Source organism: Ochlerotatus camptorhynchus, unplaced genomic scaffold (genome assembly GCF_037179485.1).
Source record: "Ochlerotatus camptorhynchus isolate MF236.1 unplaced genomic scaffold, CSIRO-AGI_Acam_v1.1 ptg000121l, whole genome shotgun sequence".
Classification (NCBI taxonomy): domain Eukaryota; kingdom Metazoa; phylum Arthropoda; class Insecta; order Diptera; family Culicidae; genus Ochlerotatus; species Ochlerotatus camptorhynchus.
Genome location: NW_027040611.1, coordinates 165,825 through 237,913, shown reverse-complemented (window position 1 = coordinate 237,913; position 72,089 = coordinate 165,825). Strand labels below are relative to the sequence as shown.

The following is a 72,089-nucleotide window of genomic DNA, read 5'->3' as shown; positions in this document are numbered from 1 at the left end:
TTTACCGTTTGCTTTAAATTAAAAAACTCAGCTAAACGCTTCAAATGATTCGAATTATGGTTATCACGCCAATTAATATTAAAATCACCAGCCAATATATTTAATTTACTAGAATCAAGGAATGTCTCGAGCCAGTTCTCTAAAACTTCAACAAAACGCTGGTCACTAGAACTGGGAGAATGATACAAAACACCATAATTACCCATCTTCATGCCACGTACAACTGTAATGCCCAAGAACCAGTTGCCATCAATAACTTCGTTGGTACGAAGGTTGAATTGAACTGATTCTTTGACATAAATAGCAACACCGCCAGTGTGTCTAGAATGTGATAAACAAGCAGCAACAATATATCCCGGAATACTATACTGATCAAAAGCTTCAGTTTCTACAATATGAGTTTCAGATAATAAAACTAAAAGAGGACGTTTTTCCTCAACAATCTGACGTAATGCTACGTAGTTTGTTGACAACCCCGCAATATTCAAATATAAAAAATCGAATTGATTCACATTCCTGGAACTTGGCTGCTATTTATTGAAACGCAAGCTGCTTTTCTTCTGATCAAAAAGTCTTTTATAGAGCAAACATTCCGAGCTAAATGCGGCATGGTTGACGTCCAAGTTCATTTTTCGTTCTTTATTCATTTTCAAACAATTTATACATTTCAATACAGTTGACGTACACTCCGACGTTTTGTGTTGTTGGCTGCACCTAGAGCATCTATCACAATTTTTGCAATCCATGCTCTTGTGCCCAAATTCTCCACATTTGAAGCATCTCAACACATTAATCGCGGGAACTATCGAGCACCGATCAAACCCTACATTTACTTTTTTCGCACATAACAAACATTTATAAGTATCGACATCGACTTCAATTACAACACTAAACTTGTTATAAGTGAAGCGTGGATTTTCAAACATGTTCACTACTTTTACATCATTAATAGCGATGTCTTCATTTTGGCTTTTTAAGTAGTCAATAAAGACATCGGAGGAAAACTGATCGCTCATGCCCACTATTTTCAATCTTGGCACCGAAGTGGGAACAACAGCACTATATTTTTCACCCAGATTGCTTTCAATACCATTTTTCACATCACTTACGTTTGCTCCTGTTGCACACTCAACAATAATGGAGCCATCTTTACCATTCCTAAAATTACTGATTTTGTGTGTTTTTGGATCCAACTGTGTTTTAAAAAACTTACGAGTATCTTCGCAAGGTTGTTTGGACTCTTTCGGTTTAATCACAATGACTGGACGAGTCTTACGATTTTCTGGTTTGTTACTTTTACTATTACTGTTACTATTAGTTTTACTTTGACTAATACGACTATGTCTTTTTACAACATCCGCAAAACTCGCATTTTCTTGAAAAACAACATCATCATCATGATCACTATTACTAATTACTAATTTACGTTTTTTGCGTCTGGTATTTTTGTCCGATTCCGACTGAATCGTCCTAGATGAACTGCACGGATCATTCTTTACAGCTAATTGGTTTTCCGCATCAATTTTAAAAAATGAACTTTTCATATTATCCAATTTCTCACAAATCAAATTTTCAAGACCATTTACATTTATTCTAATATCTGCCATCCCGCTTTTAACCGCGATGTCCACCTGAGCAGCAATGTGATCTCGCATGCCAGTGATCGAGTCCGAGAGTTGAAAAACCTTCTTCATCTCTTCCTCTATCCTTTTGACGCGCGAGATCAGATCATTCTGCTCGTCACAACTCTGATCTGATAGACAACTATCACACTTGAACAGAATATTTGCATTATCTGCTATAAGCCTGGCCGCAGTCTTAGTGAGTGCCGCACAAGCGAAATGGAACGTTCCATTGCACGGACCTACACACGTAACTGGGAGCCCACTCATAGCAATAGACTGCTCGCATACATTACACATATCCATTCTACCAAATTAAACGCTAACACTGTTAGCAGCAGACATATACAGGGGAGGAGAACACAAAATAAAATTTTACCGCCACAGCTCACTATACAAATCAATAGCGCGCCGGGGGGAAAATACAAAATTAAACAAAAACTAGTTGCTAGGCAACCTTTCCTCTACTTATCCTGTTAGAAAAACACCACGGGCACGCGTTGGAATAATCCTTTCGCGGCACACGCCACTATTTCACACGAAATTATTAATTTATTTTCACAGCACAACTCAACAAAAACACTACTTTGTACGCCATACTACAACATACTGAAGTATCAAAACACGCGCTTTTTTATTAACGCTGAAATGGTTGAGTAAAGGAGAAGTGTCACGGGTTACAACACTCCTTCTTATGGTAAAAGAAAATTAAAGATTAATCCACCTAAAAGTGAGATGCAAAATTTATTTTTTTAATATGATAAGATACAAAATAATTGTGCTAGGCAAAGCTGTAGGAAACATTACTGTGAACAACTTTGCTCAAGACTATAACTTTCTAGCTCTTATAACTGCTGAGATATGAAGGTTATATTGTGGAGACATCGTTAAAATCAGTTTTGTATATGTAATTTTTTCTATAATATTTCTACATGTTTGGCATATTCTACAAAGATGTTAGAAATAGCAAATTACATATCTTTTCAGAATACTGCAATTTGCTATCATTAATAATTGAAAAGTTTGTTACATTTTTTGGTTGAAAATTACCCAAATTTCAATACCAATAACTTCTAAACGGGCAAAAACGAGCAGGCCATTTTTTGAGCAATTGAAAGTATAAGAAAATGCAATGAAATGGTGAAGGAATCAGACCGCCCCCACTTGACCCTTAACCGAAATACTTGCATTGAAACTTGTCACTTTTCAGAATTTGAAATGGCGATTTTGTGAAACCACGAGTAGGTGTGAAAAGAGGCATACAAATGGATAACCAAGCAACCTGGGTTATTTCTAGTGACTAACAAAACGACTCGGGATCAAAACAAGACCACCCCCAAACAACCCTTGACCGAACCGGTTATGTACTTTAAATATTGTTCGATTTTGTCAATAAACAATACCATCATCATTCATGTTTAATGTGATGATGACAACGGCGAGAATAGTGATATCGACGAAGATTCGAACAATTTGAATCGGAACGTAGATGCAATCAACCGGAGGCCTGTGGGATGTTCTTGACGAAACGGTAAAGAAAGTTATTAATCTACATCTACATTCACTTCATTTTTGAGCATGGTAGAAACACCGTAGTGTATATCCCCATGCTCGAGACTATTTATCAAGAATGACAACAATGGTCAGAGAAGCTATTCCTTCAAACTGGTGGAACCACACAGAATCGATATCGGCGCAATGCAAAACGCATGGCTCAATTAGCTTTCTTGGGATCCCTCTCGGATGAGTTTTGGGATATCTGAATTAAGTACTTACACTCTAAGTTTAAGGACACCCCCACATGACAGAGATATGAACATAACAAATTTGTCATGTTTTAAAAATTTGGTATGTTCATATCTCTGTCATGTTTTCGTTCTCTTTCTATCATTTGAAAGATATTGAATGGAATTTTCCTCGTAGGCAAATTGTTCTAGGGTGAAGTTACAATATTTTTCAAAATTTACTCTGAAGAATCGTGTATGATTTTCTCAGAATTGGGTTGGCCAAATTTTGAAATAAAAGTAGCAGTAGAACACTTATGCTATACCATTCATACAATTCATACCATTCAAATAACCTTTGGAGATCGAAAATTGAACGTAAAATGAGACATCATTAAACAAAACATATTTGCATGGCTTTTTGAGGGTGTCCTTAAACTTATGATCGGTAGTGTATCTGCTTTTACACTCCGAGCATCTAATCGTTTTGTTTCATATGTTAATCTTTCTGACATCAACCCCATCGAAAATTTATGGAAAAAGCTTAAAAGAAAGTTATCTGGTCAAGCATTTTCAAATAAGGATCAATTATGGACCACAATTCAAAAAAAGTGGTATGCTATACCAAAGGAAAATTGTCAGTGCTTGGTTGAGTCAATGACAAGAAGATTGAACTAGGTTCTACTTAACAATGGAGGGCACAGCGGTTACTAAGCGTCATTAGTCTAATAAAACTTTTACGATTATTTTCAAGCTTTCTATACTATAGTTTTATGCAATACACCTATTTCACTGACCAGGCATATTTTATATTTAATTCAAATGAGTGAGTCATTTAATGTTTTAACTTTGAGTATTCACGTGCAGCTACTTAATTTTTATTACACTTTCAAATGCTAAACTGTAAAGTCGAATCAAATGAAGTTGAATGAGTAAAAATTTCATATTTATTTTACCTGAACCTATTTTAATGACCAGCAGTGCTGTATGTTACAATCACAACATTTACTGCGTACGTAGTACACAATTTATTTCTAAAGGATATCAATCATCACACTAAATGACTATTATAGGTGAAATGTCATAACAAGATAGCTTATGTAAACTCTAGGCTGAACTTGGCTTAATTTGCACCAACTTTCCTATGATTCGTATTATTTGAAACATTTTTGTGCCATTTTGAAAAATGAATGGATTCAAAAATCAATTCAAAAAAATCGACTCAAAATGATTGATTAAATCGGTGAATCGATTATTTTCAAAAAAAACAATAATAAATCGATTCACAAAGATCGATTCTTGCCCCAAGATCGCCCAATGCTAAGTGGAACACGGCGGAGAACTGTAGATGGGCATAGACTAATACCAATTCTTTCGACCTGGGTTAACAGAAAACACGGAGAAATCAACTTCCACCTATCGCATTTTTTGTCAGGCCACGGCTGCTTCAGGAAATACCTGCATCAGTTCTGACACGCAGCGTCACTTCTCTGTCCGGAGTGTGGCAACGTGGACAAAACGCCGGAGCATATGGTCTTCGACTGTCCAAGGTTCGTGGCAGTGCGAAGGTAGATGCCCGTCATTAACGTGGAGAATGTCAAATATATCATATTAACAATATGATCCATTCATGCCTTTTCCAAATGTTGCAATGGCGACCCACAAAATATTGCTTCATGCACCATCTAGCGTTGAAAAAGGTCAGCAACAATCAATCAATTACAATCGAAGGGTGCGAATATAGCACTTATTACAAAAGTAAGAGTCAAATTATTTTCATTAATTACATTGTGTATTAGACTGATGCAAATTTTGACATTTTCGCTCCACAGTGCTCAAACGGTTCCAAATCGGGTCCTGATTAGTCTCCCACAATTTGAACTCATTTGATAAGAAACTGACTTGGCACAAACCTTTTGAAGTTTATATGGAAATTACTATAGGAAATCCAAACTTTTTGTTCATTGTCTTCTTACCTTTTTCCATATTGCACTGTTCAAAAATTCAAAAACTATAATTATGGAAAATTTTCTCAGCTTCAACTTAGCAGAATATAGTTGTTGAGCCAAACGTCAAATAAAATAGTTATTAATTGTTTAAGAGATTGATAATCTTATGGCATGATCAAGCAGCTGTTTTGTGAGCAACACTGTATCTTGCAGTGTGACATAGTAGCCATAATTTTTGTGCTCTAGAAACCAGAAACCAGAAACCAGAAACCAGAAACACCAATGTTGCTTGCTGAACAGTTGATTGAGCATAATCATAAGACATTAGTGGCTTGAATTATTGATAACTTTTGATGCTTACATTATATTGAAAAGTGGTTCTGGACAAAGTTGTAGCTGAGAAAATTTGCTACGAGCTCAGTTATCATTTTTTTTTAAGTAGAACGATTTTGTGACATAAGCCTAGTTTTGTTTGTGCCAAGTCAGTTTCTTATTGAATGAGTTCAAATTTTGGGAAACTAATCAGGACCCGATTTGGAACCGTTTGAGCATTGTGGAGCGAAAATGTCATCAGTCTATTGTGTATATTGCTTTAAAATTTATCTGGCATGTCACTGTTGTCATCAAATAAAATAAAATGCTGAAGTACATTCATTTGAAATATTGAACAAATTTTCATTTGGTTTACCCCTCGTGACGATAAACAAATACATTGGTAGCCTTTTTTGGCCACAGAGGTGCTTTTATCGCTAAAAATTCGGTTCGCCAGCTAAGCGAAAGAGTGGAGCATATTGTTAATATAATATATTTGAGAATGTCGTCGATGAAATGTGTCGAGAGGAGGGCACTTGGAAGGCCGTCAGCAGGGCAGACGCTCAAATACTGTTGGAGTTCGAGATGTTTTTATGACAGGTGGGCAAGAACTCACGGTTTTCCAGTGTTGGTGAGTTCTTTGCCGTTAATGTTCACGAAAAGTTCACTATTTTGCCATACAGAAATTCAAAACCGAAATTTTTATAGACGGATTTGGACAGTTTTTGACCTGTTTCATACTACCGGAAGGTGTATGCTGGTCACAAATGCCTTGCCAAACTGATTCCCTACTCAATTAATCAACCTTTGATGTGAATTTCCCTAATAAACACGAGGAGCATTTCTTATAGCAAAACTTGCCATAACAAAATGGGGATATTTCATTTTAGTAAACAAACTAACACTTCTTCTTACCGTGTCACCTATGTATTAGGCGCCTAGGTCGGAGTTGAAGATACCAGACCGTGCCAATTTCACTACAGGCCAAGTTTTTTGAAGCTTTCGTAAACCTTACACAGCAAAAAAGTAATGTTGATATCACATCAATGTGGATGCACTTCAATCGTGTCAAAAATATGGTGTTATATTACTTGCCAAAAAAGTATAAAATTATCACTAATACAAAGCATGAACTGACATAACGTTGCTAAAAGCATTTGTTTTTTTTTTTTAAACATAAAAATAACATGAGATTTTCGACATAATTGAAGTGTATCCTCTTGGATGTTATATTAAAGTTTATTTTTTGCTGTGCAATAAGAAAACAAACCCACACACATACACACACGCACGCACACAAACACAGACATTTTCCTTCTGTTTTCAAGTGATATGTAAAGCCTTTCGGTACACCTCGGTGCAATGATACACATAACATCGCGGGACGAGCTTTTTATTTTCAACCAAGTTTACTGTGTCTAGCACGTTGCATTCATTGAAGTTGTTTCTGCAGAACTTCAATTCTAGCCTTGTAACCATTCACAGTGGCATTGCGATTAGCCAATTCTTCCGTCAATCGATCCTTTTGATAGTTTAAATCTTCCATCTCGGTATCCAGGGTATTGATTTCGTTCAACTTGTCTTGATTGTCACGTTCCTCATTGGTGATCTGTAGCTTTAATTTTTCGTTTTCACTTTCATAATAACTGAAAAGTTGCTGCAGTTTCCCAACTTCTTCTTTCGGTTTTCCCTTCAGCGATTGTTCCTTCTCCGGTAAGGCCTCTGAATACTGACGCGCTATATATGTAACTAGATCCGAATGCACTGCACTTAGCTGATGACTTTCCGCTTTGAAGCTGGTAACATTCTGGTCGAGTTTGGCTACGATTTTATTCTCCTGGTTTAACAGTTGTTGTAGCTCTTTAAGACTACTTTCCGCTAGACTTTTCGCATCTTCCACGGCCGATCCAGCCACCTTGTATACAAGGTTGTCGTCACCATCACAAGGATTCGGTTCATATTTACTGCACGAGTAATTTCCTCCTTCCCGTTGAGCGGTGCCTTCCTGAAGGGCCTTGAATTCTTGTTTTCGGTACTTGATCAATCGATCGGCGTATGGAGCTTCACTTGACGTGCAGCAAATAAAATCATGTTCCTGACGACAGTTTATATCTCTTGAACGTGGCCCTTGGATTGTCTTTGGCTTCATTTTTTTCAAAACTTGCTCTAGATTTTTGCAGTCCCAATCGTTGTCAAGTAGGTTAACCTCCTTAAGTTGATTGTTAATATTGACCACATTCATCCACATAACTATTTTGTTATTCTGCAGATATAAATTTCTTACGCTAGGAAAAACGACGCGTGACTCAGAGAACGTTGTGAGAATATTATGCGATAAGTCAAGATACTCCAGCGATTGGAGGGATTTATATCCAGAAATGATGTGAATGTGGTTTCTTGCCAGTTTCAATGAACGAAGCGACGTCGATAGTTGGTCGACCTTTAACTCGCTGAGATCATTGCAAGAAAGATCCAATTCTTGCAAATTTGGCAAATTGGTGAATTTATTAAGTGAGTCAAATTGATTTTTAGGTAGTATCAATCTTTGAAGTCTACTTTGCGATCTAATTGTAATATCATAGAGATGGTTTCGTTCCGCTATGAAATCAGTTACCGACGGTGGTACAGAAACTGTTCTCAATTGATTGTAGGTTAGATCGACAACTTCAAGGTGACTGTTTGAAATGTTCCAAAACATATCTTGCGTCATCAAATTATACGACAGGTTAAGCTTTAGCCATTGTTCTGCCAGTGGATGCTGGTACTCGTCCAACAAATTTCCGTGTAAATCAATCACTAGAGCCCCCGGATGTTTCTGCGCCACTTCATTAACATCCTGGGGGTTTTGAACAATCACTCTCACATGGTTACACGTATTGCCATCCAAGCAGTTGATCACAGCACTCGCCGAAAGCAATCCCACAATGGATGCTGTCCTGCAAATACCAACAATTCTTCAAATGCTTTCCATTCGATGCAAGGCACTTGCAATAATTTACCACAGAAATCCCAGCAAGACAGCTCTCCGCATTATTCAACACCACACAGAATAATTTAAACGTAAAAAAAAACCTTCCTACCAAGCCAAAAGCACAACTGGAAATGATCGTTCATCTCAGCAGCGCTCACGTACAGAGCCGACGACTTTTTAGGGAATTCCCCTGCCGTGTGCGATAAGCGACGAGACCACGGGGTCATCACCGGCACCATCGTGTGCCGTTCTACCGAGGACAACATTGTGGGACAGAGCGAGAAAGAAAACGTAAACATAAAGCTGGGTTTAGACTAGGCAAGTCTCTTGATCAACTCAGTTGAATTCAATTGGCTTGAAAAGTTGAGCCTGGTCCAACTTTTTTCAACTCAAGTGAGTTGATCAAGTCAATTGAATGGCATGGTTTACACGTTCAATTCGCGTTCAAGTCAGTTGAATTCAACTGACTTGATCAAATGACTTGCCTAGTCTAAACCCAACTTAAGAGGGATTGAATTAACTCAATCTACGCTCGGGGAATTCCTGATCGAGCCAAGACATACCTTCCACAACAAGTGAACATACAACAGAGCCTGCTTAATCTTTTGCTCTGATGTCCGGGGATTTTCGATCCTGTCTATTATAAGGCAGAACTGCAGCTTCTATGATCACTTTTGCTAACATTGGTGTGCTTCATTTCATTCAATCATTTTAAATGGTATGATACAACGTCAACGTAGATTAGGTTAACTGTGCATGATGTAAATATTAATAGTCTTCCTTTTTCTCTTCATGTCAAAAAATATGGCATAGGTCACCGATAAAATTCAACTCGGTATTCAATCAAGAATACAAAAAGCTTTCTCTCAAATTCTAACTTATTACTCAGGACTGATCATTAGATGTTATGAGGATATTTTGCACTTGTTAGTTACAAAAAGAGGTTGTAAAGTATGTAATTGACGCATGAAACCTGTCAATTATGTGGAATTCAGTGATTTTATTATCTCCGGAAGCAAATGCCTGTTTACAATAAAATTCAATACAATTCTACGAAAAGAAAATTGCACTCAAATCAGTTCAGCCATCACCGAAGCGGCGCCGGTGTTGTAGTGGTAAGCTTGATTACCTCTCACCCCAGCAAGCCTGGGTTCAATCCTAGTCGGCGCCGCCTGGATGTTCTAAGGCATAACATCTCTGATCAACACAGCCTTCCCGGGAATAGGTATCACGGGAAGTAAAGGCTACAAAATGGTGAGTGACAATCTGGAAGGAGCAATATACCTAGCTCCGGTCCTCACAAGTTCCTACCTCACGCCTCCACGAGTCATATGATCACAAAAGACTGCCAGCTGAAACATGGACACAGCTGGTTGGCGTAGCCTGGGCAATCTTGTCAATCCGACAATAGCAGAGTGAGGAGGTGCGACGCAAACACTGGCGCGGTAACCATAGCACGGTGATAGAGGAAATGCTTCGCCAACCGGAGCGTCTGTTCACCATGGAAGTGCGGCTCAAACAGCGTCTGACTGGCATCCAGCGGCTGAATAAGAAATGCTCTTCCCCGGAAGCTACACTTAAGATGGCAGCCCCATCACAGCGGATAGGAGACCTTAGGCCAACCACCTACTGTCTCTGAAGCCATTACAATTGTTACCGAAACCAACAGAGAAAGACATCGAACTGATTTAACGGCAACGACTTTTAGCGCAAAACAACGGACACGAATTGGATCAAGGAATGTATTGACGTTAGCCCAGCAGGGTAAACTGGCACAACTCGCCAACGAGGCGTGACGCATGAAGCTAGAAATCGTGGGACTGAGTGAAGTTCGTTGGTCAAACTTTGGAGAAGACAAACTGCCGTCGGGCAGGTACTACTATACTCTGGTATTCGAGGTGAAAACGCTCCCCGCCATCGTGGAGTTGGTCTCCAACTTAGCGTCCAGGCAAGTGCTGCGCTCATCAAGTGGGAGCCTGTTAATGAGAGGATAATCGTTGCCAGATTTAGATCACGGGTTCGTAACCTTACCATAATCCAATTTATGCGCCAACCGATGCTGTCGAGCTACAGGACAAGGAGAATTTTTACAGTCAACTGAATGCCATCGTGGATAAGGTTCCAAAGGGTGACATCAAGATATACACTGGCGACTTCAATGCGAAGATCGGCTCCTACAACTCGGACTATGAGCGTGTCATGGGACGCCATGGTCTCGGCGAAATGAGTGAGAACGGTGAGCTGTTTGTAGAATTTTGTGGCAATAACGACATGGTGATCGGGGGCTCGCTCTTCCCCCATCGGCCAGTGCACAAAGTCATGTGGGTTTCTCGTGATGGACATACCGAAAATCAGATCGACCACATCTGCATCAGCCGAAAATGGAGATGGAGCCTTCTTGATGTCCAGAATAAACGCAGCGCCGACATCGCGTCTGACCATCACCTTCTAATCGGCAAAATGGCGCGGATCCAGCGACGGGAGGAGAGACTCGGGCGGCGGTTCAACACACGCCGACTTGAAGATCCAGCGGTAAAAAGGTCTTTTGTTGAAGAACTTGAGACTCGAGCTGCGGACGTTCCAGATGGTGGCAGAGTAGAAGAACAATGGACGGCTATCAAGAATGCCTTTATAGAAACAAGCGAGAACAGATGAACAGATGAAACCTGGCGGAAGACTGAGGAGCGTAGAGAAGCAAAAGCCGCGATAGAGCGGGCGAGAATCAGAGAAGCCAAGAACGAAGCCCGTCAACGGTACTCGGCTCTAGAAAAGGAAGTCAAGCGCTCTTGCAGACGGGACAAGCGAGCGTGGGTGAACTCTCTGGCCGACGAAGGGGATAAAGCCGAAAACACTGGCGATAAACGCCTCCTCTACGATATCTCACGACGCCTGAGTGGAGCAAGGATGAACCCGAGGATGCCAGTGAAGGACACGACTGGACAATTGCTTACCGACCCCACTGACCAGCTGAAACGCTGGTTTGTTCACTTCGAACAACTTCTTCAAGTTTCGACGGCCAACCAGTCATCAACATCTCGGCATGATCCGCCTAGGGTGTGGCGCATCACTCGCGTCAATTCCGAGGCCCCATCACTGCAGGAGATTGAAGCATCTATCCGATGCATGAAATCCAACAAGGCTCCAGGGGTCGATCGCATATCAGCAGAGATGCTCAAAGCTGACCCCATGCTATCCGCACAAATGTTGCATCAACTATTCTGTAATATCTGGGACACTGCGACTTTTCCGGCCGACTGGATGCAGGGCATCTTAGTGAAGGTCCCAAAGAAGGGGGATCTGATTGTGTGCGACAATTGGCGAGGCATTATGTTACTGTGTATTGTTCTCAAAGTTCTGTGCACAGTTATCCTGAATCGGATACAGGAGAAGATCGACGCGACTCTCTGGCGGTAGCAGGCAGGATTCTGATGATCTTGTGTGGACCATATTGTCACGTTCGGTATCATCCTGGAGCAGGTCAATGAATTCCAAGAGTCCCTTTATTTGGTATTCATTGACTACGAAAATGCTTCCGACCGACTCAATCACGAGAATCTGTGGGGCGCCTTGAGAAGCAAGGGAGTCCCGGATAAAATCGTCAACCTCATCGAAGCGCAGTATCAGGCTTTCACGTGCAGAGTTCTGCATAACGGAGCCTTGTCTGACCCTATCCGAGTAGTCGCTGGTGTGAGACAAGGATGTATACTATCACCGCTACTGTTCCTCATCGTACTAGCACAACGGCGCGTATTATATATAGAGTAAGCTCAATGACCTAGGCGAACGCTCCTCTGCGGTGGGTCTCACTATCAATGTCAACAAGACCAAATCGTTGGATGTCAACACGGGCAACCCTTCCAACTTTACGGTAGTGGGGCAAACAGTGGAGAAGGTCGAAAGTTTCCAATATCTTGGCAGCCAAATAGCGTCAGACGGCGGGACCAAGAGCGACATAGGTGCACGAATCAAGAAGGCTAGGGCTGCCTTTGCGAGTTTACGAAACGTATGGAGATCAAACCAGATAAGTCCGAATGTTCAACCCGAACGTGAAATCTGTATTGTTATACGCCAGCGATACGTGGTCTGTATCAGCGGAGAACACTCAGAAGCTGCAGGTCTTCATCAACCGATGCCTGCGGTATATAATTCGTGCCTGGTGGCCTCACAACTGGATCTCGAATGCCGAGCTCCATTGTCGATGTCATCAGAAGCCGATAGCAACAGTAATTCGAGAGCGAAAGTGGAGGTGGGTCGGCCACACACTTCGACGGGGCGGAAACGAAATCTGCAAGCTAGCGCAGGACATCGCAGCAGAGGCAGACCCAGGGGCTCATGGCAGCGGAGCCTCAATAAGGAAATTAAGCAAGTCGATAGGAATCTGACCTGGGCCTAGGTCAAGGCAAAAGCGAGCAGCCGCCCAGGATGGAAGTCTTTCACGTTGACCCTTTGCACCACTGGTGGTGCACAGGACCCTTAAGTAGGGAAGTAAAGGCGTTAGTCCCCGGTTCATGAGTTTATGGGTCGATAGGTAGGGTCCAGGAGCTGCCTTCCTGGTGTTGGTAGCATTGGTGCTCAGCACGGAAAACAAAATCGACGAAATACAAATTACGGAAGAAAATGGTGACGTAGGACTACGTGGTCTTATATAGTAAATCTTCTTTGTTAACAGCAGCAGGAGCTTTTGTTTTGTGTAGGAATAGGAATGTGAGCGCGGTTCTCTCTGTTTATACTTTTTAGTATGACGCGCTTGACATATATGGCCCACAGCTACTCACGAAGAGCTACTGATTCCGATCAATAGCGGTGCGGCTGCTCCCTGCTATGAGCGCTGCAAATAGACGTCAACAGCAACGCACGGTGGGGTTGACTTCGTGTTTACGCAACCGTTAATTAACGACCCAACATGATGTGTTTAGTACGAAATTGCTTCAAAACTAAATAAGATAGAAAATTGGTGTCAAAGACAGAGTTGTAGAACGCATTGAGAGGCATCTTATGGTTGGACAAAACAATGCACTTTAATACGTATTTATTTTTAAATAATAAGGGAAACCCGTAGGAAAAGACAAGTTTTAGACTCGTTTATCCCTAAAATGTTTCTAAATATAGCTTACTTAAAGTAGGAATGACACTATTAAGTAGAAAATTTACCAAGCTGTCCAATGGAGGCAAAAATTTTGTGCTAAAGGGCAAAGTTTTCGAGTTAGGGCCAATTTATGGCAAGCATAGACCAAAACAGAAAAGTTCAATAACTCAGTAATCTTTGAGATTTGAACATATGCGTACAATAGTTTTTTTATGAAAACCGATCTGTACCTTCCATAAAAGTTGTCGTAGCTCGCTATCTACTATCTATATGCAATTTTCACACTGCCGTACTCTAACGGAACTATCAACTCTAGACTTTCATCTCCTCCATCTATCGTATAAAAATTACCACTTTAGTCTGTTATTTGGAATTAGCATCTTCAACACCCTGTATAGCGAGTTTGTAGCCGCTTTGCCTCTCTAGCAGCAATCTTGGCTATTTTTTTGTGGTCCAGTTCTTCTTCGATACCCTTCCTGGTTTTGAAATTCATCCACACTTCTATGCTACCAACATAGGTATCACTGCGATTGTTTTTGCCCAGCAACTCGGTCGCTTTCTTCCAATTTCTGAATCCTCACGGAATCGGACAATTTGGATCGTCCGAAAAGACCAGCAGCAAAATGTTTGACTGAGTAGAATTGGCTCTGAAAATCCCGAATTACATTTAAAGGTAGTTTTTTGAGTCCCTATAATTTCTCGGAAGTTAAAATTACAGTCCGAATAATATTTTGATAGAAACATGTTGTAATAATGTTCTACATCATGCTCTTTTTTACAGGTTAAAAATATAAACCAAAGAAAAAATTGTTCTTCAAGGTATTGATTTCATCTTTTATTCAGTTACCTTTCTGAAACTTTGTGCCGTACGTTTTTTAAGCTTTATATGCTGTTGTAGTTACACTTCACTATTATCGTTGCGAGTACGTTGAACTAGGTCATTTTCAGCGAGAATTGTAGTTCTAATTTTAATTTTCAATTTTGAACTAAATGCCAAGGAGCATTAAAAAAGTTTAAAAAATATTTATCGATTGAAACAAAAGCGCACAAAACTATTCGGGCACAGCATTGTTAACGGAATGACGACTTGTGCGATGGATTGAGCATGTCAACCCTGTCCCAAAGTACCGCCAGTCGGGGTGACAGAAAATGATGCCGAACATTCAACATGTTTTAAAGATGATATAAAGGACAAACCTGAATTTATTGCAACGCACATAAACAGCTGTAAGCTTTAACCACGGTAACAAATGACTTGAAATTTTCAGAGAAGATTCTTAGGTGAATTATTAGTAAGACAACAATCGTCCAAGGTTCAATGGCTCTTTTGAAATTGTTCTCAGAAGTCCTCTGGAATTGTTTTTAGAACTCTTTTTGACTTTTACTCAGAAAATCTTAGAGTTTCAGAAGAATTTCCTTTGTATTCTCCAAAAAAAATCCCAGCATGAGCTTGAAATTATCTTCGGATTTCCTTTGAAATTTTCCTCAACATCCCTCTGAAATTTCACTCAAAATTTGATTCTCTCTGTATTCTTTTCAAAATCACTAGAAATAATTTGCAGAATTTTCATGGAATCATCTCCAGAAATCTTTTCTTTTGGAACTGTCCTCAGAATTCAATACCTTTGAGGTTCTTCTGGAAGTCAAGTTTAAGTTGTCCGTCCATTTACCAAAACGTTGTAGTTTTTCTACAAGAAATGCCCCTCCATTCACCAGAACTGTGCAATTTTTACATCAGAAATTTTCAATTCAGCAGATTTTTACAAATCTTACACCAGAAATTTTCAATAGAAACTTGCCTCCAGAAAATTTCAATTGACACACGATGCAAATTTTCCACCGCTAATGTTCAATAAAAATTGCTTCTCCAACCGTCTGATTGGTGAAAATTTCCTTGTTTAATTTTCCACCAGACATTTTCAATATAGCTTCCTTCTGTTTTCATCAGAATGTCGCAGGTTTTCTACCAAATAAAGCTTGCCACAATTTTCATATGTTTCGTCATAAATGTTCAGTAAAGCAGCTTCCCTCCAATCATCAGAATGGTGTAAATTTTACACCAGAAATTATTATTAAAGTTTGTTTCTCTATTCAGCAGACGGATGCAATTTTATGACCAAAAATTTTCCGAAAATCTTGCCCATCCGTTCACCAGAACGATGCAGATTTTCCACCAGAAATTTTCAATAAAGTTTGTGCCTTCATTTATCAGTCCAGTGCAAGTTTTCGACCAGAAATTTTCATTCATTTAATTAATCAGAGCGACGCAAATTTTGCACCAGAAAATTTTAAATAAAGCTGCTCCTCCATTCACCAGAACGGTGCACCAACAATTTTCAGTGAATTTTGTTTCACCATGAACCTTTGTGGCGCAATTTTCAGGCTTTGCTTCTTAATGCACCGGAATGGTTCAAATTTTCCACCATAAATTTTCAATCAAACTTGCATTCATTAGAACGATGCAAATTATGCACCAGAAAAATGAATAAGCCTTGCTTCTGAATTCAGCACAGTGTTGCAAACTTTCCACCAGAAATTTTCTGTTAAATGTGCACCTCCAATTTTTTAGCGTGATTCAATTTTTCCACCAGAGTTATTCATTTTGATTAGTCTCTCCATGCACACCCTTGATGATGTTTTTACACCATAAATATTCAATAAAAAGATTTTCTTTCAATTTACCACCACGAAGGTGAATTTTTTCAACCTTAAATTGACCATCTTCTTTTAACCCTCCATGAACCACCTTGAAAAAAAAAAATAACACCAGAAATTTTTTGTATGCGCCACTGTGGTGCAATTTTTTACCAAAAAAGTTCATTGAAATTTCTCCGTTCATGCACCTGTGTGGTGCAATTTTCAGGCAACATCTCAAAGGAATTTACGCAATAAAAAGTTTTCAGTGCCCTTATTTTATGAAATGAAGTTATTTTACCTTCAAATCAAGTTATCAAGAAATCTCCCTTGTTCTGAACAGGGAAACTATTCAGCAGAAGGTTCTGCTGAACGTGGAAAAGTCGCTCGTTTAGTGCGTTGCCATCTCTGGACACACAGTAACCGGCTGTTAGAATTAGAACGTAGAGATCACTGAGCAGCATAGTGGTGAGTTGCGTAAGATAAACGGTGCCAGATCGAAACATGCCACGGCCATCTACCGGAACTTCCAACCGTGGCTCCTTTGATGAACAGTGGTTTCTGGGTGTTCTGGCGTGATATTCCACAGCTGCTTGGATCTTCAATGGCAAACGTAAAGTTGATTACAACCGTAAATAAAATGCTAGATCTCATCTCTCCGAGCGGGTGTTGATTACTGAAAGCAAAAGTGTGATCGAGGATACCGGTTGTGTTAGCGAAACCGGTTCCATGTTTGATCTAGGATGATTTCGGTGGAATAGGATTAGTAAGGTCTAGTAAATCATCGTTGATTGATTGCTGAACTACCCTCGTGATTTTAAAATTGTGGTCAGAAAGTTCAGAAGCCAAGAAGGCTTCATTAAATGATTATGAATTAATGCCAGACACGATACCTTACAAATTCGCTGTAAAACCGGTGCGACGCAGCTTATCAGGAACACACATCGATTAACGGAATGTTAAACAAAACAAACCGTGCCAAAAATATCAATCCTTATCATATTGCAGATGGTGCATGCTTGATGATAACAGTTTGGATCGATAGTGTAAAATGAAAATCGGAACGGATTGGAAAAGATTAGCGCATCCCACGGTATTTCTTAGCCCATTCATGCCGATTCACGGAATGACGTCTGCGTGAGCTAAGCTTGCTTATGTAAAACCAAAAATGTTGTAAATCGGTGCTGAAATGAACGTTGTGATGGCCCGTCAAAGAAACCGCCGACGAAGTACGAGTTCAGTAGCTGCTATTTTTGCAACCGTCATCGTGGATTGGCCTTTCCATTTCGGTCGCACCAAATGTGATAATTGAGGAACAACAGAGATCGAACGACAACAATTATTTTTTGACGAATTGTACAGTGGTTATGGTGCTAAAATTAGTTTTTTTTTTTGGTTTGAAATGCGCTTTCGCTGATTTGGACTCGTTTATTTTGTTTGCCTATGCGAAGATGGGATGATTCCTATGCTTTCGCTGATATTCAACTGTTTCAATGACAAAGAAAATACTTCTGGTCAAATTAATGCAAAAGGATCGACTAGGACTTCAGTTGACGCGTTAAAAATCTACTACGTACCATTAAAGAAAATTAGAGAAATATTATGATTAATTGGCACGATAGTCTCCTATAACGAATCACCACCAACTGAAGATGCATTTCGGGGCTATAATACGTAGGGGAATCAGTGATGCAATTTATACTTGAATTTCCGTAGATTTACGGAATTGATCCATTTATACAGACTTACGGAGATGGAATCTGCGAAATTTTATTCATTTGTGGAATTGAAAATCAGTCGAATATAATTGTATATTGTAAAACGGGGTGACATTGGACCAAAATTGAAAAAATATTTATTGATGCCGATATCTTGAAAACACAGAAAATTGTTAAGAATATGTTCCTTGAGCTCATGGAGTAAATTGTAGATTTTTTTTCCTTTGGTTTGTTTTTTCCGTCGATCTTGTTTTCCGTGCTGAGCACCAATGCTACTGACGTGCCAGGAAGGCAGCTCCCACACCTGGACCCTACCTATCGACCCATCAACTTATGAACCGGGGACCAACGGCTTTACTTCCCATCCGAAGGAAGGCGTGATCAGAGATGTTATGCCTCAGAACATCCCGGCGGCGCCGACTGGTATTGAACCCAGGCCTGCTGGGGTGAGAGGTAATCACGCTTACCACTACACCACCGGCGCCGTTTGTAAATTGTAGATAATATTAATTAGTTGTTTTATTTAAATGGTACTGTAAAGTCAAATGTCACACGTTATTAAAAATGTCCACGGGTAATCAAAAATTTGAACAGACTTTTATGTGTATAGACGAGGGTTACACGCGACATCAAGTCATATATACCAAGTACGTTGTGACCATAACCAAGTGTACTCCTAAAAGCTACGTAACATTTGCATTTTTAAAGATATTTTAACCAAATTTGTGTTTTGGCCTAATGTCACCCCTCCCTAAGGTTTTTTAATTGATCTATTTTTTTAGTCAATTTTAGTAAAATGAGATATCAATTTCAATCAACCATTTCCATGTTAGTCGTTATCATATCATTTATGAATATATTAACATGCTTAAAATTTGTTTTTCTTGCTAAAATATGTATGTTATAAGGTAAGGAACGACACATTTTGATTTTTTGGCTTATTTTCACCCCCACTTACGATACCTACAAACTTTTACCACAGTTCAGCTTTCATTTCTAAGCATTGCTTCATAATTATTCATCCTTGAATTGATTTTCATGTTCACAACGAATTCTTGAATCTAGTGACTCATTTTTCCATCCATAACGCAAGATATACCGGAAGCAAAATACTAACGCCTTCCTTAGCTCAGTCGGTAAAGGCGCAGCTACAAAACAAGACCATGCTGGCTGATTTCAATTCCCAGTCCGGTCTAGGAATTTTTCGGGTTGGAAAATTTCTCTACTTCCCTGGGTAATAAATAGAGTATGATTGATCTTGCCACACAATAATACTGATGCAAAAATGATGCAGGCATCGAAAGCTCTCAATTAATAACTGTGGAAGTGCATCTAGATAGAACACAAAGTTGAGAGCACGCAAAAAGCTAATATGCGATAAGCAATAAGCTTGAAATGTGTAGAAGAAGAAAATACTAACGTGGAATATCAGGTTCACGAATCATTCGGTCCTAAACGTTCATCCAACTGCATCTCAATTATTTCACAACCAATTTTCAAAATTATTTAACCAATGTCTTACCCATAGCATTTGAGCTGTGAGCGTGACAAGTCCCAAATGAAACTATATATTATACTAGCTGAGTGTGCCCGGTCTTGCTCGGGATTCAATATTAGCTTGAATTTATGCGCCGATTTAAAAAAAAAATCATGCTATATTGTACGTAGCCCCCCCCCTATTATCTAAGGGGCTACCCCCTATGATTATCTCCTTATACCCCCACACTTGCCACCACATGCCTAATTTGGTTCCATTTGCTTGATTAGTTCTCGAGTTATGCAGAAATTTCTGTTTCATTTGTATGGTAGCCCCCCCCCCCTTACAGAAAGGGGAGGGGTCTCGAACCATCATAAGAACCTTCCACGGCCCCAAAAACCCCTGTATACAAATTTTCACGCCAATCGGTTCAGTAGTTTCCGAGTCTATAAGAGTCAGACAGACAGACAGACAGACAGACAGACAGACAGACAGACAGACAGACAGACAGACAGACAGACAGACAGACAGACAGACAGACAGACAGACAGACAGACAGACAGACAGACAGACAGACAGACAGACAGACAGACAGACAGACAGACAGACAGACAGACAGACAGACAGACAGACAGACAGACAGACAGACAGACAGACAGACAGACAGACAGACAGACAGACAGACAGACAGACAGACAGACAGACAGACAGACAGACAGACAGACAGACAGACAGACAGACAGACAGACAGACAGACAGACAGACAGACAGACAGACAGACAGACAGACAGACAGACAGACAGACAGACAGACAGACAGACAGACAGACAGACAGACAGACAGACAGACAGACAGACAGACAGACAGACAGACAGACAGACAGACAGGTTGGCTGGTCATTGTGCTCGCTGAAAGCCACTCCTCGGGTTACCAAGCAATTGGAGCGATGCTTCAAGTGCATGGGATTCGGTCACCAGGCGAGGAACTGCAATGGCCCTGACAGATCTGATCTGTGCAGGAAATGCGGAGAGAAAGGCCATATTGCAAGAGGCTGCACGAAGCATCCGAGGTGTATGCTCTGCAAAAAAGAGGACGATCATACGACGGGAGGCTTCAAATGCCTAGCATACAAAAAGGCGATGGCAGGCCAACAGTAATGGAGGTAACCCAAATAAACCTCAATCATTGCGACATTGCTCAGCAACTGTTGTGGCAGTCGACAACAGAAACAAAGTGCGACGTTGCAATCATTGCGGAACCGTATCGAGTCCCTCCCGATAACGGTAACTGGGTTGCGGATAGAGCTGGGATGGCAGCTATACAAGTTATGGGCAGATACCCCATTCAAGAAGTGGTTGCGAGCTCATACGAAGGCTTCGTCATCGCCAAAATCAACGGAATCTTCATGTGTAGTTGTTACGCACCCCCCAGATGGACGATTGAGAAGTTCTACGAGATGCTTGATGGACTTACCGAAGAGCTGGTCGGACGACGACCGGTAGTCATCGGAGGAGACTTCAATGCTTGGGCAGTGGAGTGGGGAAGCAGGTGTTCCAATGCAAGAGGGCACAGTCTGCTGGAAGCTCTGGCAAAACTGGAAGTTATGCTGGCCAATAAAGGCACCAGCAGCACTTTTCGCAGAGATGGCCGAGAATCCATTATCGACGTTACTTTCTGCAGCCCGTCGCTGATGGCAAACATGGATTGGAGAGTGTGCGAAGGATATACCCATAGCGACCATCAGGCGATACGATATGGCATCGGTCAACGGAATACTGTGGCAGTACGGAGGACGAGAACTTGTGACCGAAAGTGGAAGACGAAAGCTTTCGACAAGGATTTGTTCGTTGAGGCACTTCGTGTGGACGGGAGTCCCGTAGATCTAAATGCGGACGAGCTGACAGAAACGTTAGTGAGAGCATGTGACACGACCATGCCGAGGAAACTGGAGCCAAATAACAGACGGCGTCCAGTCTACTGGTGGAACGAGGCACTTAGCACTCTCCGCGCTAGTTGTCTCAGAGCCAGAAGACGTGTTCAGAGAGCAAGAACGGAAGCAGACAGAGAGGAACGAAGAGAAGTGTTTCGAGCGGCCAGGGCCGCTTTTAAACGAGTTATTAAGCAGAGCAAGTCGAACTGTTTTAAGGAGCTGTGTCGAGACGCTGATGCCAACCCCTGGGGCGACGCATACCGAGTCGTGATGGCGAAGATCAGAGGTCCAACGATGCCCGCTGAAATGTGCCCAGAGAAGCTGAAAGTCATCGTGGAAGGACTTTTCCCGAAGCACGACCCAACAACCTGGCCACCTACACCGTACGGAGAAAGAGAGGGAGATAACGTCGAAATCACCAACGAGGAGCTCGTAGTAGTGGCGAAAGGATTGAAGGTGAAGAAAGCTCCCGGTCCGGATGGAATCCCCAACGTAGCGTTGAAAGCGGCGATCCAGTCATCCCCGGACATGTTCAGGATGGTGCTGCAGAAATGCCTGAACGAGGGTCACTTCCCTGACAGGTGGAAGATACAGAAGCTAGTGTTGCTGCCGAAACCAGGAAAACCGCCGGGGGATCCAGCATCATACAGGCCTATATGCCTGCTGGATACACTCGGAAAACTCTTGGAGAGGATCATCCTAAACAGGCTGACGAAATACACGGAGAGTGAGCACGGATTGTCGGAGAGGCAGTTCGGATTCCGGAAAGGGAGATCGACGGTGGATGCAATTCGGACAGTGGTCGAGAGAGCTGAAAAGGCGTCCAAACAGAAGCGGAGAGGAGATCGATATTGCGCCGTCATAACGATCGACGTCAAGAATGCGTTCAACAGCGCCAGCTGGGAGGCCATCGCCGAAGCACTGCATAGAATGAGGGTCCCTGACTACCTGTGCAGGATCCTGAGGAGTTATTTCCAGAACCGGGTTCTGGTCTACGAGTCTACGAGACAGACATGGGACAGAGATCGATTAGGATCACAGCGGGAGTTCCACAAGGCTCCATCCTTGGTCCAACGCTCTGGAACGGGATGTACAACGGCGTGCTAACGCTGAAACTGCCCAAAGGAGTTGAGATCGTTGGCTTTGCGGACGACGTCGTCTTGACGGTAACAGGCGAGACGCTGGAAGAGGTGGAAGTGTTGTCAACCGAGGCAATCGACATGATTGGTAACTGGATGAAAGGAGCGAAGCTGCAAATAGCCCACCACAAAACGGAAGTGTTATTGGTCAGTAACTGTAAAGCGGTACAGCGGGCGGAAATCACCGTCGGGGAGCACACCATAGCCTCGAAGCGGGTGTTAAAATACCTGGGAGTGATGATCGATGACCGGCTAAACTTCAACAGCCACGTCGAATATGCCTGTGAGAAGGCTTCGAAGGCCATCAACGCGATAGCTAGAATCATGCCGAACAACGCTGGTCCCAGCAGTAGCAAGAGGCGTCTTCTGGCCAGCGTGTCATCATCGATACTGAGATATGGAGGTCCAGCCTGGGTTCCAGCGCTGGAAACGAAGCAGAACCAAAGGAAACTGAGCAGTACGTTCCGGCTCATGGCCATGCGAGTCGTGAGTGCGTACAGAACCATCTCGTCGGAAGCAGTATGCGTTATCGCCGGTATGATCCCTATCGGCATCACCCTGGCGGAGGACAGTGAGTGCTACAGGCAGAGAGAAGCCGGAAGAGTACGGAAAGTTGTGAGAGTGGAGTCATTGGCTAAGTGGCAACAGGAGTGGAACACGACGGAGAACGGTAGATGGACACATAGACTAATACCGATTCTTTCGACCTGGGTGAACAGAAAACACGGAGAAGTCAATTTCCACCTAACGCAGTTCCTGTCTGGCCACGGCTGCTTCAGGAAATACCTGCATCGGTTCGGACACGCAGCGTCACCCCTCTGTCCGGAGTGTGGCAACGTCGATGAAACGCCGGAGCATGTGGTCTTTGACTGTCCAAGGTTCGAGGCAGTGCGAACGGAGATGCCCGTCCTTAACGTGGAGAATGTCGTCGATGAAATGTGTCGAGAGGAGGACTCTTGGAATGCCGTCAGCAGGGCAGTCACACAGATTATGTCAGAGCTGCAGCGTAAATGGAGAGAAGAGCAGCGATCTAGCAACGCCAGCTAGCGCTGAGAATACGACAAGTGCATGAGCACAGCCACCCCCCGAAGTAGTCGCTTCACAGTGGTCCCGGGGGGATCCAGGCAGAGGAGAGAGTAAGGAATGGGTTTTAGTGGAGCTGCACTAGGCAACTAGTGGATACCACACCGTGCCACCTTCACTACAGGCCAGGCTTCTTGAAGCTTTCCTAAACCTTACTATAAAAAAAAAAAAAAAAAAAAAAAAAAAAAAAAAAAAAAAAAAAAAAAAAAACAGACGGACAGACAGACAGACAGACAGACAGACAGACAGACAGACAGACAGACAGACAGACAGACAGACAGACAGACAGACAGACAGACAGACAGACAGACAGACAGACAGACAGACAGACAGACAGACAGACAGACAGACAGACAGACAGACAGACAGACAGACAGACAGACAGACAGACAGACAGACAGACAGACAGACAGACAGACAGACAGACAGACAGACAGACAGACAGACAGACAGACAGACAGACAGACAGACAGACAGACAGACAGACAGACAGACAGACAGACAGACAGACAGACAGACAGACAGACAGACAGACAGACAGACAGACAGACAGACAGACAGACAGACAGACAGACAGACAGACAGACAGACAGACAGACAGACAGACAGACAGACAGACAGACAGACAGACAGACAGACAGACAGACAGACAGACAGACAGACAGACAGACAGACAGACAGACAGACAGACAGACAGACAGACAGACAGACAGACAGACAGACAGACAGACAGACAGACAGACAGACAGACAGACAGACAGACAGACAGACAGACAGACAGACAGACAGACAGACAGACAGACAGACAGACAGACAGACAGACAGACAGACAGACAGACAGACAGACAGACAGACAGACAGACAGACAGACAGACAGACAGACAGACAGACAGACAGACAGACAGACAGACAGACAGACAGACAGACAGACAGACAGACAGACAGACAGACAGACAGACAGACAGACAGACAGACAGACAGACAGACAGACAGACAGACAGACAGACAGACAGACAGACAGACAGACAGACAGACAGACAGACAGACAGACAGACAGACAGACAGACAGACAGACAGACAGACAGACAGACAGACAGACAGACAGACAGACAGACAGACAGACAGACAGACAGACAGACAGACAGACAGACAGACAGACAGACAGACAGACAGACAGACAGACAGACAGACAGACAGACAGACAGACAGACAGACAGACAGACAGACAGACAGACAGACAGACAGACAGACAGATAGAAATTCATTTATATATATATATATATATAGATAATGAGTATGCCTAATTTTACTGAAATCGTCAAGTTGTCGACAGGTGGACAGGACAGGTAGGTGGATCACGGTCTCCGAGTGTTGGTGAGTTCTTTGCCTTTAATTTTCACGAAAAGTTCAAAATAGTACCATACAAAAATTCAAAAAAAAAAATTTGGATGAATTTGGACTGTTTTTGACCTGTTTCATACGACCGAAAGGTGTATGTTGGTCACAAATGCCGTACAAACTGATTTCCTACGCAATTAATCAACCTTTGATGTGAATTTCGCTATTAAACACGAGGAGTATTTCTTATAGCAAAACTTGCCATAACAAAATGGGCATAGTTCATTTTAGTAAATAAACTAACACTCCTTGTGCATCACCTTTGATGAAGCTCCTAGGGGTAAATTGACAGTGAGCATTTGACTGCCAGCGAAAATGGTAATTTTTAATTTCGCTAACAAACCATATACAAAATGTTTATTGCCTCGAAAAATGACTCTATGCAAAATTTGAGCTCAATCGGACATGATTTAGGGGTGGTGCAAACGCGTCAAAGTTTGACTTTTTCACTTTCGAAAATCTCCTGCATAACGCGTTTGCACCACCCCTAAATCATGTCCGATTGAGCTCAAATTTTGCATAGGGTCATTTTTCGAGGTAATAAACATTTTGTACATGGTTCATTAGCGAAATTTGATGGTCAAATTTTTTCCATAAAATCATTGGCAGTCAAGTGAGCATGCATAAGAGCGTAAACGCGATGATCGATTCTCATCGTCGATTTTCTCTTTTGTCAATAACTCGCTTGTATTAACGTTTCTCGGTGTGTTTGCAGTTGCATTTGATAGCCAAAACAACCTGTTACAGTACTACATAGAACAAATTTTGATTAAATGCAAGGATCGAAAGTTATGAATGGTTCAATGCGCTGATGTCTTATGATCATGCTCAATCAACTGCTCAGCAGGCAACATTGGTGTTTGTGGGGCGTTGAATAGGACACAAAAATCATGGCTACTATGTCACACTGCAAAATACAGTGTTGCCTACAGAGCAGCTGCTTGATCATGTCATAAGTTTACCAATCTCTTAAATAATTAATAACTTTTTCCTCTCTCGTTTTACATAGAAAAGATTTTCAGCAAAATTGTAGCTGAAATTTTTTCTATAAGAATGGCTGTCGAACTGTTTCACAGCTCAATATGGAAGAAGACTAGAAGGCAATGAACAAAAAGTTGAGATTTCCCATAGTAATTTACATGTAAACTTCAAATGGCTTGTGCGAAGTCTCTTTCTAACCAAATGAGTTCTAACTTTGGAAGGCTAATCAGGACCCGATTCGAAACCATTTAAGCTCTGTGGAACGAAAAAGTCAAATTTTGCATCAGTCTAATGCTCACTGTCGATATGATTTTGGAACACCCGTTGTTGACTAATAATAGTTCCGTAATAATAAATGTTTTCTTAAGCCAACCATCACTTCGCATTCTCCATTTTAGTTTTCGTGTCGTGTCCTCATGTTGAGAGTTTGAATGTTAGGGAGAGCAGTCCACTTTCAGATCGGGGCAACGTCTAGTGACAAGTGACGAGACTGCCAATGCCGTAGAGGTCTTTAGGTATAAGCAGCGCTGCCAGTATTGCAGATTTATCTGGATTTTCCAGATTTTCAGTCGTCTTGCCACATACACAAACAAATCAGACAAATGAAGGACCGTCTAATCAAAAAAGTAGAAGCTAAACTTACTACTTTATTTATTAAAGGCCATCATCAACTTTGGAAATTATTGCAACATCGTACATGAAATTGTTACAACAGATTTGCAATGGGTTGCAGAACTATGAAAATTGAAACATTTTCTAAAGATTACACTAGTTTACAAAACAACATAAAAAGTGTGAACTTTAGTGGTTGACCAACGTTTCTAATGCAAAATCCTACGCTGAATTCAATGCCGTGGTCAAAAAAATTAAAGTAGAGCCATTTTTGAGATATACAAAAATGTTGATTTTTTGAATTTTGGACAAAAGTACGATTACTAAAATGTCAATATCTTTGGAACTAATGCACCAATTTTAAATCTTTTTTTCTATGAAAGTGAAGCTAAATAAATTTGTTATCGTTCATTTGAATATTTTGTCTTAATTGAATATTTAATTTTGAAGTCATTTAAAAATTTACAGCATTTTTTTTTTATTTTTCCTGCGAATTTTCCATAAAAATCTTGTTTTAATCAACATTTTTAATGGGATAAAAAGATTCAAAAAATCATTCCATAATTTATTCTTAAAGTCCAATAAAAATTGGAGAAAATGAGCTTTTAATGGATGAAATCGGTTGGAAATTGTCGAAGTTATGAAATTTTTTGTAAAATCATGGAAATTGAATGTTCCAAGATTGGCCGTTGTTCCGCTCCTAGGTTCATGCACCACTTCCAGTAAGCCTTTCTGCGGACGTGTACGCATACGGTGCATTTCACTAACACTACCAGCTGTCACACAAAATTAAATGGGATATTTTCAACAATATAATTTACGCTAGTGTTTGTGAGACCGCTCGGCGAGAACCTAACGCAACCAACTCAATTTGACAGCTTTCTTTCTTTAACATTGCTTAACGATGTAAACGACAAAACGTGAATTCAAGTGTAAAAATGATCCTCAAAAGTTTTGTAACGCGTGTGGCAACTATATATTTACAAAATCGGTCAATTTCACTGCAAACTGCATACAGACTTTATTTTAAAATTGATCCTGGAGACTTTGACGAACCGTGGATTCCAAAAGTATTATGTAGTTCGTGCAAAACCTGCTTGGCTAGGTGGATGTCAGGCGAAAGGTAAATTGATTTTTTGAATAACTTTCATATAAACAATTTATGTACAGCATGGTAGTGCTTTGTTCTTTCTTGATCGACATTATCTTACTTAATCTATTTTTGATAAGTGTTAATGTCTTACTTACTAACTCACTTATTTGTTATCTGTCAGTCGCTATTTGTCCTTTGACATGCCCACCATATGGCGTCGACCGTTTTGTCATGCAACGGATTGTTATTTCTGCTTGACAAAAGTTAAGCAACAAGGACGTCACAAAACAGTTGAGTATCCACAAGTGGCTTCTATGACAAAACCTGTTCCACATTCAAGTTCGGTCCCGTATCCTGTTTATCCAAAGCGGAAACGAGCGCCCTCTGTTGAATCGACCGTTACAAAAAGTGAGGAGGAATTCAAGGAGGAATGCGAGGAAGACTTCGAGGTGGAATTGGAAAGAAACCCAAAACTGTTTACACAATCCGAATTTAATGATTTGGTGCGAGATCTCGACTTATCGAAGGAGAAATCCGAATTGCTGGCATCACGCTTGAAAGAACACAACATGCTGAGCAAGGAGGTCAAAATTTCTTGTCACAGGAATCGTCACAAGAAATTTGACAAATATTATTCTACAAAGGACAAGGCATGTTTTTGCCATGACGTAAACGGCTTGTTTGAAGAGTTTGGTGAGCCATATGATCCAGCTGAATGGCGTTTATTCATCGATAGCAGCAAGTTTAGCTTGAAAGCCGTTTTACTGCATCAAGGGAATGAGAAACCTTCTATTCCATTAGCTCATGCCGTTAATATGAAGGAAACGTATGAATCAATGGCTCTATTGCTCAATTTGATAAATTACAATCAACACAATTGGAAAATTTGTTCCGATCTTAAAGTGGTTGCCATGTTGACTGGATTGCAACAGGGATACACAAAATATATGTGTTTTTTGTGTAAATGGGACAGTCGAGCTCGTAAGGAACACTACGTCCGAAAAGATTGGCCAAAACGGGATAATTTCACAATTGGTAAAGACAACGTGTTAAAAATGATCCTCTTGTGGTAAAAGAACGCATAATACTTCCACCACTACATATAAAACTTGGGCTATTCAAAAATTTCGTCGAAGCGTTGCAAAAAGAAAGGCCGGTATTCCAGTACTTGAAATCAGTATTTCCAAATTTATCTGACGCAAAGATAAAGGAAGGTGTATTTGTTGGCCCACAGATCAAAAAACTGCTCAATGATTCCGCATTCAATACAGTTTTGACACCAGATGAGGAAGAAGCGTGGAAATCGTTCCAGCGTGTTGTCACAACCTTTTTAGGAAATTTCAGAAGCCCAGATTATGAGGAAGCCGTCGATGAATTGCACAAAAATTATGAGAAAATAGGTTTAAATCAAAAATATTGTGTTTGTTACATATAATTAATTTCAAATCCTTTTATTTCACTGAACACAGGTGTGAATATGTCTTTGAAGATACATTTCCTACATTCTCACATGGATTTTTTCCCGGAAAATCTTGGTGACGAGAGTGATGAGCACGGCGAACGTTTTCACCAACAAATGAAGATGATGGAACGTCGTTACCAAGGGTTTTGGGATGAAGCAATGATGGGTGACTATTGTTGGTTTCTGATTCGAGAAACAAGTTTAAAACATCGAAGACAAAGTCATTCGATTCTCAATCATTTTTAATAAAACCTAAATAAATTTCTTTTGTATCAACTCGGTTTTAAATCCGGATATGCCTTAATCAAATTGATATGTAGAGAAAAGAATCTCCCATGAAAACTTTACATGCGATTTGGATGCTTACAACGACACCTAGAAAAGGAACTCTAAAGCTGTTGTATTTCAGCAACATTGTTAAGTGTTTTACAAGAATGCTCATAACTTCGACAATTTCCAACCGATTTCATCCATTAAAGGCTCATTTTCTCCGGTTTTGAATGGACTTTAAGAATTAATTATGGAATGATTTTTTGAATCTTTTTATTCCATTAAAAATGTTGATTAAAACAATGCTGTAAATTTTTAAATGACTTAAAAATTAAATTTTTAATTAAGACATAATATTCTAGTGAACGATTACAAATTTATTTAGCTTCATTTTCATAAAAAAAGATTTAAAATTGGTGCACTAGTTCCAAAGATATTGACATTTTAGTAATCGTACTTTTGTCCAAAATTCAAAAAATCAATTTTTTTGTATATCTCAAAAATGGCTCTACTTTAATTTTTTTTGACCACGGCATTGAATTCAGCGTAGGATTTTGCATTGCAAATGATCATCACCTTACCGAGTTCAAAAATGCTGTAAACTAGTGTTATAGGCTGAAAAAAATCTTCGTGGTCGTGCGGCGTCACCTGTCGTTCAGGCGTATTGTGATTCCCGCTCCAGCCGGTGTAACTTTTCGCAATCTGAAAATTTCCCTACTAGTGTGGCGTGTTGTCAGATGTCTAGTGTTAAGTATGCAGTCTGTGAAGCCTCTTCAACCATGTCAATTGTCTTTTAAAAGCTCATGACAATTGCATGAAGATTTTGTGAATAAAGGAAATAGTTAGAAATAGAGAAATTAAAGAAAATTCTTAAAATGAAACTTAAGGAGTATGCTGATACGAATCGTGAGAATAATGTCAATGGAATTCTATCAAAGTGTCTATGGAGGTTCATTTTCATCCAATTATATAAAAAAAATCAAATCGAATTATGCGAAAAGAACATCAGGCAATTTCTGGGAGACTTTCAAGTCCCTTTTGACAAAGTAATTGAGTACTTAGAAAAAACTGAAGTGGATTTCAAAACAGTTCTGACCTTACCTACAAAACAGTTCAAAGGTAATTATCGGATAGGTCTGAGAAGAGTGTGACGGTCATTCTGAAGAGTGTATTAAGGAAATTATTAAAAATATTCTAAGTGAATTTCATAGAGAAAGACTAGTTCATAGAGAAAAATTATTACCAGTTTGAGGGAATTGTTGAATCTGAGAGTGATTTATAAGAGATAACAAGAGATAATGCTAAGAACTCTTAGAATGTTACTAAAAAAGTTTGGGTATTATCAAGATTATTTTAAAGGAATCAAGAAAAAAAGTGTGATGAAATTCTAGGATGATTCAAATGGAACTCTGAAAAAAAAGACGAAGATATCCTGTGAAGAGTTCCTGGTAAATCCAGAAAAATTCAAACTTCAGAATTTAGAAGCACTTCAAGATATTGAGACTTCAAAATGTTTTGGAGCATTCCAGATTTTTCCAGATTTTATATGTTAACTGGTCCAGATTTTTCTGAAAATGATCTGGCAACGCTGGGTATGGGTGAGCTCTCACTGACTCTCTGAGTGATTTGTGTTTGTGATTTTAACAAGGTAATAGGGTTTTCCTGTTTGGACGTTTAGTTGAAAACCAACTTGCCTGATCCGTAAATCCTTTCTAGGATATGTAATGGATTCACCCTTAGGAGAGTCTCAACCGGGCAAATTAACATTGAACATGTGGTCTCCCTTGTGGAGTGGTGCTTAAGCCGCACGTTTTTAGAGACGGATCGCCCGGGCTGACTACAGCAGTCTAGAGAATTTTAAAGAAATTCTGAAATCTTTAAGCAAGACATCAGGAAAGTCTAGGTTATTGAAGAAGTTATGAATTAGTTTCGAAAATTTGAGGGTCGTTCCATGAGCTTCAGAACAATCTTGAGATTTTCAGTGATAATCATAGAACTATATTAATTGTTTGGTTTTTTTTTTCAAGAAATTTGCGCGAGCTTAACGAAGTTCAAGAAATTTCAGAAACACTTCGAAAACTTCACAGAAGAGATGCTCAAAAACATTTCGAGAATTTCATGACAGTCTATGGAACCTAAAGGACTACAGAAACTTTCATGAACATTAGCTATATGCGGGAGCATTCTCGTGGGCATGACCAATAGTTTGATGGAATAAGACCAGATCTTCAAGAGTAGGTTGAGAACACTTTTAAGACCGAAAAAAATGGATCAAACTCAGATAAACTTGTGGTTCTACCCAACCACCCTGAATGTTATCTGCACCTTTCTGTATGCTCTGAATTTTTCCCAAAAGCTTCCAGTTTTAAGTTCTTATCATAGCAGTTATCTAGACCATCTGGGCCTATCTCAAAGATCTATGTGGTAACATTGGCATACTTTTGCTTTAAAGTTGTGCCTTTACCGATTAAGATATTCGATATTTTGATATTCGGCTCAGTAAAGTTTTGTTAAGACAGATGAGCCCCATAAATTGAACGAATTTCAAAATTTTCAGTTCTTTAGTTATTATGGAAAGAAAAATCAGTGCTGAAATGTTAAAATATGGGTAAATCACTAGGATCAAATTTACTACAACAGAGACAGACTTGATGACTATCACACCGGACAAGATGCTGAAAGTTCATTGGCATCTCTCGACGCAGAATGTTTCAACCATAACACAAAGAAGCCAAACAACCGGGAGCAAAAAAAAAACCTCTCCCGAATGTATTTCGGTCAACGCGTGACTACTTTCAGATTCGGTCACGCGTTTTACGTTCGGAGTAACTTCGGTTATTTGCTGTGTATTAACTCGGTCCAAATTACCATTACGGGGAAGCAGCATGAGCAAAACAACAATCCGATTGTGACTGAGTGAACTGAACACCATCGTGTAGGGTGTATTCTCCGCGATGATCAAATCCGCATCTTTCCGATCGACGAAGCGATAATTGTGTTTGGCAAACAGTTTGTAGGACAAGGTATGGGGAAGACAGTCTTAAACGCAACCCTGGGCAAAACGCTCGAAGCACTTTTCCATTTGATTCCCGTTTTTAATTCATGAACGCCCTGGGGTGCATTTTGGCCTGTTGTACCCTGCGTGTTTCTTCATGCGACTACATTCAAATTAAATTGATTGAAACATTCAACGATCGGGTTAGGTTTTTACTACGGGTATTTAGTGATTCAATTCATCGCTTTTCTGCTGCGTCACATTCCACTAGTCGGGTTGGGATCATCTTGAAACATATGGCATAAATATTTATATTTGTTTATCGTACAAATGCGTGAAAAGTTCTTTCAGTATGGGATTGGGCGACTTGCTCTCACAGTTGATAACCGTTACTGGGCTGACAGACGAGACTATGCTGGAAGCGTCAGATGTAGCGATAAGCGCTGTCCGTCTATGCTGTACATATATGTATGATAAGCACATGCACGTGGTTGTTATTTATATCGTAGCAAAGCAAAAGTGAATATTTGACAACAGACTTAGTTTCTAAGGACTTGGTAAACAAAAAATAAATGTCTTAGAATTGAAAAATTCAAGTAATGGTTAAATTCTCGTGTAACATTTGAAATGGGTCTATGTGAATTGCTCATTTTATTCAAGTTTTTATATAGCTACAGATTGGTTAAATGCATCACATTATGCTAACAAGTTTGACCCAATGAAATATATTGACGAACAGTCTGTTCAAATGTAACGGGATAATTATGTTGATTGTGTTTTGTTTAGTCACTCATGTCCAGCTTAATTAAAAACAGTGGTCTATCATCCGCAAATGCTTTTTGATTATTGCAACAAGCAATCTTATGAAGTGCAGCTATTATCAGCTAATGATCACTAACTAGATTTAAAACAAGCTATTACTTATCTTGATTGACAGGGATGATTTTCCGAAAAACGTTCATACCTGAAAACAGGAATAAGAAGAAAATTAATAATAAATCTATAAAACGATTAATAATTGCATAGCTACTCAGATTTACTGTCCTACCCGTGTTTTTATTTTTATGTTGTCTTAGGAGTGGAATGACGCGCAAGCTTCTCAGAAGTGCTCTATGTCGTAATCCGGAGCAGTCTTTTAATCACGGTATTTTTTTTTCCACACGATTTTACGGATTTAAAGACTTTCACTCTAATCCAATCAGTAAGGTTTTACTGGGTTTTTGGTTTGAATTGAAAAAATCTGTGGAAAATTAAAAAATGAGACAGTTTATGCCGAACTTGTACACACTTAGTTCTGATAACTCCATTTAATGAAAGAAAATAACATTTGTGGTTTTCATTGATTATTTACGGATAACGGTCATTTGAATTTTTACCGACTTTTTCAGCAATTCAAAAACCCAGTAAAAAATACTGACTCCTGTAAAATAATCTAGGTGTGTTGGTTACATTGAACAACGGTAAAACAAGATTTGTTCAACTTTAATGATAAAGTTGGGATACAATTTACTACTCAATTAAATAAAAAAAAAAATATCACGATGATTCCCTACACACTTAGAAATAATTACAGACTACGTTAATCGTTTACCGAACTTTCAACAGCTGAACGTTCGGTAAAACTTTGATCCTCATTTCAAAACCTGTTTTACTTAATTTTATCTTCAAAACGCAGTCAATTATAATCAAATCTTGACATTGCGGTGAAGTTTTCCTTGTGCTGAATCCCTAAAACCACTGCATTTAAATGTCTGATTTTTGCCCAACAGTAATTTCTAAGTGTGTATGTTGTTCAAAAATTCAACAGCCTCCATAATCTTGATGAATTAAAAAGTGACAGTGATGTGTTACTTGTGTTTCACTCAGGGCTGGCTAATGTAATTTTCAATGAAAGATCTCACGCGATATTTAGTGTTGTTAACATCACTATTACTAGTTCATTTAATGATATTATTGAAATCTTAAAAATATATTCACTCTACAGATTACATACTGTTGCTTGCTTAAATTCATCTAAATCAGATAGATATGTTGACGTCAAAGCCATATGACAATTATTTTTATGATTGCTAGATCATTGGAAAAAGACAAAAAATCTCATGATAGGTAGTTTCGTCTCGTGATAGTGAGAGGACCTGTTTTCTCATTGTCCATGACGGCCGTGATATTTACCAGCTCTGGTTTCAATGAGCAGCATGAAATCATTGACCGATCTGCAACACTCGTTAAATCTTGATCTGTCACAGCAATTTGCAAAATTGAGAATAGTTGTTCATACAGATTAAGGCTATGCGATATATGGAGTTATTCCGATTATTTCGCTTCAAAACGAAATTCCGTGGAATTTCGTGGAATATTTTGAAACTGTTTAGTTTGTTTTTTGATTCGTTTCGTTTTGATAAGAGCAGAAAATGTTTGCTTTAATTTGTATTTGTTAACGGAACTCTACAGGTACTGTGCACAACACAAAATTCTGAATTATAAATGTGATGTAAACATTCATTCACGTAAACTTGTCTTTCATTTCACTCGAACGAGCAACTTGTAAGCAATGTTGTTTACAAATATGGGCTGTTGTATGCAATATTTGCAACACTTCATGAAATTTCTCAGAACTTTACACGATTTAGAATGTAAACTTAGATGAGATGTGAATTTTTTTAAATTTACACTACTCTTTCGAACTGTGTGGGCAAAGCCGTAGCGATCAGTCATGTTTTGTTGTAGCTCCGGGTCTGGTGCGTGATAGTTTAATTAAATTAGTTTTTTCTAGTGTTGCTGAGGTGCTTGATGTGCTCTCGCTTCTCTTTGTTACCCGGTATTACATTGACTACGCTGATTAATTGTTCGCTTTTTGTGATGATGCGATCATGCCTTTGCTTATTCAATTTAATTATCAAAAATCAACGAAAAATTTTAAGGTTTTGTAGATTCTGAGCCCATCCTACGTAAAGACCTTACCGAAATAATGAACATCGCGTTAAAGTAAAACTTGGTGATAGAATAAGTGCTTTTCGTAGCTTCATGACTCCGGATTTGAAAGATCGTCGCCGTTTCTTGTTCTAGTTTAAGGAGCACCGCCGTCGGGTTTGATCGGTTATATAATTAACTCCATCATAAGTGGTGTGTTCTGCTATGACAGCCTCGGACAGCCGTTCTTGCTTACTGAGTAGAACATCGTGGGCTCAAGCGCAGACCCCATCATATTAAAGAGTTTCATAATCACATTAGTCATACTATGAGCAACGTTTTGTGAAAATTATCGTAGTTTTCGTCGGTGCCGGGTTTGAACAACAAGATTAATGGTGTGGTGTGATCTGAGGAGCTCGTTGGCCTTTGAGCGACCGTTTTTACTTTTTGAGCAGAATATCATGAGTTTAATATCATGTTTCTCTACATGCAAGATTCGACCCAAACCTTTTATCCAACTTCCCAGTGATTTCTCGTGGAAGTGCAGAGAACTCATCGGCTTCCAAAAAAAGAGAGTATCACGTCAACACATTCCTATCCAATTCTTTCTTGACCTGCATTCGGACGCGGTCATATATGCATAATTTTAGATCACCAGTTTTTACACATTGAGGATGATTGCTAGTCCCAAGCATCAGCTGTGTAATTAAAGGGTGATACGGTCAAAATTTGGTCAATATCAACTTGACGTATTTCTTTCAATTTTGCATTTAAAAAACCTGAACACCCCTCATTTTGAAGGTGTGTGTGTGTAGAATGTTGCTCCTATTTTGATTTTGGAATTCACTCTTCAGTTGTCAAAATGCCGTCCAAGCAAAAAGAGCAGCGTATCAAAATTTTGCTCGCGCATCGCGAAAATCCGAGCTACTCGCACGCAAAGTTGGCAAAATCGCTAAAAGTTGCCAAATCAACCGTTACAAATGTAATTAAAGTGTTTGGGGAACGTTTGTCGACAGCCAGGAAGTCTGGATCGGGGGGAAATTGAAAACCGGAAGCCGCTGAGACGACAAAGAGAGTTGCCGGTAGTTTCAAGCGAAACCCTAACCTCTCTCTCCGAGATGCCGCAAATAAGCTGGGTGTATCGTCTACAACCGTGCATCGAGCCAAAAAACGAGCCGGACTATCGACTTACAAGAAGGTAGTGACTCCAAATCGCGATGATAAACAAAATACGACGGCCAAAGCGCGATCCCGGAGGCTGTACACGACGATGCTGATGAAGTTTGACTGCGTGGTAATGGACGACGAAACCTACGTCAAAGCCGACTACAAGCAGCTTCTGGGACAGGAGTTTTATACGGCAAAAGGAAGGGGAAAGGTAGCAGATGTTTTCAAGCACATGAAACTGTCAAAGTTCGCAAAGAAATATCTGGTTTGGCAAGCCATCTGTACCTGTGGCTTGAAAAGCAGCATTTTCATAGCTTCCGGGACTGTCAACCAAGAAATTTACGTGAAAGAGTGTTTGAATAAACGTCTGCTGCCTTTCCTGAAGAAACACGGTTGTTCCGTACTGTTTTGGCCGGATTTGGCATCTTTCCATTACGGTAAAAAGGCCATGGAGTGGTACGCCGCCAACAACGTGCAGGTGGTTCCCAAGGACAAGAACCCTCCCAACACGCCAGAGCTCCGCCCAATTGAGAAATACTGGGCTATTGTCAAGCGGAACCTAAAGAAGACCAAAAAAACTGCTAAGGGCGAGCAGCAGTTCAAGGCAAACTGGCTTTCTGCGGCGAAGAAGGTGGACAAGGTGGCTGTACAAAATCTGATGGCAGGGGTCAAGCGTAAGGCCCGGCCATTCGGATTTGGAAAAGCGGAAGCCTAACTGAATATTTTTCCTGAATTTTATACTAATTGAACTTGAAAAAGAAATTTAATTTGATTTTTAAAATAAACGATTTCACCGATTTACACGCGTTTTCCCTTGACCAAATGTTGACCGTATCACCCTTTAAAGCTGATTTATCAAGAACAGAGTACCATCCGTAGACGGTCAATCATGCTCATGCTTATATATGTTAACGGATTGTAGCAGAATTCCACGGATTTTCGTCAATTTACAATACCCCTATGATATGATATGATATGATATGATATGATATGATATGATATGATATGATATTATATGATATGATATGATATGATATGATATGATATGATATGATACGATATATGATATGATATGATATGATATGATATATGATATATGATATATGATATATGATATATGATATATGATATATGATATATGATATATGATATATGATATATGATATATGATATATGATATATGATATATGATATATGATATATGATATATGATATATGATATATGATATATGATATATGATATGATATGATATGATATGATATGATATGATATGATATGATATAATATAATATGATATGATATGATATGATATGATATGATATGATATGATATGATATGATATGATATGATATGATATGATATGATATGATATGATATGATATGATATGATATGATATGATATGATATGATATGATATGATATGATATGATATGATAATATCATAGATTATTAAACGTATTGAGGACTGCTATGCTCTACAACTGCTGCTGAATAGTTTTGCTGTTTTGTGCATCCACAAATGTAACATTATATCGTTTTACAGCAAGCTCAACCCGATCGCATACCATTATTCAACTAATGGTTCTGCGAATCTGTCGATCCTCTCTGCCTCCGGTCTCTGTACTGCGCTCTGGTGCGATTGGAATCCAACTATGTAGTATGGTGCCCGTACCAGTCAACATGGACTGGTAGGATCAAAACAAATCAGAAAAAAAAATTGGAGATTGATGCAGATTATTGGGACTGAAGATGCTGGAGCAGAGGCGGAATGATGCCCAAGCGGTGTTTGTTGCTAAAACTCTCCCAGGAGAAACTGACGCAGTGTAGTTACTAGGTCAACCTCAGCTTTACGTTCGCTTCGCCAACGTAACTTTTTGCTGCTTGAGCCCTGGAACTTCTTGTAAGGCCTTCATGATCCTGTCCGCTTCATGTCGGCAAGATTCAACGAACTCTACAAACCCATAACGCTAGTAGATCACCTTTTCGTGGTGCGTTACTGGTATAAGATCTACCTCCGAACCCTAGTCCTGACAACTTCATACTAGGGGAACGGGATTTTTCAGGTATCAAAGGAACAACCTTTCCCTGTTGTATTTGACGTTTTGGACGCTAGATATGAACCTCATTTATCAAACTATGTGGTAACCAAAGCGCGAAATCTGTTTGTATAGCATGGGTTATCAAAAGAGAAAGTCGATGAAGAGAACCGATCAAAGCTAATTGATCCTTTTGAAATGTTCATTGAGACTTCTTATATATAATGAGTGTTTGAATGATCCTCTATAGAATTGTCATAAATTGGAACTCTGTTCCTAATTTCAGAACGGTAATTAAAGACACGATGAATTATCCTCGTTCATCAGTCAACTCTATTCTATGCATCATCTGCCATACCCAGCTGGTTAGAAAAATATGCTTCCTGTCACCCGGCCGTTAATCATTTGCTACTTGATGACAACCGGCGCACCTTGGCGTTCAACTTCGAAGAGCCAAGAGCGTGTGTTATTCATAGGCATGCGATGGAAACCGTATGGAAAGTGTATGATAAATTGATTTTTCCAGGTGTACGGACCGTTCCTAGCACGGAAAGATGCATGTTGTGCAAAAGCATACATGTTACATGAGGAAAACTCCCAAACCACTAAACTAAGATTTACACTGACTCTATATGGTGTTAAACTTTCCTCCTCCGGCAGGGGGCTCGGTCTGTGTGTTATCACGTAAATGAGAGCTCGATAGCTGCGCCTTAAGCTAGGAATGAAGTATGTGAAAGGATGATGAATATTTGGAAGTAGGTCAACAATTTCTGATAATTTTCCTAATAGCATGCCCAGCTAAATATAGGAATAAACGATTTTGGTAGCAATCACCAGGTGGCACGCAGAAAATGGAAATCTTAGGTAATTTTTGTTTTCTACACATTACTAATCAAACGGAATACTTAATCACTATATTCATGCGGCAGACGCACGTTTTAATACCTATTGAATATTAACGATGCTTTGGATGCTTCACATAACGAACCAAATAGCGAGATAAAAGCCAAGAAAACCATCGCTAAGAAGCAGAGCGCGCCGCTTCCATGGCAGCATACATTAGCATACATTTCGCCGTCGGCATATTTTATACCGCACCGTGCCAATATAGCGTAAGTAGAACCCGGCGCGGCTCTTACGCCAATCGAATGACAATATTTCACACCTCACATCACATCTGAATGACGTCGTTACACGTGTATGAATGTGTTAATATCCATCCATCAGTAACTCTCGTGCCTACTAGGGTGAGGGCACCATTAATTGACCCAATGGATCAAACATTCACCGCCTTAAAATATCAACACAATATAAAAATAAAAAAAAGTAGTTTTCAGTGAAATGCTTCAAAAACGAGAAAATTTGGGATATGGTGACCTTATGGTGACCTCACCCTGCCATCACCAACCAAACTCAACAGGCATCAAACTTTTGCAAAAAGAATAACCCAAACGAAAGCAGGCTTTATTGAAATGAGGTAGAGTCGCGTCGCCACTGAAGCCGCACCAAATTCAAATCTTGAAATTATTATTCTTGCTTGAAAGGAGACGCACGTGAGTGTAATAAAACACCTCTCCGTCGCAATCCAACACCCGTAACCCACTTGAAAGACTTTTTGTCCTGTAGTTCGAAAGCACGAATCTCTGAGTGCTGCATAAATTGGATTGCGGCCGCAAACGATGGTTTTTGGGCGTCCTCCTTGGAGCACGCAGGTAGGAGGAACCTTCCGGTGCCTGGTTGTCGTCGTCGTTGTTGGGTGGCACGTATACATTTAGAATATTTTCATTTCATTCATTACCATCAATATCACCGGCGCCGAGGTCGTCGTCGTAGTCTTCGGTCAAAGTTTGAACGGCACAAAAGTCGATAAAACTTGACGAGGAGAAAAGGGAAAACGTTTTTTTTTTCGCTGTGTAGATCAGAGATTAACGACATCCATCAGACTGTTCTGGTTCATTGAGATTAATTGTGGGAAAATTGAAGATGACATTGATGATTAAGTCGTTGATCCATGTCAATTTGACAAATTATTCTAACCTGAAGCAGCAGCTCAGTTTGTCAGAAGCGTGCTACGTAATGATGGAATGCATTTAAATTGAGACAGCCGATACCAAAGTTGATCATTTGTTCTGCAATACGTTAAAGTTACGCCGAACGGATTACTCTTTTGCGCTGAACTCAAACATTTACCAATCACTTCCAGTCGCTATGGTCATAAAGCAACCGTCATGGCTTCGTCAATTGCAAAAAGCCAACGTGTGTGAAATTATCTTCAATTGTCGCTTTTCCGGCATTCAACCCACCGCAGTCAGCAACCAGATTTTATTAGTTTCACTATATCCGCTAGTTTTGATCGCATATACGCTTGAAGATTCCGGAAGTTCTCCAGTTGGCATCCTTTAACATCCTTGGTTCATGTACAGGGGACAGAAAAAAAATTACCGGAACAAAGACACTTTTCATATGGCATTAACTATTCTACAAATAAACCAACTTTGATGAAAGCAGCTGCATTTGACGGGAAATTTAAAGCTATTTAATAAGGATTGTACTCGAAAAAAATGCACAAATTTTATCCGTGTGTAACTTTTTATCCGTGGGTAAAAATTGATGAAAATCTGGATATAACTTGTTTGAAGTGCATGGTTTGCATGTGCAAAATTTCATAACAATCGGTTCAGTTGTTATTGAGATGTCATCGAAACAAGAAGAAAATCGCCGGAGAATTTTGAGCGCCGTCTTGGAAAATCCGACTGCGACCATGAGATGGATCGGAAGACAACTGGGAATCACCTATACAACTGTGTCTCGGGTTGTAAAATCGTTTAAGGAGTCCCAGACGACCGAGCGGCGAGCTGGAAGTGGAAGAAAATCGAAGCGTAATCCGAACATTTCGATTCGCGACGCGGCTCTGAAGACAAAGTGTTCCGCCTGGTTCGTTCAGCAAACCATGAAACGAGCTGGGCTTCATGTATTAAAAGTCCGGAAGGCACCAAACCGGCGTGATCAACAAAACACGGCGACCAAATCCCGTGCAAGGAAGCTGTATCGAGAGTGTTTAACGAAACCGATGTGTGTGGTTATGGATGACGAAACCTACATCAAGGCAGACGCAAAGCAGATACCGGGGCTGGAGTTCTACGTTGTCAAATAACGGTTTGATGTTCCGGAAGACATCAGGAAGAAGAAAGTGGACAAATTCGCCAAAAAATACTTGCTCTGGCAGGCCATATGCCAATGCGGTAAACTGAGTAAACCGTACATCACAATGGGTACCATCAACAGCGAAATTTACCGCACCGAGTGCCTCCAGAAGCGTCTGTTGCCCTTCCTGCGGTCCCACGAAGGCGAGAAATTATTTTGGCTGGACCTGGCATCATGCCATTACGCGCGATCGACGTTGGATTAGTACAGAGACAATAACGTTGTTTTTGTACCAAAAACCGCCAACCCCCCAAATTCACCAGAGATTCGTCCGGTGGAAAGATTTTGGGCCATAATGAAGGCCAAAGTTTGAAAATCGTCCAAGATGTTTAAGAACGAGCTGGAGTTGAAGAAAGAATGGATGAAAGTGACCAAAAAGGTCGCCTCCACCATTGCACAAAATGTAATGAGGAGTCTTAAGGGAAAGGTGCGGGCTTTCAGCGATGGAAAGAAAATTGAATAAAGTAATTATGCCGAAACATAATCCATGTGTATAAGTTCATTCCCTGAAAGTTTCAAGAAAATCCGCGAACACTTTTGTCAGGTGCATTTTTTTCGAGTACAGGCCTTAAATAATTTGAAAATTAGTGGGATTTGTGGGAGTTTGTCAAAATCTGCTTATTTTTCAACGCTTGTTTTTTTTTTTTGTTAGGAAATTTATTTAAATTCATATTTTTCCTGATGCTAGAAGCAATTCTACATTCAATGCTAGCCACAGATCAAAGATCTGTTGAGAAACAACCGAGATCAGACCATTTCCTTGAAATCTCCTGGTAAAGCGGCCAGTTTTGTAAATCTTTGAATCACGTCAATATGGATATCAATCCTCATGATTTTTCAGTGTCTCCAGAATCGTTTTCAGTGTCACAAGTTCTGATCTGGGTTCCCCAGGAGAAGTGGACAATTTGAGAAATGACCGGAACCATATCAATATGAATGTCAAACTTAAAGATTTTGCAAGAGAGCCGGCGCCGGTGGTGTAGTGGTAAGCGTGACTGCTTTCTTACACCCCGATGGGTCTGGGTTCAATCCCAATCTCTGGTCACGTCTTCCTTCGGAAGGGAAGTAAAGCCGTTGGTCCCGGCCCATGTGTGTTGAATGGGTGCAATATTCTACGCAGGTGTAGAAACTGCCTTCCTGCACATTCGATTGCCGTCAATGGATGGCAATCGATGTCCGTCGGTGATTGGCACTAGATTGCGGAACAGCGACCGACGTTAAATAAAGGAAAAAAAAAAGAAAAAAAAAAGATTTTGTAAGACAATGTCAATGGTAAAGTCTGTTCCAGTTAGTATTTGGTCGCTTCTTTTTTATTACTGTAGCACCTCTAGTTGTCGTAGCAAAATCGTAGATTCATATACTTGTTCAAAAGTTATCGAAGATGAAACGTGACAGATGTGAAAAAATTCTGCACACTCACGTGCAAAATCCAACGTGGTCAGGAGGAATGATTGCAAAGGCTCTCCAATTTCCAAAATCGACTGTAGATACCATGCTTAAACGTTACCAGGGAACACTAACGTTGGATCGTGCAAAACAAAACAAACGTAGAAGTAGAACATATGACCGAAAACTACGAGCGAAGGTCATAAGGGCAGTCCAAAAGAATCCTGGGATCTCCGGTCGTCGGTCGGTCGTCGGTCGCGGCACACAGTACAGTTTGGCGAATCTGTATGCGAGAAGGGTTTCCGGTCGTACCATGTCAGCAAACATCCCAACAGGACGCTGAAACAAAACCTGGTTGCCAAAAACCGTGCAAGGGAGCAGTACGAGCAAGTTCTGATCGAGTATAACGGATGCATTTTGATGGACGATGAAACTTACGTAAAAATGGACTTTGGACAAATCCCGGGCCAAACATTTTACTTTGCTAAATGTAAGGGGGATGGCTCCGGATAAATTCAAATTTGTCTTTGCAGATAAATTTGCTCGCAAGTTGATGATTTGGCAAGGCATCTGCAGTTGCGGAAAGAAAACAAAGGTTTTCATCACTGGAGCGACTATGAATGGACAACTTTACAAGGAGGAGAATCTCCAGAACATAATTTTGCCGTTCATTCAATCACACGAAGGTCCCGTAAAGTTTTGGCCTGACTTAGTCAGCTGCCATTACAGCCGGGATGTCATAAAATGGTATAAGCAGAATAACATCGATTTTATTGAGAAAAGTCCACCAAGACCATCCACCAAATTGTCCAGATTTTTGTCTCAGTGAAAAATTTTGGGCAATTATCAAGCGCAAATTGAAGAAGTGTGGCAAAACCATCAAAACACCATCTGATTTGGAGAAGTGGTGGAAAAGGATGGTTGATGAGGTTGACAGTACTACTGTGCAAGACATGATGATTGGTTTTCCGCGAAAAGTTCGTAAATTCATCCGAAAAGCTGACGAAATGTTGTAATTTTCCCTTAAAGCCAAATAAAAATCCTACAAAATGATACCTTTAGCGGTTTTGTGCTTTACTTCCCCTTGGAGAAATGACCCATTTTGTGCGGTCAAATTCTAAATGGAACAGACTTTAGCTTTTGCATGTCCACTAGAGTGATGCAAAATTTGAAATTTTCGCTCCACAATACTTAAACGATTCCAAATCGGATCCTGACTAACCTCTCAAAATTTGAACCCATTTGGTGAGAAACTGAGATGGCACAAACCATTTGAAGTTTGTATGGGAATTACTATGGTAAAACCAAGATTTTTGTTCATGTCTATCTAATAATTCACCATATCGGTCTGCTTCGAAAACTTTCAATTGTACTTGTAGGAAATTTTCCCAGCTACAACTTTGCTCAAGACCACTTTTTGATTACATGCAAGGATCAAAAGTTATCAATGGTTCAATGCGCTGATGCCTTATGATCATGCTCAATCAACGGCTCAGCAGGCAACATTGGTGTTTCTGGGGCGTTGAATAGGACACAAAAATCATGGCTACTATGTCACACTGCAAAATACAGTGTTGCCTACAGAGCAGCTGCTTGATCATGTCATAAGTTTACCAATCTCTTAAATAATTAATAAGTTTTTCCTGTCTCGTTTTACATAGAAACGGTCTTCAGCAAAGTTGTAGCTGAAAAAAATTTCTATAAGAATGGGTATTGAACTGTTTCGCAGCTCAATATAAAAAAGACTAGAAGGCAATGAACAAAAAGTTGAGATTTCCCATAGTAATTTACATGTAAACTTCAAATGGTTTGTGCGAAGTCTGTTTCCAACCAAATGAGTTGTAACTTTGGGAGGCTAATCAGGATCCGATTTGAAACCATTTAAGCACTGTGGAGCGAAAAAGTCAAATTTTGCATCAGTCTAATGTCCACAGTTAGCCATGGTTAGCCTGGAGTAGGTTCTGGTTGTTTCGGGGGAAGTGATCACTGTGGGACATGGCCGGAGTCATATCAATATGCGTGGCAAACTTGTATCCAACTACACTCAGGAATCTTTATTGCCAGATCCTTAGCTTATGGGATTTTCACTAATAAGGACTGTGGTGGATTATCTCATTTGTTTCAATATATATAGAGCTATACTGTCTTGGGCAAATTTATTGTACTGGGTTAGACCAACAAGCCTGTGTCATTGGATTCATATTGGATTGGGAACTACGTAGCTAGAGGCGCTTAATAATATATGGAAATTGGGTCCAACATAGAATATTTCGTGATCCTGGCCATACAGAAAGTTACTGTCTTCACCAAAGTTGTTCAGATGACCAAGTGCTTTCGGATGGTGGCCATATTACTTCTGAACGCTCTCACTACGCAGCGCTAGTATGTCAAAATCCTGGCCATATAGAAGGTTACTGTCTTCAGCAAAAGTATTGAGGTGATCATTTCCTTTTGGATGGTGGTCATATTAGCTCAGAACTTTCTCACTACGCGGCACTAGTATGCAAGTCAACTTCCTGTATAAACTGTATCTCGAGAACCTGGATGTATAGAAAGTTGCTGCCTTGAGCAAAGTTGTTCAAGTGATCATGTCCTTTTGGATGGTGGTCATATTATTTCAGAAATCTCTCACTACGCGGCGCTAGTGTGCACATGAACTCCCTTAACATGTTATGTCTCGAAAGCTTGTCGATACAAGATGTTGCTGAGCAATGTAAGAACAGGAACCAGAATAGGGATGACGTGTAGAGGCCGGAAATCGATTTAGGACGCCATTTTAAAATCCAAGATGGCAGCAAGCATCAAAAGATTTGGCGCTGCGTGGTTTGATTGTTTCTCCCGGACCAGAAATTTGTGGCATCGCGAGTGAAAATTTTAATTTCTGTTTATTTACGCGGTGATGAGAACGGCACTGATCTATTGTTAGGGTTTTGCGATGTGCATTGCTTGTGTGCACGGAGTGACTTGAAAAAGAAAAGTGATATTTGGTTGTTGTGTGGTTGGAGTGGAGAGAAAAATATGCGTGGAAGCATAGGGAATGCGCTCCCGGGTGAAGTGATTTGTTGAAGTTGAAGATTGTTGACAAGTGTATTTGTGGTGATGCAAATTATGGTTTAGATGACGCATGCCTTCAAACATTTTGTGTATCCAAATAAAACATATTACATACTAAATACGCACAGGGCATCGTCTGCTGACCATTGCCGCGGGCATATCGTGGGAGTCCCAGGTACCCGGTTCAAGCTTTAGTTGGCGGCGGTGGCTCTTCTTGACCTTCTACCCCCTGAGTAGTTAGTGTGAATAAGGGCGTCTATGTGATGTTTTGCTGTACCTGTTGTGGACATCTAGTGCATCCTGTTCCCTTAACTTGTTGAGGACACCTTGTCTTGCCTCAAAAGTTACCCTTTTTGAAGTACTAGTCTACACAACATAAAGGGCACCATTACGGAGCATGAGATTTGGGTGAGGGATAGAGGATGACACACACACACACACATTTTAAAATCCAAGATGGCAGTCATCGGTTCAAGAAAAATTGTTAAATACCCTACAATATGGGCATTTCAAGATAGGGTATTAGTGAAAAAACCAATGAGCTGTGGAAATCCTTATTCACGGTTCCTTATTCACGTCCACGTTACCCCGGCACAGGGTTGAAAATTCTCTCGGAAGAATCACCCGGGTGCGAGAGATATCATTCTCTGGGGTGAATCTCTGCTAGTCTCCTCTGAGATTTATCCTGGCATCACTGGAGAGATTGTTAAGCGCCCATTACACATGTCAATATATTGACAGACATCGTATTGTCAATTTTCCGTACAATATTATCAATCTATAAATATTGAAAACATTAATGACAATACGCTAGAGCGTTCGTTACACATGTCAATATATTGACAATAAATTTACATACTGACAATATTATTGAAAAGGTAATATTGATGACGATGGATTGGTGACGAGTATTGTTGAAAACTGAGTTTCATTTCACTTTGTCAATATTTTTCCCCTACTCAAGAAGAGGGAGAACGTACGTCATTTAGACCGACTGACTCACAAAGCACATTCACGCATGCAGTGTTGCCATTTTGTTTAAATCTGCGTGTGTGATATAAAATTGGTTTCAAACTAAATACAAAAAGTACCCTTTTACAGTCGCCAATCACTACCCAGGCTTCATCTATATGGATGTTCATTTTCTACAAAATCACAAGCATAATCATGTATTTTTTTACTTTAAAATAAAATAAATACTTTCTGCGTTTCACATGCCTACACGTTACGCAAATTAATTAATTCAAACATGTTTTTCCTTTAATAATGTTTTACAAAACATCAGCATAATAGTTTATATTTGCGAAACTGCATACCATGAACGTGGGTTTTTCAACACGAGTGGTAATTCCGCGCACTTGACAATCGATTTGATTCAATTCCATTAATTTATAAAAACACATGTGTCTGCATGTGTTATCATATTGTCCTGTGTATTTTCTGTGTTCTGTCAAAAAGTTATAACATTTGATATTGGCTAGCCGTCAACGCCAATATCAATTTGGCATTTGAATGCAAATTCGCGGAATTTAAGCTCAAGTGGAATAACCCACGTTCACGTTATATCCTATATTAATTAATAAACTATATGCGTGCCCATTAATAAAGTTTTTATAGCATATTACCTACATTAACTTTCTTACTCGTCTTTTGGTTATAGTTGACTTTTGAGTATTAATAATCAATAATATAAATTTGCTAAAAATTGTCAGACGATTTCATCATGGTAAAACTAGTGTATAATTATGATAAAACTAAGCATTATATGTATGGTTAACATTCGGTAAACATTATTGTTCTGAAGAAAAAGGTGAGTTAAGTAATACCAAAACTAAAATTGGATGGGAAAATGTATCACCTTGTTCTTTTGTCATTCCGTAAACAACATTCCTTTAAATTGAAATGAAAACTTAAGAATGGGTCTAGAATAGGTTATTATGCAATACTACTTATTATTTTAACCCAAAAATAATTTAAAATGTACAAGCATAAGTAAAGGTTTGGTGACAATTGGTTTTCTTTGGTACACACTAAACCAGGCCTTCGCTGTTCGGTAATTTTTGAACTACGGAACTTTTCGGTATAAGTTTATCAGTAAAAAATTTAACGATTTTGAAATTTATTACGAAATTGTACGGACCTAGTTAAAACCATTCAATGATAATGTGTCGATTTTATTGATTTCTTGCGAGTAAGGGGCTGTTCATAAACTACGTAGACATTTGGGGGAGGGGGGTTGGCAATCATCCACGACCCATACAAATTTAATTTTTTTTAATAGGCAATTGTCTACACAGGGGGAGGGGAGAGTCAAGAATCCCAAAAAACTGTCTACGTAGTTAATGAACAGCCTTAATGGTAATTTTAAATTTTACCGACTTAAACGCTGTCCAGACTGGAGAGTTATACCATGTTATAACGGTTGTCAACTAATTGCAACACAGAAACCACCATCAAGATAGCGCTATAACATGTTACAACTCTGTAGTCTGAACGTACTATTAGGTGATACGAATTCAGTGTGTTGTTAGTATTTTATATAGGTCCAGCAACGACGTTTCTGTTTTGACCCGAGTGCAAACATTAACGCTAAACACACTTTATTTCGTTGATCCGTGTTTCTTGTGAGGGGAAATTGAGACAAGTAATGTTGACTTTAATACATTGAGGTTAAAAGGCTTCAAACGTATTGCCATCAATGTTGTCAATATTCGCATATTGATGATATTGATAGCAACATTGACTGTTTTTTGTCAATGTATTCTGAGTATTGACAAAGTGAATTCAAAATCAGCTTTTCGTCAATACTTGTCATCAATCATCATCATCAATATCACCTTTTCAATAATATTGTCAGTATGTCAATTTATTGTCAATATATTGACATGTGTAATGGGCGCATTAGACACAGCACGAGAGAGTGAGAGAGTTGACTGTTCACTGTTTGTCTGTTTATACACTCACTTCCGTGAGAAAGGAGGCAGCGCAAAGGTGTTATTGTTTCTCCAAAGATTCCGGGAGAGTTTTACGTGAGTGAGTGAAAACATAAATGTATACAGCCTTCTCACAGGTATATTCGACGTGGCTGTTGAAATTTAGCCGATCATCGATCATCACTCCCAGGTATTTCACCACGCTTTGAGGTTATGGCGTACCCCTGACGGTGATATCTGCCCGCTGTACCGCTTTAAAGTTACTGGCCAATAGCGCTTCCGTTTTGTGGTGGGCTATCTGCAGCTTTGCTCCTTGCATCCAGTTACCAATCATGTCGATCGCCTCGGTCGCCAACACTTCCACCTCTTCCAGCGTTTCGCCTGTTACCGTCAAGACGACGTCGTCCGCAAATCCAACGATCTCAACTCCTTTGGGCAGCTTGAGCGTTAGCACGCCGTTGTACATCCCGTTTCAGAGCGTTGGACCAAGGATGGAGCTTTGTGGAACTCATGCTGTGATCCTAATCAATCTCTGTCCCATGTCTGTCTGTCGACTAAACTGAAGCAAATTTCAATAATGATGTGCTGATGCACTTCCCGTATTCGCATTTCCAAAATGTGTACATTATAATTTTACCAAATTTTTAAATAATTGACTACAATAGAAAAAGTAACCTTTAAAAAATCTTTACATGCAACAAACTAACAACCAAAGTCTTCACCGCGCACCGGGGTGATTCTCCCCGGTGAAGCAAACGAACTCTCTACGGTGCTCCCTAGTGATCACTCATACGCGCCGGTGTGTTGGACTGGTGGAGGTGCGAACGTCAGAAACTGTACATATTTGTTTGCGAAGTGGGAGAGGCGGTAGAAAGTGAAAACAAAATAAAAATCTCTCGGGTGAGTTTGCTTTTGTCATAGTGCGAGGTGTCTTTTCAACTCATCACCCTGCTTAAACTGGGGAGAATGGCATGCCTGCCCCGGCAATAAGGATACCTGACTGTAGATGTAATATGTACGGATCGGAGATAACGTGTAAAGAACGGATGTTTGACGTCTATCGAAGTTCGATGCCATTGTAACATCCAAATTGATAGATATTATTAGCTAACTAGTTTTGTCTACTTCGCTTCTGCTAGTTTTGTCTACTTCGTCTCAAATGGGATAATGGACTTTTGCGCCAAGCACCAACTTGATGTTCTTTGAGTACTTTCACAGAAGTTCATAATCATTAGAAAAAAATAGTTGAATGCTTTCAAAGCCTGTGGCCAAGGTTGCTTCAAATTATTTAGCTATAGACACGTTTTTCGATATTATGAAATCATAAGATATTATGATGATATTTTGCTCTTGTAAGCTACTAGAAGAGGTTGTCAATGGGAAGCATACTACCCCGAAAAAAATACGTTTTGTTTTTTTCTAATTATATAGGGGAAATGACGGCTTCGGCATGACAGACTATTTTCGGCAACCCGAATTGAAACACTATTTGCACTTGATTTTCATACGAAAACACTTCGCTGAATGCATGCAAACGATTCTCTATGCTTTCAGCTTCAATTTGACTATATTTTTACCACTGAGAAAAAGCAATCTAGCAAGGTTCTCTTGAAATGCAACACACGCACTACAAATTGTAGCTGATTTCGAGTTGCCGACAATAGAACAGCAGATTTACATGCAGTTCAAATGGAACGGTTGCCGATGAAAAACTGGTTGCCGACAATACTCGCTCTCACTAGAGAAGATTGGAGCTTTGTAAAAGCGTTTCAAAACAGTTTGCGTGATCAGAGATGTTATGCCTCAGAACATCCCGGCGGTGTCGACTGGGATAAAACCCAGGTCTGCTGGAGTGAGAGGTTATCACGCGTACCACTACACCACCGGTGCTGCTTGGAAAAAAAGTATTTGTTTTAGATTTTAGGTTTTCCAATAGGGGAATTTACGTATTCACGGCAACCTAAGCAGCGACCTTCTTTCTATAGCCTTTTTCTCTAAGGAACGCACACATATGCAATATTGGTTTGTTTACAATCTTTTGCTGCCAGCTGCTCTAACAATTTCAGTCGAAAGAATTGTCAAAAACTGTTTTGAAACGCTTTTACAAAGCTTCAATCTTCTCTAGTGAGAGCGAGTATTGTCGGCAACCAGTTTTTCTTCGGCAACCGTTCCATTTGAACTGCATGTAAATCTGCTGTTCTATTATCGGCAACTCGAAATCAGCTACAATTTGTAGTGCGTGTGTTGCATTTCAAGAAAACCTTGCTAGATTGCTTTTTCTCAGTGGTAAAAATATAGTAAAATTAAAGCTGAAAGCATAAATAATCGTTTGCATGCATTCAGCGAAGTGTTTTCGTAAGAAAATCCAGTGAAAATAGTGTTTCAATTTGGGTTGCCGAAAATAGTCTGTCATGCCGAAGCCGTGATTTCCCCTACATAATATTTGCATGATTCTACAAACACGCTGTAAAGTACATTGTTACGCTACACCATGACTCTGTTCGACCCGTTGGGTTTATTGGCCACATTTCTGATCCACGGCAAGATTCTGGTGCAGGACTTGTGGCGCACTGGAACCGCATAAGATGAAGAAGTCTGTGGAAATCAGTATGGAGGCTGGTGCAGGTGGATCAAGATGATTTCGTACATCGCGAACGTTCGCATTCCTCGCTGCTATTTCCCAGAAGCGTCAGCACGTTCGTATGAAGTTACTGAACTTTATGTTTTCGTAGATGTCAGTCCGCTTACGTATTCCTGTGCGCTGTACCTGAGGACAATCACGACTGACGGCACACCCCACTGATCGCTGCGAAGGCGAAAGTAGCACCACTCAAGCCAATGACTATACCGAAGCTGGAACTTCAAGGATATCTCCTGGGAACAAGAATGATGAAGTTCGTGCAAGCAAACCACTCCATTACCATCAGAAGATGAGTCCTGTGGACGGACAGCTCCGTCGCGCTTTCGTGGATCCACGCAGATCCGAAAAAAAACTATCGACCGTTCGTGGCCAACCGGGTCGGCGAAATTCTCGAAAATACAACAGCCGATGAGTGAAGATGGGTTCCGTCGGAGTCTACCGCAGCAGATGAGGCAACAAAGTGGGGAAGTGGACCCTACTTCAGAAGCGACAGCAAGTGGTTCAACGGACCGGAGTTCTTGTGCTTCCCGGAACATGAATGGCCGAATTCTACGGATCTAGTCGTGGATACGGCCGAAGAAGTTCGATCGGCAGTACTCTTTCACGCAACTTGGAAACCTGTGATCGCCTACGAGCGTTTCTCTAAATGGGAGAGGTTGCAGCGTAGTATGGCTTACGTGCAACGATTTACTTTCAACGTGACCAAGAAGGGAGAAAGACGCAGTGGTCGATTAACTCAACAGGATCTGGATGATGCCGAAAATGAAGTTCTGAAGCAGGTACAAAGAGAAACCTTTGCAGATGAGGTAACGACGCTGAAGAATAATCAAGTACTACCAGAATACAAGAAGGAATCGATTGACAGATCGAGCATCGTGTACCAACTGATGCCAATGATGGATGAACGGGGTTTGATGCGTCAAAACAGCCGGATTTCAGCGGCGAAGGATATTCATCACAGCGTGCGCTTTCCAGTAATCCTGCCAAGAAAGCATCGGTGCACGGAACTTCTGGTCGCACGCTATCATCGTCTCTACCGTCATGCAAACTCCGAAACGGTAGTGAACGAAGTCCGCCAGCTGTTCATCATACCGAAACTGCGATCGGTGGTAAAGCAGATCGGACGAAGTAGCCAATTCTGCAAAATTCGTAAGGCACTGCCACCAGCACGGTTGGCCATACACGACCGTCCATTCAGTTACGTAGGAGTGGACTACTTCGGTCCATTGTTAGTCAAGCAGGGCCGCTCGAATGTGAAAAGGTGGATTGCGCTCTTCACTTGCTTGACTGTGCGCACCGTTCACCTCGAAGTGGCATACAGCCTGTCAGCTGCGTCGTGTATTTCCTGCATCCGACGATTTGTCTGCCGCCGAGGATCGCCTGTGGAGTTTTTCAGTGATAACGCTACGAACTTGCACGGGGCTGAACGACAGCTTCGTGAGCAGATCGACGAAGGAGTATCAGCAACGTTCACCAGTGCCAACAGGAAGTGGACCTTCACTCCGCCAAGTGCTCCGCACATGGGCGGTGCATGGGAACGACTCGTCCGTTCAGTGAAGGCGGCGATAGGGGATGCGTACCGCGAAGGAAAACTCAACGATGAAGAGCTGCAGACCGTGATCGTGGAGGCAGAGGGCATTGTGAATACCAGACCACTCACGTACATACCACTTGATTCTGCGGAATCGGAATCGCTTACTCTGAACCATTTCCTGCTGGGGAGCTCTAACGGGGTCAAACAGCCAAGCGTGTGTATTGAGTCGGGGCTTTCTCGGGGCTTGTGGAACCACATCCAGCGGTAGCTCAACCGATTCTGGCAACGCTGGCTGAAGGAGTACTTGCCGATGATGAGGAGGCAGACCAAGTGGTACAATGAAGCCCGGTGCATGCTAGATGGAGACTTGGTGTTGATAGTGGATGAGGACAAGCGGAATGGCTGGACTCGCAGGATCGTGACTGAGTCGATCAGAGCACCGGATGGTCGCGTGCGCCAGGCCATGATCAAGACTGCGGGGGAGTTTTTCGTCGGTCAGTATCGAAACTGGTGGTACTCGATGTTTCAAGTAGCAGTGTGGTCATTGAGGCCAGTAAACCGCACTCGGGGGAGGATGTTAGCACAGGGACATCGACTGATTGAACGGTTAAATTGGTAACCCGGCCGTCTGAACATCACGACACGAGCAGCGAGTCTACGCGCGACAAACTCTCTGTGTCGAAACGTCAGTCTGCAGGAACGAAAAAGAAAGAATTGAACCAGATACACGCGGGTGAAAAATTACTATAGAAAGTTAAATTAGTTAATCCTACTTACATCTAGCTTAAATCTAAATAGTTACTACGGGTAGTGAAGGATTATACAGCAAGCGGTTGAATGCTGACCAGAAAGGCCATTCGAGCGAAAATCGCCACTGAATTATTTGAAGCCACACACACAAAATATATATAAGCTGTTCGGATATCAGTGCGGGCCTTTCACTTCTCAGCAATTCAACATACATAATGCTGATGAATAATAATTTCGCATTATAGTTGTCCTCCAAATTGGAGAACAGAGATGCTTAAATCACCCCGTATGATCGTTATACCCCTTCCTCACCTACTTTGCTGACATATGAACCAAAATGTTGTCCAATATTGAAAGTACTACCCTTCTGATAAGGAAAACACAACTGAAAAAAATTAGCTTATTTTTTGAAAACTTTACCATCCCTCAACATTTATGGCGGAGAGCTTCACTTGTTTTAGAGAACTTTTTCTTTTAAATAATTTCCATGAAAAAAGACTCCAGAAATCAAAAAGCAGTCTCGTTAGTTCTTTTAATAATCAGTTCGACTGCTAGAAGGGCAATATATAACAAGTGATGGCGTCTGTCAAAATCAGGGTTATTAACGGGGCCTCAGATAGCCTTGTCGGTAAGGAACGGTATTACCAAGCCGGAGGCAGCTAGTTCGATTCTTGTAGGGTGTCGACTGCCTGGAAAATCAGGATATTCCATTTTAGTACTATCAAGGATAAAATACCAAATCCTCTCTGAAAAGTAATGCTGATCTCGTTAGTTTCATACAAATTCATTACTCGGTGTAGTTTTAGGGTGTTTGTAAATTAGTAAAATCTTAAATAGAATTGTGAGCTTTTGGGTGCTCAAATTAATTATTTCAATTGCTTAAAGAAACAGCATAGTCTTCTCCAGCTGTACATGAATTGGATACAAATGCTGTCAAAATCCTATGAATTTACACGCTAGTGTTCGTGAGATTCTGCTTGGCGAACTGAATTTTGGGCCGTCCCTGTGTTGAAGTGGCATCCACAGGGACGGTAAAAATTAAATTACATAAGTAGAGCTTGACATTGTTGTTTGTTACAAAATTCATGCACCAAGTGAATTTGCGCGTTTCTGGGTGGTGCTGTGTTTAGTTCGGTCCAACAAAAATTAAACCTCTGAAAATGGGTTCGAGCGCCTTTGTGAAGATGCAAATTAATTAAATTAATTGATTCTTTTAACTCCCTGAAAATTTGGTGATAATCGGATAAAAACTCGAATTTTGAGAATGAATTTTGTGTGTGCGGATTTAAAACGGTACATGCGGTACAGAATTAAGTAAAAGATTAAAATTCACAACTTCATTAAATTGCCTGTATTTCAATTTTCAACTTCATTTCGTGAAATTTCTTTAAAAAAAACTTGTTCAGGTATACAGTCATTGGAAAAATATAGTCCATGGAAAAGCATGAAATAGTTAAAATTAGAAAATATACGATTGAAAAGTATAAACCGTAATCACAACCCGATGATAGTAAAAAGATGGTAAAAATTTCAGGAATACGAAAAAATCATATTCTCTAAAATAAGTTTTAAAATCATAAAATATTGTTCAATAATTTGAATACCAATAAATCATTATGCTGATTATGATCGCTTTGATCAAATTTGGTACAATTGTTGGAAAGAGCATGAAATTTACTCAATATTGCATAAATAAACGCAAATAACACATGTATGTTTCTCATTTCTCCCCTCATGATTTTCAGAAATTTTGAAGGTGGAGGGGGGTTGAAAAATGTAAAACATATCTTCTTATTTAAAGATTTCACGTTGAATAATCGCGTTTGATCTCCAACTCCACACCTTTTCGATTCAACAAGCCAAAACTTTAAACGGTTCGAATAAGGAAAACAACAAAGAACACCGTTTCACCATTCTCTTACACCGTACAGTCCTCCAAGCAGGATTAAAAAAAAAACACTGTTAATCGAGTTTTAATGCGTGAAATCACGATCATTTATTTCACTTTCACTCACCTACCGCCAGCGCTGGACAAATGCATTCACTCGTGTCGAAGTTTACAGCACCGCAATGGTGCCTGAACAATTGAGTTTGAATTTTTAACGATGTGCTAAAAATCACACTCACCCAACTCGTGCACCGCTAGGCAGGGAGAAAAAATATGAATAATTGCATCGAATGCAGTCACAAAATCAACAATTTCACTGCTGCCCTCTGCCTGCTTCCATCCTGCGAAAAACCGCTAGGCGACCGAAAATACTCGAGAGCGAGAGAAAGAGGTTATGGTGGTGCATGAATTTGTGACGAAGAAGTTAACTATAAATAAACGCAAGAATGTACTTTTTTGTTTTGCTTGTTTTATTCGTCCACATTTGCTACTATGGTCCCATTAAAAATGGGCTATTATTTCGAATGGCGAGACGGGTTTTACTCATGTAAAAAAAAAGAGCATTCCAAAGTAGAAGAAGATACAGGACAGATTAAATACGCTCTGCTACTGCGGTTGGAACAGCAGTTAGTGTGTGGATCTCGCAAAATTCCGGTAACAGTAGTGTATTGATTCTTTATGTTTGATTTTTTTTTACGACCAATTGGATTCAGGGGCAGGAGATGGTCGTGGTTTGAATATCGGTACACGTTGATGAGATGCGACTCTACATGGGAATGGTTTATGAAGCAGATAAAACTGGTTTACGACAGGGTAGGATCGGAAAATCATTTAAGAAATACTTTATCATTGATGCAGCTTTATGGTCATTTACTGTCTGGATGACTCGTAAATGTTGTCTGTGAATGCTGGTATATATCCTACTGTTTTGGCATTCTTACACTTATCTTTAATTTAAATAATGCATTCTTGTGCAGTCACGCGTTTTCGGATAAATTGATTGATTTGTAAATTATTAGGTGGATTTCCGCCTTCTACTATAGGGAGGGTAAACATGAAAACCACACGCTCCCACTGCTCTCTCAATGGGCATCGAGGTCCCCAACAATTATGCAAAATTTGAGCGAATTTGAGTATGATCTGGATTTGCGAGAGAATTTCTAATTTAGTATGAAATGGTATGAATGTAGGGAAAATGACACCCAACCATTCATTTGCAGTGAAAAATTTAAAAAAATGCTCAATTTTAACCAATTCTAGGACTAAGAAAAAAAACTATGCAGTACATTTTTTCCCGAGACTGCACATTTATCCAAATTCTGTTCAAAAAATTATTAAACTTTTACATTGAACAAATGCTTCACTCAAACCTGACGGAACCAACATCACATACCCTGATGCCGTAGCTGAGGAGCTCAGCACCTATTTCGCTAAGCTTTCCGCCATCAACCAATATGCGTCCACCTTTCTCCGCAGAACAAGTCTATCTACTGCCGATATCGCCAATTTCCAGATTCCACAAGACAGCATCAAATCTCCAATTAACCAAGACTTATCGTTCGAGAAGCTGCAATTTGCATTGCGATGCAACACCGGTAACTCGGTCGGCCCAGACGAAATAGGTTATTTCCTTTTAAAAAATCTTTCTATCGACGGAAAGAACACACTATTGTACCCTTAAAACGAGGTGTAGCATACTGGTGACCAGTCTTGTAAGCAGTCACCGTAGTTGACACATTTTCTGTAATAATCGACTGCCTTTGCTTTCGACCATTTGCAAAACAAGGTATCAAATAACAGTACCAAATTAAAATGTCATTTAACAGGCTCTGTCATACGACACTGTCGCCGAAGACTGTCACGAATGTATGTATTTTAGTTTTTCTCATAATAAGAGCTGCTGATGTTGTGCTTGTGTGAATTCTGAAAATAGCAAGCAACGATGTCCTAGTAAAAGCATTTCTGATCAGAAATGGTTTAATGTACACCAAATTAAGGAATTAGAACGAAATCACACGTGTCATATGATAGTTATTTGATGATTTTCTTTTTGCTCGAATGTTGCTCTACCGTTTGTGTTGTGTAAGAGAGACGACGGTAGAGTACGAGAGTACGAATACAAACAGACTGTCGCGCACGACAACGAAGCGAGTGTAGTAAAAAACGTCAACAGTTTCAACCCCTGCTGGTGACTTTCCGGCCACTTGGCGAGAATGATTGGTGATCCCGATCCCAAAGGCCAACGCCACCACACGAGGTACCGACAAAATCCGTCCAATTGCGTTTTTTTTCCGTGTTGGGTGTATTCATCACTGCGACCATTACTTTGCTCTATTGTCATATTCCCCGTTTTTATATTGCTTTATCAGTTATGTCGTATCACTATTTTGTGAAGCGACCGACATAGACTGACCAAAAGCATTTTCCCAGCCAGGTATTACATTTCGAATGAAATGTACTACTTTACTGGGACCTGCATTCCAAATATCAAAGGGTTCTGCCAGCCCCTTATCCAGAAAAATACGTCTTTTATTGAAGATTGCTGCACAATAGCATAGCAGGTGTTCAGAGTCTTCCTTTTCTATACCACAGAATCGACACATATCCTCTTGAAGTTTTCCTATTAGCTTCAAATGATATTTACATGGACAATGTCCTGTTATCAAACCAGTATAGACACTGAGATCTTTCTTTGATAATTCAAGAATTTTGCTAGTCATTGAAATGTTCGGAATTATGAACCGTTTCGACTGCCTAGCAATGGAAGTGTTGTTCCAATTGGTCTCCACTTTAATTTTTTTTCCATTTCTTGATCTCCATTTTAAGAGAACAAGTAGAAACTCCACAGAATGGTTCTGGTCCTATGAATTGCTGAGATGATCCTAGCCTGGCTAACGTATCGGCTTTTTCATTCCCTTCAATTCCACAGTGGCCAGGAACCCAATATAAGTTTACTTGGTTTTGACAGGCCAATTTCTGAAGTGACATTGCACATTCCCATACGAGTTTGGAATTGCATGTTGCTGATTTTAAAGCATTTAATGCTGCTTGACTATCAGACATAATGCAGTTTTTGAATGTTTATAATTCCTGCGCAAGAATATTGCAGAGCATTCAAGAATTGCTTGAATTTCTGCTTGGAACACGGTTGGCCAGTAACCCATGGATATTGAGATATCAATCCCTGGACCAGTTACCCCTGCTCCCACACGGTTGTTCAATCTTGAACCATCTGTATAAAAAACAGTTGAACCTGGACGGATGTTTGGTCCCCCACTTTCCCAAAAATTACGATCAAATTCTGCTGCATTGTATAAACGATCGAAATTATATTTTTTCTCCATCCAGTCTTCATTTTTTAATACAAGAGAATCAATATCCAACATTTTTGTAAATGCTAAGGTGTCCTGTAAGATCACCTTCAAGGAAGTACTTTGTTCGTTGAATCCTTAAAGCGCTCCTTTCAGCTTCTAATTGGATAAATTGATGCAACGGAATCAGATAAAGTAGAGCATCTAGTGAAACACTCGGTGTGCTGTTCATTGCACCAGTTATTGAGAGAGTAGCTAGTCTTTGCAGTCTCCCCAGCTTCTTCTGAGCCGATTTTTCATAAGTTTTCGGCCACCAAACTAATGATGCGTAGGATATTCTGGGTCTTACAATCGTCAAATAAATCCAGTGGATCATTTTTGGTTTTAGGCCCCATTTCCTACCAAATGTTTTTTTACTTATCCAAAGAGCATTTATTGCCTTATTAACAACCTGCTCTATATGCGAATTCCAGTTAAGTTTACTGTCAAGAATGACTCCCAGATACTTGACTGTTCGTGAAAGTTCTAAAGTTATTTATAGAAAATTTCCTTTTCCGTGTGAACGGTACAATAGTGGTCTTAGAAGGGTTTATATTCAACCCTTCTTTAGCGCACCACGACGAAACATAATTTAAAGCAGTTTGCATTCTATTTGAAATGATATTATCAAATTTTCCTCGTACTATTATGACTATGTCATCAGAAAAGCCAATTATCTCGAAGCCCTTTGCTTCTAAGTTTTTGAGAAGTTCGTCAACAAAGTCCAATTGCGTTAAAAAGCTGCTAATCGACTATGCGCTGGATTGGAGGAAAATTAATACCTTGACCACACGCCTTCCGGGCAGGGAACCTCCACGTATTTCGCCTCGCTGGTAGAACTGTTAAAGGATACGCAGTGGAGATCATCTCCTTGGATATTTCCAAGGCCTTTAACAGAACATGGACGCCGTTAGTATTGCAAGACCTTATCAGCGGGGGTTTTAAGGGAAATATCCTTTCCTTTATCCGAGGCTTTCTGTCTAGACGATCATTCAAAGTCACCAAATCTTCTTCTTTTCTGGAGGAAACAGGGGGCCACAAGGATCGGTTATCGCGGTGCCGAGTTTCCTAATGGTGATGAACTGGATTTTTCTCGTTTGCCACTCAACATCCACATTTTTGTTTCAAGTCACATTTAATGTGGAACCTTCCACAGGATTTATTTGGGAACTCTGACTCTCTATGGTAATACCCACATAATTTTCTTCAAAACACTCTAGAAATTAAATAAAGAAATTTCTTGAAATTCGCTCTGCAATTCACTTAGAATAAAAAAAAAAATAGCATGCACAGTAGAGTGTTTCAGCGTTATATGGAAAAAAGTCAAAGTCTGGAATTTCAAACGCTACCCTCTGGAATGGTAGTTTTGGGGGTCAGAATCACCCTGCCAAAATTTGAAGTCATTTGGTTCACGGGAACCCCTCGCTCAAACGGCTTGAAGTTTGTATGGGGAAAATCGACAAAATGTATGGGGGAGCGAGCCACTTTCACATTCGCGGCTCTAGGTGACGCTGTAGTGGGTCGATTTTCTTCGTGTACAAAATGTAGCACCTTTGGAGTATTGGGAACATCTTGGCTGAAGACCGGATGTGAATCCGAGTTACCCCCGAAAAGTTATTAGCGTTTCAAACGAACACCACCTGCTTTACTTCTGGGGAGGGCCTAACGCGCTTGTGCAGTTTTATTTTTACGAACAGGTATACGAATAGCAATGTTTGCATAGGTATAACTTTTTTGTTTATCCATGAAATTGGTTAAAAAATTTTCACAGTGAGTAGAAAAATGTTCCAAATTATGGTCTATTAAAAATTGGAACAGATTGGCCAAGTGGTTCCGGTTTTATTCCGGGTTTCCGAGAGGCCATCGGGGGAGAAAAGGTACCAGTCGTCTACAACAAGGTGGTGCTGAAAATCCACAGCAACAGGCATCTATGGGTAGTACTGATTAATATTTTAACAAAATCAACCCATAACCTGGTTCTAAATACTGAGCGTCCACCGGAAGGCCTTCCGATGACCCGGATCAACCTTAATCTAGATTATTATGTATTTTTTTTTATCAAAGTAGGCCTTGATTATTCTCTGAAACTATATGAAATGTAGTAAATTAATGATTTTAGATATATAAGCGTTTCAATTGCTCCTATTGGTCACCAGATGATCCCCCGGAAGATCCGAAACATCCGTAAAATTTAGTGCTACAGAAATTCGATCAAAGTAGGCCTTGATTTTTCTCTGCAACGATGAGAAATGTTGTAAAATGGTAATTTTTGATATGTTAGCTGTGCAATGGCTCCGAGTTATCACCAGATGGTCCACTGGTAGATACGGAACATCCGTAAAATTGAATGCTGTGTAAATTTGATCAAAGTAGACCTTGATTTTCCTCCGCAATTATATGGAATACAGTAAAATGGTGGTTTCTGAAATATTAGCTGGTCATTGGCTCCAAATGGTCACCAGATGACTCACCGAAAGATCTGGAACATCCGTAAAATTGGTTGCTACGTAAATTTCATCAAAGTATGCCTTGATTTTTCATTGCAACTGTATATAATAAAGTAAAATTATGATTTTTTTTTATATATTCGCTGGTCACTGGCTCCAAGTGGCTCGCCGAAAGATCCGGAACATCCGTAAAATGTATTGCTGCGTAAATTTGATTAAAGTAGGCCTTGATTTTGCTCTGCAACTACGTGAAATGTAGTAAAATTGTGATTTTAGATACATTAGCTGTTCAATGGCTCTCAGTAGTCACCAGATGGTCCGTTCGAAGATCCGGAACATCCGTAAAATTGATTTATGTGTAAATTTTATCAAAGCAGGCCTTGCTTGTTCCCTGCAACTAAATGGAATGTAGTAAAATGGAGTTTTTTTTTTATATATTCGCTGGTCATTGGCTTCGAGTTATCACCAGGTGGTCCAGAAAATACGGATCATCCGCAAAATTTATTGCTGCGTAAATTTGATCAAAGTAGGCCTTGTAAAATGTAGTAAAACGATGCTATTGATGTTGCTTCTTACAGTCGTTAGTTAACTGCCTCCTGTCAAAGTTCATTCATCAGTAAATATTCATCTTAGCTTTCTTCAAATTGAATTCAACATTTCAAAACAGCGAAAAAAAATTGTGGTAAGTATAGAGTTTAACATATCATCATACACCAATCGATCTCTTTGTCTCGTATCAACTAAATATACACAGCTACCACATTTCTTTACGCTGGAATGCATGCAATGCGATTGTATCTTCAAATATTATTACTGTCGCACGGTCGTAGAATTCAAATCAAATTTGCATTCCGCTCACTCAAATTCGCTAAAACACAGGATATTCATAGACTGAGTAAAATTTTTCTCGGTTTTCCTCAAATGAGGATTTTTCTCGATTTTGAGGAAAATCTAGGGAACTTTTGCTCAATCTAGGAGTATACCTGAAGACTGTTTTCATTGTTATTATAATTATTAATCAGTCTATAAGTAACCTGCTTTCTAGAGAATATGAGTAAATGGAACTCAAATTTGAGTTGAATTGTACAGCCGTGTGTATCTCACTTGTGAGTATATCAATAAAGCAGTACACCATAGTTTTACAAGCACCTATTTAAAATATCCTTCTGATACGGATATGAACTTAGTTTAACAGAATAATTAGTATTCCTTAAGTGAAATCGCTTATTGCTTTACAATGCATATTATATGGGAGTATTCGCCATTAAGCAGTGGTAGTGGTTAAGTAGCATTGTCATCACGGCAGCATCCTTCCCGCAGCCAGAGTAATAATCCGCAGCAGTAGCGTCGAAATACACAGCTCGGGCAGAAACACAATGAAGCTCAAGTAGTGGTAAAGAAACGGTGGACGGAAAACGGCGAAAGTAAACAGTAAGTTCACTATGCTTTCAAGTACTGTGGTCGTAAGAATTCGAAGGTTCGAAGTAGCAGCATCAACACAATGCGAGGTACCTGCCAGGCATGGAAAATTAATTACATTCATTTCATACAATCATTTACATTCATTTGCCTCTAACTTTTTTCATCAACAGCATTCCGCAAATTGATGAGTAGAGCTTTTGTAGGTTTTGTTGTTAGCTACAACAATTGCTTATAACTCAAATCTGTATCTCTTATGCATCTCGAACTAGAGCTGGCAGAACTTGTTACTGTTTTTCAGTGAATGTAAATTACATTCACTGAAAAACAGTAGTGGCTTCTGTTCGCTCTGGTTCGTCATACATCAGAGATATGGATTTGACTTGTTAACAAAAGTTGTAGCTAATAACAAAACCTACAAAAGCTATTTACATCATTTTGCGGAGTGCTGTTAATGAAAAAAGTTAGAGGCAAATTAATGTAAATGAATGCACGAAATGAATGCAAATGATTTTCCATGCCTGGTACCTGCTAAACTGGTGTAGTGCGTAACCAGTATCCTGATTCACTGGTTCAGAAATTATTAGTTAGTAAGTTTTTGATGTTAAGGCCCAGTTAGGTCCAGGGGGATTGCCACCGTTTATTAGAACCCTAACCGATGAGTTTAGTTTCCGTCGGCGGGCACTCTCTAAAACTCATCGAGGCGGTACCCCATACACGGAACCCTTGGAGTCTTCATTCCTTGAAGGACGACACCCAACAAACCCTCCGCGACCCTATGTAGGATGAGCCAAAGAAGCTAAGTCACACACAATAACCGTGAGCCCAGCACCCACGATTCAGACTACGAAATATCCATCATCTTAGGTATAAGTTTGATAATGTATTCCCTCCTCCTCGTATGTACTAGCGAAGCTCTTACCCTCATTTATGTATTTACCTTAATAAACGTAACCCTAGCAGCACACTTGTCGCAAACGGCAACTCCTATGTGATTTATTCCGGTTACAATCAAGTTGATTCAACCTTTAGAGACGGAAGTGTATTGCTTGGGAAATTATGCTTAGTGGGACAAATACACATTACAACCTGATTGTAAAACTCAATTTTGTGACTTGTTTTGGACACGGTATCTTTGTTCGAAACATAATTAACAGTCAGAGTACTAAGGATGCAAAGCGCGTGACGATGCTGTGAACAAGCATGGTTCTCAATAACGGGACAGTCATGCAGTGTTGCAGCATCGTCATGCATTTTGCTCCCTTGGTCTTCTGACTGATTAAATAAATAGTACCGTAAGACGGGGTGACATTGAAACTAGGAAGTCACATTGGGCCAAAATTGAAAATTTTTTATTGATGCAAATATCTTGAATATACAGAAAATGATGTCTAGTATATGTTTTTTGAGCTTCTGGAGTAAAGTGTAGATAACATTAACTAGTTGTTTTATTTAGTTTGTGCTGTAAAGTAAAGTGTCATTAATAGTAGTAGATTTTTTTAAATGTTCACAGGCAAACAAATGTTTGAACACACTTTTATGAAAATAGACGAAGGCTACAAGCGATCTTTAACCATACATACGAAGTACATTGTGATCATAACCAAGTGTATTCCTAATAGCTACGATAAATTTACATATCTTAAGATATTTTAATTAAATTTATGTGTTGGCCCAATGTCAGCCGCCATAAGGTTTTACATTGGTCTATTTTTTAATTAATTTTAGTAAAATGAGCTTTTAATTTCAATCAACCATTTCCATGACAGTCGAAAATATATCATTGATGAATATATTCACATGCTTAACATTGTTTTCCTTGCTAAAATGTGAACGTTGTTAGGTAGGAAACGATTTTTTTTTTATTTTTTGGCCCAATGTCACCTCCACTTACGGTATCACTGAAACACTTACCAAACAAAATCTTAGACTATCCCATTTAGTTTAAGGGTAGTGTCCAAATGTTCCCCCGAAATTACATTTGAACACTACCCTGAAATGAAAGGGGATAACTTAAGGCTTCGTTGGATGTGTGGCTCAGAGATACTGATTTTTTTTTAATATCCTGAAATATTTTATTTGATGATGAAAATGTGTGTCAACCTGTTTGCCAATCGATTTAAATACATGCGATGTTTGTGTGACTACACACCTACACACTTTCTAACGACTACGCCGGAGCTGTCCTCATACGAAGGAATTAATTTTAATGATGTTACAATGAACAGCTAATATATAAAAAAAATCACCATTTTGCAACATTTCTCATCGTTGCAGAGAAAAATCAAGGCCTACTTTGATCGAATTTACACAGCAATCAATTTTACAGATGTTCCGTATCTACCAGTGGACCATCTGGTGATAACTCGGAGCCATTGAACAGCTAACACATCAAAAATCAGAATTCTACTACATTTCACATTGTTGCAGAGCAAAATCAAGGCCTACTTTGATCGAATTTATGTAGCACTAAATTTTACGGATGTTTCGGATCTTCCGGGGGATCATCTGGTGACCAATAGGAGCAATTGAAACGCTTATATATCTAAAATCATTAATTTACTACATTTCATATAGTTTCAGAGAATAATCAAGGCCTACTTTGATAAAAAAAAAAATACATAATAATCTAGATTAAGGTTGATCCGGGTCATCGGAAGGCCTTCCGGTGGACGCTCAGTATTTAGAACCAGGTTATGGGTTGATTTTGTTAAAATATTAATCAGTACTACCCATAGATGCCTGTTGCTGTGGATTTTCAGCACCACCTTGTTGTAGACGACTGGTACCTTTTCTCCCCCGATGGCCTCTCGGAAACCCGGAATAAAACCGGAACCACTTGGCCAATCTGTTCCAATTTTTAATAGACCATAATTTGGAACATTTTTCTACTCACTGTGAAAATTTCAACCAATTTCATGGATAAGCAAAAAAGTTATACCTATGCAAACATTGCTATTCGTATACCTGTTCGTAAAAATAAAACTGCACAAGCGCGTTAGGCCCTCCCCAGAAGTAAAGCAGGTGGTGTTCGTTTGAAACGCTAATAACTTTTCGGGGGTAACTCGGATTCACATCCGGTCTTCAGCCAAGATGTTCCCAATACTCCAAAGGTGCTACATTTTGTACACGAAGAAAATCGACCCACTACAGCGTCACCTAGAGCCGCGAATGGGAAAGTGGCTCGCTCCCCCATACATTTTGTCGATTTTCCCCATACAAACTTCAAGCCGTTTGAGCGAGGGGTTCCCGTGAACCAAATGACTTCAAATTTTGGCAGGGTGATTCTGACCCCCAAAACTACCATTCCAGAGGGTAGAGTTTGAAATTCCAGATTTGACCTATTTTGAAACAGTCTAATGCACAGCAAGAAAATAATTTTGTTATCACATCAAAGTGAATGTACTTCAATCGTGTTAAAAATATGGTGCAATAGTACTTGCCAAAAAGGACAAAATTATCATTAATACAGTGCATGAACTGACATTACACTGCTTTTACTGCATTTGTTTATTTGTGAGGCCATAAAAATTACATGAAATTTTCGACATGATTGAAGTGTATCCTCTTGGTTGTAATATTAAATTTTTTTTTTGCTGAGTGGTTCCCTTAAAATTCTCCTCAGTTTTCGTCTGAATCTTTTGGAAATTTTATTAGCATTCCTAAAAACATCTATTGAATTAATTTTTAAATAACTTTTGAAATCTGCTCAAGAATTCAACAAAATATGCTTCAGAATTCTCATGTAATTTCGCTTTCAGTTTACATCAAATTCTCATAGGAATTGCATTGGAATAATCCATGGAATTCCTTTCAGGCTCTGCAAAAACTTCCCTTGGAAATCGCTTCAGAATTACAGTGGAATGTACCTTATATTTAATTTAATTTTATCATTAAAACTTCCATAGAATTCTCTCATGGTTTTCCTATGATTATAGCCAGAATCTTCCCCTTCTCTGATGGAATCATACTCCGATCTAGCGTTGAATTTATCCTCAGAATTCAATTTGAATGCTCTCAGAATTCCTCTGGAATTATTCTCACATTTGCTATGTAATTATGTTTAAATGATCTTTTGAATTCTTCTCTCTTTGGAATTCTACTCATTTTTTTTTCCCTTGAATTGTTTTCCGTCGATTGTTGTTTATTTATATTTGAGGGATTTTAACCTTTAAGGTCATTCATCCCTCTTTTCCGTCGATCTTGTTTTCCATACTGAGTACCAATGCCACCGACGCCAGGGAGGCAGAGAATGATCGCTCCTTTGGGACTTTTTCATTACTTTTTAATACAGAAAGCTAATGTTAAATCCAATTGAATTTCAATAATTATTCTTAAAATATATTGTTAATTTCTATTAATCTCCGTATCAAGATTCAAAATTTTTGCACTGCAGAGCCATGATCTGTGTTTTCACTGAAGGTGCACTTGAGAGCGTTCTCAAGTGCACCTTCAGCGAAAACACAGAGTTTGGCTCTACAGTGCGGAAATTTTGCATTTTCATAGGGAGATTAATAGCATTAAACTTTCTTTTTTACGATGAATTAACTGAAAATTGAACTGGCTTCAACACTAGCATTCTATAATAAAACGTAAACGTACGGGTTCACAATTATTCTACTAAAATCAATCAATTTAAAATTTTCAAAAATTGAAAATTAACCCATGTGTGTATAACTCCTTGATATGCTTTTCCAGGTTAGAATTTGGAAAGAATAAGATAGCTGTTAAAGCCACAGAAAATGTCAAAGGTGCATGGCGAACGAGAACGACTCAAATTTGAGTTCAGTTTACTCATAATGTAGGAGTAGTACCAATAGACTGAGTGAACTCAATCTTTACTTTTCTCATATTCGGGATTTTTTGCCAACTTACTCATCGCTGAATTCCTGAATTCTACTTAATTCATGACTAAACTTAACTCAAATTTGAGTCGTTCTAATTCGCCAAGTGCCTTAGTAAAGATAAATTACATAAAATTGGTGTCGGGATTGCATCCAAAATGGAATATTAAATTCCTCAAATTGGAAGTATCTTTGATGGACCGATCGAATTAAAACGAATCCAAGCTTACATCACTGAAAACGAGAACACCATGTTGTAAATCCACACAGAAGAAATCACCAGCACCCGAACAAATTATCACTTAAACAACTTGCAGCAACCTGAATGACAGGTTTGCCATCCGAAAATTGTCCTCTCCTCCCCGACGAAAAAAAAAACTCTCATTTCAAGGCTCACACCATGCAGTTTACGTTCATTTACCCAGAACACACTCCGCCACAATCAGTACGCGGTCACCGTCGTCACTACGGATAAGGCAAACATTTTAGCATTCGAAATCGAACCACTCATCGTGGACGTCGTCGTCGTCGTCTTCGACCAACCGCTTTGCCGAGAGCTACTAGTACCTATGTACCGCAATCAGTCACTATCACCAGGCATTTACCTTTTAATATGCTAATAGCAGCAGTGCTCCTTCTCGCGTCGCCTGCCCCGTCGGTCTCGGCGCTGCCTCTGTTCAGCTTCTGTGTACAGACCGCAAGCTGTCGATTTTCTACACTTAATCCGCAAGCAACAGCCACAGTAGCAAGCCGGCAGTGCCACTGGAAGCCATCAACTTTGTGCTAATTATGTTGAATCTACTACGCACTCTACTCTACTCTGCTCTGCTCTATGTAGAACTCTATGCCAGGGATATCACACTACACATTTCGACACCGGGGCCGAACTAGAGATGTATGGGCAAAACAAATTTTAACAGCTTCGAACTAAGCACCCACTTAGACGGAACGATAACCACTTTCAGCTGATCGATATTATATTTATACAAGACAATTATACTGTGTGGTGCACCTGGAGAAGGTAGTGTAGTAAATCTTCGCGCACTTCCAAACACTTCACTTTGGCGGGTGAGATTTTATGTATGTTTGTTTTTTCCACCGCAGCTACACCCGAGGGTAATCGTGAGATTCGTTGAGGTTATATTTATTTACATCCTACTCGCTCGTTCCCCTCGTTGTGAACTACGAGGAGGTCGACAGCGGTCACGGCCCGTGGCAGACGGAAAATACACAAAATTTGGTTGACAGACCAACCGATGACTAAGCTAAATTTTTGGTCTGGCTTCTTTTTCTTCTTTGTGCAGCGCATACGGATCAAGTGGATTTTTCCCACCTTCAGCTGCTATGCATCATCGTGACCCACAAAACACACCAAAAAACGCACTATTTTTATACAATTTCGTACACAGCCGAATTACTCATCTTTCAACAGGAACCGCCTGCCAATTCCGGACGAAGATCATCTGCCGGATCACTACCGACTTGGACACATTTTCCGCTTGATGTTTGACAGGCGTCGCTCGGATCTAAATCATCCGCCTACATACATCCAGAGTTCCAGATCAAAATGCCGCTACCACTCTACTAAGCGACTTAAGCCTACTTGAATACTCTATTCTCTCTGTTTGGCCTTCTATCTCCAGCTAAACGGCGACCAAACAATCGATTGCATTCGAATTGAGCACACAAGTGCAATTTTACCCCTTTCTCCTACAAACCGCACTCTCCTTCAGCACCCGGCAACACTCCCGCTTTCTGTTTTGATATTAATTATTACTTTTCCATACACTGTGTGCACCGCACAGCACTAGAATACCACTACCAATAATTACACACCTCTCACTAAGCGCCTCTTTTGTGTCGATTCGCTATTAACTACACGCGCGGCTGTATATCTACGGCTAATCTGCCATAGCTTTCAATGTGCGATACTTTCATGTATGCAAAACTAATCGAACTAGAACGCGCACAAACCTACACTAAAGCCCAGCGATCAGTCTCTGAAGCAGAACTTTCTTCTGGCAGCACCTTCACCTGGCTTCACGATAAACGATACACTACAATTTCTCCGAAAGCACCAACTGAGCGCAATGATCTACGATCTTCGACACGGCAATCGATCGCTGCTGCTAGAACCTACCCCTACCTTTCTCCGGTGGGCCACGGTAGGTGGAGAACCTTTCGCAAGGGTCTGAATTACCAACCTCGACACTGCACCGCGTAAAACCATGAACAACAACGACAACTACGGCGACGACGACGACGACGACGACAATGGTTACAACTACGACGGTTCTGGTTTGTTTTCGACCACCACCAAGAAGCCGAAGAACAGCAATTTCTCTAGGTCCCGAAATAATGAACAGCTTAGCAGAAAAAAAGATACCGCGTGCACTACTTAATCATCAACAACAACAACGGCAACAGTGACCCGAACGGTACTACGACGATGAGCAGGTAATAGCTATACAGAATTAACAATAACAGTAGAGTACTAGCAACTGTAGTAGTGATAACAATAGTAGTAACAGCAGCAGCTGGTAAGTGTGGAGTTAGTAAGTTTTGTAATTTGCATTGCACACACTTGGTCTTCCTCTTTCGCTCGGCCAACCGTCCGGTTCATGCGAGATCTTGGTCGTAACTGAAACAAACGGTCGCCGTCGCTCGAGAATGATGGGTCCGAAGCCAGCCAGCCCCCCACACGGTGGAGCAAGTCGGCGGCAGGCGCGCTCTGTGTGGTGGGTTTCTCTAAGTGGATATATCCCTACACAATGCGGTCGCTGCTCTTGCAGTTTATCGTCAGTGAGAGCTGGTGACTGAGTGAGTGAGGTGGATATGGATGGCAAATGTTCGCTCGCTGTTTGGATACATGGGAGGGAGCGTAGTGCACAATGCCGGACAGGAGAAAACTTAGTAACATTATTTTGTTTACGAATCTCTCGGTGTGCTCACGGTTGACGGTGAAGTGTTCCCAAGGATGAGTGTTGGAATGATCGGCGGCTGCATGTACGATAAAACTTATCTTTTATCAACGGATGTGATAGGGTCAGCACCGGGTTGTATGTGTAATGTGTGTTTTTCATGTTGTTTAGAGAAATTTACATTATCTTTCGAAAATTGTAACAAGTTTGATCTAGGCGGCTTACAGTGGTGCTCAGCTGATGGCATATGGTGGGCCATATACAAATTTCAACGAAATGTGCGGGTCACACTCAGCACCGTAGTAAGAAGATGGTGAAAACAGCCAAGGGCGAAAAGCTAAAGGGCAATTCAAAGATTTTTTATTTAGCGACTTTCCTCATAATTGCAAACAAATTAATTTTTTTTATATCTTGAAAAAAATTTAGATAACGAATCATTAAAAATATTGGTTCTATAAAATTGTAACTGATTTTATGAGCTCTAAAATTATGTTAATATTTTGAAGTTGGATGTCTCGAAAGAATTTCAAGGCCTCATTGAGACTTCACAAGTTTTCCGAGCTACAGTGGTAAATCTTCAAATCGATTTATCTCCGTAAATAAGCCTCTAATCGAGATTTGGAGCATATTTAGGTGTCAGAAAAAAAGTTTCCCCGAAATTAATGTCTCAACCCATTTGTTTCAGGCTGGCGGATATGAAAATCTTTATATCGATTTATCTCCGTAAATAAGCCTCTAATCGAGATTTGGAGCATATTTAGGTGTCAGAAAAAAAGCTTCCCCGAAATTAATGTCCCAACCCATTAGTTTCAGGCTGGCGGATATGAAAATCTTTAAATCGATTTATCTCCGTAAATAAGCCTCTAATCGAGATTTGGAGCATATTTAGGTGTCAGAAAAAAAGTTTCCCCGAAATTAATGTCCCAACCCATTTGTTTCAGGCTGGCGGATATGAAAATCTATAAATCGATTTATCTCCGTAAATAAGCCTCTAATCGAGATTTGGAGCATATTTAGGTGCCAGAAAAAAAATTCCCCGAGAATAATGTCCCAACCCATTATTTTCAGGCTGGCGGATATGAAAATCTTTAAATCGATTTATCTTGGTAAATAAGCCTCTAATCAATATTTGGAGCATATTTAGGTGT

The 72,089-nt window shown here is 40.1% G+C and overlaps 2 protein-coding genes across 2 annotated transcripts; one reads left to right on the top strand and one right to left on the bottom strand.

The window, feature by feature from the left end:
* Positions 1-6,984: 6,984 nt before the first annotated feature.
* Positions 6,985-8,715, bottom strand: LOC135699869 (uncharacterized). The gene is made up of 2 exons (XM_065220226.1): positions 8,607-8,715; positions 6,985-8,543 (listed from the first exon to the last, which is right to left on the bottom strand). Exons 1-2 carry the CDS (start codon positions 8,636-8,638, stop codon positions 7,040-7,042), a joined length of 1,536 nt encoding a protein of 511 aa, XP_065076298.1. The 5' UTR covers positions 8,639-8,715; the 3' UTR covers positions 6,985-7,039.
* Positions 8,716-52,456: 43,741 nt separating this feature from the next.
* LOC135699867 (uncharacterized) lies at positions 52,457-53,590 on the top strand. Its single transcript, XM_065220225.1, has one exon. The coding sequence runs from the start codon at positions 52,457-52,459 to the stop codon at positions 53,588-53,590; it is 1,134 nt and encodes a 377-aa protein (XP_065076297.1).
* Positions 53,591-72,089: the final 18,499 nt, after the last annotated feature.

Bases quoted from the DNA above. Each gene is read 5' to 3' on its own strand.
- LOC135699869 (XM_065220226.1), bottom strand. From the start codon at position 8,638: ATGCGGAGAGCTGTCTTGCTGGGATTTCTGTG. The intron at 8,544-8,606 runs GTAAATTATTGC...TGGTATTTGCAG, and splicing joins GTCTTGCTGGGATTTCTGTG to GACAGCATCCATTGTGGGAT.
- LOC135699867 (XM_065220225.1), top strand. From the start codon at position 52,457: ATGGCTTACGTGCAACGATTTACTTTCAACGTGACCAAGAAGGGAGAA.